This window comes from Miscanthus floridulus, chromosome 8 (genome assembly GCF_019320115.1).
Source record: "Miscanthus floridulus cultivar M001 chromosome 8, ASM1932011v1, whole genome shotgun sequence".
Taxonomy (NCBI): Eukaryota; Viridiplantae; Streptophyta; class Magnoliopsida; order Poales; family Poaceae; genus Miscanthus; species Miscanthus floridulus.
The window spans coordinates 176,653,167-176,725,012 of NC_089587.1; the positions used below are offsets into that span (position 1 = coordinate 176,653,167).

Genomic DNA, 71,846 nt, shown 5'->3' on the forward strand with positions numbered 1-71,846 from the left:
AGAAAAGACCCTCCAACTACTTGTTCCAAATAGCAAGAGGCTTGGGGGCTACACTGGAGATACCCAAGAATGCAAAGACCTACGTATAACGAGTTGTTTACATGGCACAAAAGAAGGACAGACAAGTACTCGACAAATCAAGAAAGTTTGTCAAAATAGCGCGGAGAGTTGTTTGCAAGGCTAAGACGAAAGCAAGACAAAGTACTCAGCAAGTCAAGTAACTCTAGCCAATTGAACAAATCATCCAAGGAATAAACAAGGCATCCGGGCAGAGAAGACCCTCAACAAAAATCTTCATTCAAAAGAAGCATAATGCCATATTACAAGGCACGGGCCTAAAGGTCAAATACATAAAGCTTCATCATCAGGAGAAGAGAGAACAATGTTGAGATTATCTACTATTCTGCTAGCTAAGTCTTCAACCTCAGGCTCCATCCTCTCAACGGCATCAATGTACTCTTGACTATCAGCTTCCTCTGCTATCTTGGACAAAGGAGCCACTGGAGAAAGAACCCGAACCCGGGCCAGAACATTCTTGGTACACAGTTGAGCGCACCTCTTCACAAACTCTTGGAAACGAGTCAGAATTCGAGGAATCAACTGAGCCCAAGATTGCCCGTCATCCGCTAGAGTTCGAAGAACATCGGCTACTAAACGAAAGGATTTCCACAAAGCCTTCTAGTTTTCAGTAGCCGTCGCCAACTTGCCAGACAAGTCTTCAATAGTTTTTTAGGCCTGCACAAGATCTCTATCAGCTCCACGCCTAATCAACTTAGCAAGCGCGAGTTCCTCTTCAGCATGAGTAATTACCTCCTCAGCCTTGTTATGACTTGTACCAACAAGAGTCTTCATTTCTTCAACGCCCTCCAAGAGCTTCTGCTTTTCAACCTGGAGAGCTGGACGAAACAGCAGACAATAAGTCAGCAGAAAGGAGAGTTTGAATACAGAAAGAAACAAAAAGAACCCTTAATACCGTTGCACTCCTTCATGGCCTCCAAGTTCTTCACGGCCTCCGAGTTCTTTCGAGCCTCCTGAAGAGTAGCATCCCTCTGCTTCTCGATCTCAACAGCCCAGGCACGAAGAGATTTTTCTTCATCCTGATGCGTTTGATGCTCAGCCTCCATCTTGGCCCAGAGGAGGTCAAGATCAGCTTTCAGGGCGCTCACTTCTAAAGACAACTTTTTCTCGTTTTCAGATGAGAAAAAGAAGCCGATATGATCATGAGAGAAGGACTGAGCAAAAAGATACAAAGAAAAACAAAGAATGAGGACCAAAGAAAAGCGAACATCCAAAGAAGGAACGGTGAAAAAACTTACCTGGAGCTTTTCTCCAAAAGAAGTCGCAAGGGACGACAAGCTTCCCTAGGCAGCAATTAACTCCGATAGCCGATGTGTAGCATCAAACTATGGCACCACATCATTGACAAAAGGCGGACCACCGGAGGTAAGAGAAGGAGAAGGAGAAGCCGGCCGAGGCAAAGAAGGAATGACCAGAGCAATCTCCCAAGAAGAAGAGGCCAATCCTTCAGAGGACCCACCGCAATGGCCACGGTCACCTCTAGGGCAACCAAGTCAGCACCAGCATCACCACCAGAAAGACTTGTCGCCCCCGTGACCACTTCACTAGCGGTGTACAACGAGTCCTGAGGTTTAGTACTCGATGGCACAACGGAGGGCTGAGAAGAAGCCAACGGAGGGACGGGAGATGATGAAGGCCTGAAAGTTAATAAAAGAACTCACCGATGAGAACAAGAGAAAAGGAGAACAGAAGCAAAAAGGTGAAGCCAAAACCCACTCACCCAGCCACCTTCTTCTTCGCAAAACAGAAAGAGGACCTCGCAGGAGGGACCACGGCGGCAAAGACGTCCCCACCACTTGGTGGTAGGGGCGGTGTAGCCGATACCAGAGCCCCTAAAGAAGCCGGGACTGGAGCCTCAGAAGAACTCAACACCGGAGCTTCAGAAGAAGCCGACGTAGGAGCCTTAGAAGAACCCATACCCGACGTCCAGTTACTACAAAAAGATCAAGACTAAAAGTTAAGACAAAGAGGAGAAATTCAATGGCAGGGGAATATGAAAACAACTCACCGCCGCATGATAAGGGGTACTTCATCATCCTCTTCCCCCTCGGTCTCAACCAAGGTCACTAGGGCACCCACTAAAAAAGAACAAAAGTACTCGGTTCAAGATAAAAACAAGAAAACAAAGGGACAGAGAGTATTAAATATGCTCACCTAAGAGCATGCTAGCTACAACTGGAGTACCTGGATGAGTACTTGGCTTGCGAGACTTCTTAGAAGCAGGCAGACCAGATGAAGACCCATCCGTTCGCCCCTTCTTCGAAACACTATGAGGACCTCGAGGGACTAGACGAGGAACATATTCTTCATATACATCAACAAATCTAGAAGAAACCCTAGGAAACACTGTGGAGATTAGGAACTTACTGGTTGCAGAAGCCCCAGCAAGTTTCTCCCCAGTGTTCGCCATGGCAGGAAGAACATCAAGAGGGATTGGGTCAACAAAGTTGCGCCCAAATTCCTATGAAAAAGAATGAAACAACAAAACAAGGAAAAGTTAAGCAAAAAATGGATACAGTAGAAATACAGGAAGTACCCGAATGAAGAGAAAACGACTTACAGCTGGAGGTGGGTTGTTGGCAGAGAACTCGGAGACGGTAAGCGAGACAACGCTTGCTCCTTTCAGCATCTTCTGGAGACGCTCGAGTACCTCTTCATCGGTCAACTCAAGGGCTGGGACCATGCATGAAGGATCCTCAGCCCTAGAGTACTCAAAGCCAAGGTGCTCTCGCTCCTTCAAAGGCTGAACTCGGCGACGAAGGAAGCTCGAGACTATGCCGAAACCGGTCAAGCCCTGCTATTTTAGCATACTAATCCTATCAAGGAATGGCTGGATTGCCTGAACCTCAGCAGACATCATAGGGTTCTTATTCCATCGGTCATTGACTAAGGGACCAGATCCAGAGTGGACAGCAAGAGAAGGGATCAGATTGGAGGCATAAAACCAGTCGGCACGCCAATCTCTTACAGAATCAACCAGGTCATAGTCAAAGAACTTGCTCTTAAGACCCTAGCGAAATTGGATCCCACAACCACCAAGAACACTGGTTTCTTCACGGTGGGGTTGGGGTTTCAGGCGAAAGAAGTAACGAAACAAAGAAAGAGAAGGGAGAATTCGAAGGAAAGCTTCACAAAGATGAACAAAGATAGAAAGGTGAAGAACTGCATTAGGAGCAAGATGATTCAGGCAAATCCCAAAATAGTTGAGAAATTGATGAAGAAAGGCAGAGGCAGGAAGACAAAGTCCAGCGCGAATGAAAGAGACGAAAAGAACGATCTCACTAGGACCTAGGGCAGGGACCCGATGCTCACCTAGAACTCTCCATTCAGCAAAGGCCTTGCTCTGAATCAAGCCGTCGCCGACAAGCTCACAAAGCTACTCTTCAGTTGTTGTCGGAGCTAGCCAAGACTTTTGAGCAACCCTCATGGCCACAAACTCCTGATTCTCAATCACGGAGAGTGAGGACTCCTCATCCATGAAGGTTGACTAGGACTTACTTGCGGCTTTCTTCTTACCCATGTACTAACGGAGGCAAAAAAGGAACTAGGGGAAGAGAAAGCTTGGACGGTGGTGCTAAGACGGCGGTGGCAATGGCGACAACGGATGTCTGAGAGCTAGGATTTCAAGGCAAAAGAAGGGCAGTAAAGAAAAAGAAGATGAAGGGTCTTTAAATAGATTTTTACAGCGATAAAAATGGCCCACCAGGCCCGTTAAAGCACCGTGTGAAAATGCAACGGTCCATTTACCGACACAGCTAAAATGACGGAGGGCACAAATCCACACAACGGTACAATTCAACGGGCAGATTTCAGACTTATCCATCTAGCACTACGGCAGAGTTATCAGATTACTACAAAAAATAACCCATCAACCACGAAGAAAAGAAGGGCTGCCTCACAAAGAACATAAGAAGTCGGTAATTACGGAAAGAACTCGGTAATCTCATGTACGATAGGGATTATAGCACAAAAGTAAAGGACAACTTAGAAGACAAGATTCGTTCCATTACAAGTGACTTCAAAAATAGAAGATTACAAATCTTACAAGACCCAATGAACTCAGTACCACGAAAAGCAAAGTAGCAAAGAGGAACACAGACATGGCTAGGCTCTAGAACAACTACGTGTCCCAAATTGCTACTCGGAAGGACAAACCACCATCGGCTACACTGTTTTCTTCAAAGGACGGACACAGTGCATCCAAGATGAAAATCAGCAGCATGACGGGACAACATGGAGCAGAGAAGGCCGGCAGGCATCTGTCTACCCAAGACCGATGTGATGCTGGATATGGTGTTGATCTGCACCAGACAGTCTTAGGACAGGCGACGAGGATCAACCTAGAACTGCCAGATGAAGGAACGAAGCCCACATCACAAGACTTCCCCCAACTACCGCCATGTACATCCTGGTACAATGTTGCTGTGGGATTAGCCTTCCTCTAATCTCTATCACAAGACTTCCTCCAGCTACGACAAGACACACATGAACTACAAAACACGCCTGGGGGCTGCTCTACTTCACAAACTACCATGTTCATGACCACGAAGGTTTCAACAGAATGTTCAATGGATGAAAATAAGCACTCCAGGAGGGTATTTATAGATCAAAGGAGCGGTGCACATGGACCAAGAGCACCAACAAAACAAACCTAACAAAGGACATAGTGAAAAGATAGAATTCAATGATAGAGGACTCAGGCATGAAGGAACAATATTCAACAACAAGCATATTCGGGAGAATATACCAACACAGTACAACCCATGAACAAAAGACATTTACACCCAACCACCAACATACAACTGCATCTGACAATAGCAGACTATCAAAGAATATGCCAAGACCTCGCATTCGAGTTCTTCCTAAACAAAACAACCCGGATATACGCTTGGGGGCTGCGAAAGGAAAGGTATACAATTCATTCGAACAACTCAGATTCAAGATCCTCCAACTTTTTGTTCCAAATAGCAAGAGGCTCGGGGGCTACACTCAGTGAGTGCCCTTTTTTTTAAAAAAAAGCGCATGTCACTCAGAAGACTTCTTCAAGACAGATGACTTCAAGGCCAAAAATTAAAAAGAACCTGGACATAGCTATATCCGAGCCCCTTTTTTCGACAAAAAGAACCCGGACATAGCTAAATCCGAGCTCTTTTCAACAAGGAAGTCGGGGAGCCTTTCAACGAAGAATCAGGAAGATTTCAAGAAAGGACCCTCAAGCTCCTTGTGCCAAACAGCAAGAGGCTTGGGGGCTACATCCAAATGGGAGTACTTTTTTCTTCAAAAAGGTACACACCATGAAAAGATCTCACGAAGCGCTACACGGTTTCGATCAAGAAAGCACTTGGACGACGCTTGTTTCTGCTCCACAAGACTTGAAGGAATAAGACAAGGCTTCCAGAACTCAACCATGAAGTGCTCGGGGGCTTGTTGGTGTGGGACCCACGGGATACCCCACAAGGAAGGGGGAAGACCTAGTCTAATTAGGATTCTTCCCCTGTAATCCTAGTAGTAGTGTTACTCTGTAATCCTACAAGGAATTCTCATTGTAAACTGACTAGGACTCTGACCTCCTGACTATATAAAGGAGGGCAGGGCTCCTTAGATCGGGGGTTCGACAGAACAATTGTACAACACGACACTTCATAATCAAGCCAACGTAAAGGCTAACGCTGACTGGACATAGGGCTATTACTCGATCATTGATCGAGGGTCCGAACCAGGATAAATCGACTGTCTCTTGCATTAATCGTCGAGTTCTACATACGCTGAAGCCCGAACATACTACCCCAGGTACCCCCGTGGCAGGCTATCGGTGGTCAAACATCGATAGCTTCCAATGCTTGTTCACTGAAAAGGAAGTTGTTGTATCTAAGAAGGATGATGATCAAGTGATATTCAAAGGATTTAGATACAACAACCTATATCTAGTAGATTTCACCTCTGAAGATGCAAATTTGAAGACTTGCCTATTCACCAAAACAACACTTGGGTGGCTATGTCATAGAAGACTTGCTCATGTTGAGATGAGCTCACTCAAGAAGCTAATGAAGAATGATTTGGTGAGAGGGTTGAAGGATGTGAAGTTTGAGAAGGACAAGCTTTGTAGTGCATGTCAAGCCGGCAAGCAAGTTGCAAATACTCATCCAACCACAGCTTTCATGTCAACCACAAGAATGCTAAAACTCCTTCACATGGACTTATTTGGGCCGACAACATATAAGAGTTTGGGAGGAAATCTTTATTGTCTTATGATTGTTGATGACTATTCAAGATATACATGGGTATTCTTCCTTCATGACAAATCCAAAGTTGCATCTTGTTTCAAGAAGTTTGCCAAGAGAGCACAAAATGAGTTTGAAGTGAAGCTCAAGAAGATAAGAAGAGACAATGGGAAGGAATTTGACAACACAAACATAGAAGCATATTGTGATGAAGTTGGGATCAAGCATGAGGTCTCTGCAACATATACTCCTCAACAAAATGGTGTAGTTGAGAGGAAGAACCGGATATTGATCACTCTTGCAAGAACAATGCTTGATAAGAACAACACCCCCAAAGCTCTATGGGTGAAAGCTATCAACACAGCATGCTATGCATCCAACCGCCTATTCCTTCAAAAGTTCCTTGGCAAGACACCTTATGAGTTGCTCAATGGGAAGAAGCCAGACGTCTCCTTCTTTAGGGTGTTTGGTTGCAAATGCTACATCTATAAGAAGCGGCAACACCTAGGGAAGTTTCAAAGATGTTGTGATATTGGTTTTCTTGTTGGTTACTCATCAAAGTCCAAAGCATATAGAGTATTTAATCATGCCACCGGCTTGGTTGAATAAACATATGATGTGGAATCTAATGCATCTAACGGCTTCTAAGGAGCACATGAGAATCTTGATGATGTAGGTGATGAACCATTGAGGGAAGCTATGAAGAACATTTTGGTTGGATACATCAAGCCTAAAGATGATGAAGATGATGTATAAGTGATTGATCCATCTTCTTTATCAAGTGTGCCACAAGATGATGATAAAGATGGGAGAGTAGAAAATGAAGACACCCATGTCTCCCATGATCAAATGGTGGTACAAGCACAAGATGTTGATGCTCCACAACTTCCTCCTCAAGTGGTCAATAGAAGAAATATACCTCTACTACAAGATCATCCATAAGATCTCATCATAGGGAGTCCATCAAAGGGTGTAATGACTCGCTCACAAAAACTTACTTCATTTATTGCTCATCACTCTTTTGTCTCTTGCTATGAGCCTACCAAGGTAGAAGAAGCTCTTCAAGATCCAGATTGGATAAATGCCATGCATGAAGAGTTGAACAATTTCACCCGCAATGAAGTTTGGACTCTTGAAGAGCGGCTAAAAGGAGCAAGAGTCATTGGAACAAAGTGGGTGTTCCACAACAAGCAAGATGATCATGGCGTAGTTGTGAGGAACAAGGCAAGACTAGTTGCAAAGGGGTTCTCTCAAGTTGAAGGATTGAATTTTGGAGAGACCTTTGCACCGGTTGCAAGACTATAAGCCATTTGTATCCTCCTTGCATATGATCACATCATAAAATGAAACTATATCAAATAGATGTGAAAAGTGCATTTTTAAATGGCTTTATTAATGAACTAGTCTATGTTGATAAACCTCTCGGGTTTGAAGACCCTAGATATCCTAATCATGTTTATAGGTTGTCCAAGGCATTATATGGGCTTAAGCAAGCCCCAAGAGCTTGGTATGAGCACCTTCAGGACTTCCTCATTGAGAAGGGCTTCACCATCGGGAAGGTCGACACCACACTATTCACTAAGAAGCTTGATGGGCACATCTTCATTTGTCAAGTGTATGTTGATGACATCATCTTTGGATCATCAAATGAAGATTCTTGCAAAGAGTTTGGTGAATTGATGTCAAAGGAGTTCGAGATGTCAATGATTGGAGAGCTTACATTCTTTCTTGGTTTGGGCCCCATTGAGATGTCTCCCATTGAGCTGTGGGGGTATTAACCCCTATACCCTTACGGCTAGGTTTGGGCCGGCCTAGACCAGGGGGTCCAGCCCACTAGAAGACGACACGCGGCCCAGCCGATCTGCTTGGAGTCCCGCGCAAGGAATCAAGGCAGACTTGGAGATCAAGCAAGATCCTAGTCGGTTAGAATAGAAATCCTTATCTAGCCACCTATGGCAATTGTAACTGGTTGGGATTAGTTTCTAGATCTATAACCCTGCCCCCAGACTATATAAGGCGAGCAGGGAACCCCTATCAAAAATCATCTCATTTACATACAGCAATACAATCAGACGTAGGACGTAGGTATTACGCCTTCACGGCGGCTGAACCTGGATAAAACCTCATGTCTGTCTTGCGTCACCATCTCGTTCGTAGCTTATGCACCTGTTTGCCGATAATCTACTACCTTGGGCATATGCCTAGGTAGACTGTCGACCATATTTCGTCGATAGTGGCGCGCCAGGTAGGGGGTGTGCGTACTGCTCCCCAGACAAACAAGATGGTCATCATCCCCGGTTCCATGGCTACGCCGAACGGCCTCACGTTCACCATCGGCTAGATCACCTAGACCACTGGCTCTGACAACCCATCGCCATGACCACGGAGGAGGCGTAGATCCAATCTACGTCGACCACTTCTTCACCAGCATTAGCTATGGCTCTGACAACATCGGATCTAGCTCTGGCCACACCAGCATCGTCTTCAGCCATGCTGACAACCCGTCATTCGCTTCCTCGCTACAAAGGAAGGCAGATCGACAACACCGACCTGCTCGACTCCATCGATCAGGTTGGCACCAAGCTTGCTGAAACCCTGGCTCTAGTAGATTCAATTCAAAATCAACCTACCGAGCAGGTAACCACTACCCACAATAGATCTACCCGACCAGCTCGTGCCAGTCGTCCTGCATGACTCGATACAGATCTTGTGGTCATGTCTACTCCTGAAGGGCACTCCGTTCGTCGCTGACCAGCCCCCGCAATGGGTCTCCAGCTCTCCGAGTGCGAAGCCTTGATGGAGAATTACCAGGCTCAGCCCTACGGCCTGTGAAACACTACTTCCAACTACGCGTATAATATACAACGCTGCTCGGATCTGTGTTTTATACATCGACCTCGGCCAAAGCCATGCAACTTTGTCAACATGGTTTGGATTGAGGAGTATCAAGAAGGATCGGTCCATAGTTCAAGAGGGCGGTTCAAGCTCCCCATCTAGCATCACATCTATTGGCTCCATCCACACTGAGCTTCAGCATTGTGATAATGAAGAAGTTGAATACGATCTGGATATCCCAGACCACTCCCCAGGGTTCCCACGATTCTCATCCTTCCCACCAAGGCGAGGAGACTTGATCAATGTCGTCAGTAATGACGAACCACCGGCAGTTGGTGAAATAGAACAAGAAAGGCTAGTGCGCAAAGCATGCAATATTGACCGGTTTAATCATAGACAAGCCGAGGCTAAGGCAGAAGAGGAGGCATGATGCATAAGGTTCCAGCCATGCGATCTCAACAACGCCTTTGATAGGGTAGGGGAAAAGCAAGTCTTCAGGACTCCAAGCGCCAATGTAGCTGTTGCTATGGTGATGATGCAACAACTACCCAATACCCCGGAAATCCAGGCAATTCACGATGATGTACAAGCCTACCAGACGGCTGCTATAGCCCAGACCACAAAAATTGCAAACCAAGCCCAGGCTCTGTCCATCTCAGTCAAATCAAGCCGTAGTCGCCAGTACTCAAGTCGCCCACAGTCACCCAACCAACGTGGCTCGCGCAACAACGGCCCACCAGACAACTGTCAAGGCAGAAACAGTGGTCATGATGGTGGTCGGGACGACAACCGCCGCAACAACCAGGATGATAATCGACGAGACAACCGCGACAATTGTCATGATAACCGCGGTCATGATGGCAATCGGGATCGCCGTGATGGCAATAACGATCTCCGCCATTCCCTCAGAGAACGCGATCTGCGCGATCGCATTAACCAAAGAGCCAACGATCGTGCATCCCACGAAAGCTATCGCCGTATGGAATATGATACTACCCACAGCCCTCTGGGTTTGAAGCAGCTTACTCCTCATCTTCGCCAAGTCATGTGGCCAAAAAACTTCAAGCTAAAAAAACTCCAGAAGTATGACGGCAAGGAAAACCCTAAGTTGTGGGTCATGCTCTATGAAACCGCGTGCAGATCAGCCATGGCTGACGAGCACGTCATGTCTAATTACTTCCCAGTCGCCGTCAGCCATGCAGGCTACCAATGGCTGGTCAGCTTGCTAGCAAACTACTTTGATTCTTGGCAAGAGCTCAAGCAAGCATTCATCGACAACTTCATTGCTACTTGCGAACAACTCGGCAACAAATATGATCTACAGCGGATTTGAGATCGCAAAGATGAGCCACTGCACGAGTACGTCCGACGCTTCTCGGAGATGCGCATCAAGGTCCCATCAATCTCCGACAACGAGGCAATCGAAGCTTTCATCACTGGTCTCCGCTTCCATGATGCCCTAAGGGACAAGCTCCTCCGCAAAAGACCTGAATCGGTCACAGCGCTCCTAGCTACTGCTAAAAAATATGCGGACGCCGATGATGCTAAAAAGATAATCATCGAAGAAGCAGCAAGGGTTCCACGCTCCGACCACCCCTCGCACTGCGACGACTACCGCGGCAACCATGGTCGGAACGATAATTCTGATCGCCGCAACCAGCACAACGATTCTAGCGACCACCACAAACAGCGTAATCAGCGGCGTAATCGCCATGACAATTACAGGGGCAAGCGTGCTTGGGAAGATGATGGTGAAGTCAACATCATTAAAAAAGGTGGCGGACGTTGCAACTATGAAGAAGACTATGCCAAAGCATTGAAAGGACCCTACCAGCTCCATCCCAAGTCAAACCATACCATGGAGAATTGCTGTGTTCTCAAATCCATCTACACGCGCCAATAGGCTCTGGATAAATCCGACAAGCCTAACGATGCAGGGGAGCAGCGTAACGAGGACAACGATGATGAAGACACAAATCCCCATCATAAGTACGTCAAGCCAACCGACCGTGTCCACACCATCATTGGGGGCAGAGTGTCCATCGAGACCAAATGAGAGCGCAAGCTACTTGCCCATGCTTGCTTGAACGTGGTCAATGCCGACAACCTCATCGTCGATCCGCGGCTCCCTCCTTGGTCTCACCGTGAGATCTCCTTTAGCAGAAAGGACCAATAGGCTGCAATACCTGAGCCAGGGCATTTTCCTCTGGTTCTTGATCCTTGTATCAACAAGGTTCAGTTCAATAGAGTGCTGATTGACGGCGGTAGTTCCATCAATATACTATTTAAGAACAGTTTGCCAGCCCTGAAGATAACCCAGGCTGATCTCAAGCCATACGAGGCATAGTTCTGGGGTGTTCTCCCCGGACAGAGCTCCACACCTCTCAGGCAGATCATGCTACCTATGCAATTTGGTACCCCAGACCACTTCTGCACCGACTATGTCAACTTTGTGGTTGCCGACTTCGAAGGCACCTACCATGCTATCCTTGGCCGACCAGTGCTCACCAAGTTCATGGCCATACCTCACTATAGGTATTTGGTGCTCAAGATGCCTACTGGGAAGGGGGTTCTAACTCTTAGGGGCAACATATACGCAGCTTACACCTACGAGGATGACAGCTTCAAAATAGCAGAGGCTCATGACCTCTCTATTTGCATGGCCGAGACCATGCTCGACGCCAAGCAGACCCCAGCCGACCACCTAGAGATCCTAGAGCTTGAGGCCCCATGCAAGAACATCAAGTCCAAAGAGCACAAAGAGATCTAGCTGATTGACGGTGATTCCAGCAAAACGACCCTTATCGGGGCCAACCTAGATCCTAAATAGGAAGACGCGTTCGTCAGGTTCTTGAGGAGCAACGTGAGTGTGTTCGCATGGAAACCCGCTGACATGCCTGGTGTACCTCAGAACTTGATCGAGCACTCCTTAAATATCGATGGCAAGGCCAAACCCATCAAGTAGAAGCTATGACGGTTCGCTCGCGACAAAAAGGAGGCTATTAGGGTAGAAGTTACATGGCTTTTAGCGGCTGGATTTATCAAAGAAGTGTATCATCTGGAGTGGTTAGCCAACCTAGTTCTTGTATGCAAAAAGAATAAGGAATGGAGAATGTGCGTTGATTACACTGATCTCAACAAACACTGCCCTAAAGACCCCTTCGGCTTACCTCGCATAGACGAGGTCATAGATTCAACTACCGGTTGCGAGCTGCTTTCCTTTCTCGATTGTTACTCTGGTTATCACCAGATTGCTCTAAAAAAGGATGACCAGATCAAGACATCCTTCATCACGCCCTTCAGCGCCTACTGCTACACAACCATGTCGTTTGGGCTCAAGAACGCTGGGGCTACCTACCAACGCGCCATACAGGCCTGCCTCAAAGATGAGATAAAAGACGACCTCATCGAGGCTTATGTTGATGATGTAGTTGTTAAAACCAAGGAAGCATATACCCTTGTCGACAACCTAGAACACACCTTTGTAGCCCTTAACACATTCCAATGGAAATTAAACCCAAAGAAGTGCATCTTTGGTGTTCCATCTGGTATACTGCTCGGCAACGTCGTCAGTCACGACGGCATACGCCCTAACCTAGAGAAAGTAAAAGCTGTCTTAGACATGAAGCTGCCCAAAAAGGTGAAGGATGTTCAGAAGCTTACCAGATGCATGGCTACCCTCAGTCGTTTCATATCTAGATTAGGCGAAAAAGGACTACTGTTTTTCTAGCTGCTCAAAGCATTCGAGAAGTTTGAGTGGTCGGAGGAAGCAGACGCTGCCTTTACATAGCTAAAACAATTCCTTACATCACCTTCGGTCCTCACTGCTCCCAGAGAAGACGAAACCCTCCTGCTTTACATTGCGGCAACTAATCGAGTGGTCTCCACTACCATGGTGGTTGAGCACGACGAGCCCGGCCATGTCTACAAGGTACAATGACTAATTTATTTCATCAGTGAGGTGCTTAGTGAATCCAAGACCAGGTACCCACAGATTTAGAAACTGATCTACGCCATACTAATTACATCCCGAAAGTTGAAACACTACTTCGATGGATATCGTGTGGTGGTCATGACTGAGTACCCTCTGGGAGACATCATTCGCAACAAGGATGCGAATGGGTGCATCGTCAAATGGGCAATGGAGCTATGCCCTTTCTCCTTGGAATTTGCAAGCCGTACTACAATCAAGTCTCAAGCACTTGTTGATTTCATCGTCGAGTGGATAGACTTAAGCACACCTGCCTCTTAGGGGCCTACCGAGTATTGGAAGATGTACTTCGACGGCTCTCTCAACATCGACGGTGTAGGAGCAGGAGTCCTTTTCATATCACCATCCAAGGAGCAGCTCTGATATGTCCTCGGGATTTATTTCCTGGCTTCTAATAACGCTGCCGAGTATGAAGCATGCCTACATGGTCTACGCATTGCGGTCGAGCTCGGTGTCAAGTGTCTCTATGTCTATGGAGACTCGGCTCTGGTCATCAACCAACTCAACAAGGACTGGGATACGACCAGTGAAAAGATGGACGCATACTGCAAAGCGATCAGAAAGCTAGAAGGCAAGTTCTATGGCATCGAGTACACACATGTGGTCTGGGACAAAAATCAAGCAGCAGATGCGCTGTCAAAGTTAGGATCATCCCGAGCCAAAGTCCCACATGGCATATTTATTCAAGACCTACTCACGCCCTCCATCAAAGAAGAAGATCCTGCGGTCGACAAGCCTCTAGACCAGCCATTGGTGGCTACGGTTCCGGCGTCAAACACCACCAAACCACTTCTGACAACTAAGGAGCCCGACTAGAGAGTACCTTTCATTAAGTACCTGACAGATGGTAGTGGTAACACTGATCGAACAGAAAACGAACGCCTGATGCGTCACAGTAAGCAGTATCTGCTCGTCGATGGCAAATTGTGGCGCAAGAACGCGAAGGAGGAAATCTTGATGAAGTGTATAACCCAGGAGGATGGTGAACATCTCCTAGACAAAATCCACTCTAGCTCCTGCGGCAACCATGTGGCCTCGAGAACGCTGGTCGGCAAGGCTTTCCGAGCAGGGTTCTATTGGCCGTCAGCCGTAGCCGATGCAGAGAAGTTAGTCCGTCATTGTGAAGGTTGTCAGTTTTTCACTAAGAGAATCCACGTACCAGCACACGAGATTCAGACTATACTAGCCTCTTGGCCCTTCGCATGCTGGGGACTGGATATGATCGGGCCTTTCAAACTGGCCCCTAGAAAATTTACGTGCGTCTTTGTGCTGATCGACAAATTCTCCAAGTGGATAGAGTACATGCCCCTGGTCACGGCATCTTCAGAAAAGGCTGTCACGTTCCTCGACTAGGTCATCCACCGCTTCGGCATACCCAACAGCATCATCACTGATCTAGGTACTCAGTTCACCGGGAACGCTTTTTGGGACTTATGTGATGAAAGGAGCATAGTAGTAAAATACGTCTCGGTGGCACACCCTAGAGCTAATGGACAGGTCGAGCGGGCAAATGGTATGATCCTGGACGCACTTAAGAAGAGGATGTACAGAGAGAATGACAAAGCTCCTGGAAGATGGCTCAAAGAGTTACCAGCCATGGTCTAGGGTCTCAGAACCCAGCCCAGTCACAATACTGGCGTATCACCATACTTTATGGTTTATGGCGCTGAGGCAGTGCTCCCAGCAAATATAGCCTTTAGATCAGCATGGGTAGAGAACTTTGATGAAGATAAGGCCAATGAAGTGTGGGAGCTAGAAGTGAATAGTGCAGAAGAGAAGCGGCTCGATTCTTGCGTACGTACAACCAAATAGCTTGCTGTTTTGCGTAGGTACTACAACAAGAACATCAAGGAGCGGTTCTTCGTGGTCGGGGACCTGGTCCTGAAGTGGAAGATGAATCAGGCTGGTGTCCACAAACTCGCAACCCCATGGGAAGGACCCTTCATGATCAAGGAGGTTACACGCCCTACATCTTACAGGTTAGCTCGCCTAGATGGCACAGACGTACCCAATTCCTGGCACATCGACAAGCTTAGGCGTTTCTATGCTTAGCTACTAAGATATGTACCCCTCTTGTACTATTGATTTATTTCAATAAAGCTATTATGATTTCTCCGACCACTCTAATGTGTCACTTCGAAGTCTATTGTTATTCTAACTCTACCAGTTAAAACCGACCACCATTCCTTCTCGGGTTCTCGGAGCAGGCCCTATCTCCGGTTCCTCCCAACGCGTGCATGGGATCTGCTCTCTACGCTATGGGTGATCGGCAGGTGCTCTCTAGTTTGACTTGTGTGTTTCTATGTGTGCACAAGCTACGCACCTCACACTCCGACTGCAAGACAAACTAGGGCCATACAAACCTTTTAGGATGACATGTCGACTAAATTAGTACAACTAAACAGAATGCCAACACGTTCTAACTTAGTTACATCAACACGATATCTGAGCTTAAACATGTTTTCTACAAAACAAACAAGCTCATGTTGATATACAATTACGTTATTACAAGCTTGCCTGAAAAGGTCTAAGTTTACAATAACCCAACTACATCTTCTTCTACAGCTATAGCCAACACTAATGGCTGGCTAGGGCACGCGGCGCCTGCTACTCACTGGGGCTGACATCATGCTCGGGTCTTGAGGACTCTAGCATTGATCGAGCAGAAGAAGATGGCCCTGTCGACGCCTGGCTGGTCAAGACCATAGGCTTCACCAGTTGGCTTGAAGATGACGGTGCTCCTAGCTGACTTGTTGACGGCGTTCCTTGTATGGGTGGTGTCGCACCTCCACACAAGTTAATATCGCCAATTATTTTCGCCGACAAGTCTAGCTGGGTCATCCGTAGCTCCTCGGCCTTGTCTGGATCTACCTCCTTCGAGTATCTAGCCTCCAGGCGCTTGAGATCGATCAGAGGGTAGTGAGCACGTACCATGCTTAGCACATGTGCGCCTACATACTCTCCCGCCTCCTTCACGAACCCCTGGAACCATCCCCATGCCCTTTGGCATCTCTCGATCAATCCTAGCTGCAGTGTCCTTGGCACATCTTCTGCTAGCGCTGGATCGATGAGGTTAAGGACCGGCAAAATGTCCTTTGCCACCTCCTAGCACCGGCTTTTCCAGGTGTCACAATCCTTGGTGATCTCTTGGCATTGCGCCTTCCAGCCATCACGGTCTTTCATCATGGCCTCCAAATGCTTCTTTGCATTGATTTTTATAACTGCAAACCGCACACGCTGTTAAGACAATAGACCACGCCAAACTATGGTAGGCAACAAAAATGAGCAAAGGCAGTTGGACAACTTACCTTTCAGCTCCTCTGTCATCTTGGTCGTGTGGTCCTGGAGCTGCGACTGGTCTTGCGCCAGTTTTCTGTTGTCCTCATTTAGGCGATCACACTCCTCGACCACACGACTGTTCTCCTCTTAGAGATGGATCACTTCAGCTTCTAAGCCTACACTACAGCTGTTACTACCAACATCGCAACAACACTTGTCAGTAGTCGGTATGATAAAAGGGCTACTTACTTATTCTTTCCCGCTCTTTCTTAGTGAGCTGGATGACTAAATTCTGGTTCTAGGAATCTTGCACCGTCTTTTCATGATCGGCGGCTTCAAGTCACTGGCGCAAGCGGTCCACCTCCGTCATCAGCTCCTTGTTGTTTCCAATGATCCCCTTGATCTGGTTGAAGCATTTCTTGCGGTACCTTGCGGCCTTCATTAAGTCCTATGTGCAGATAGCTAAGTAAGACAACTATGACTAGACTGCAAGACCAGGGGGTGAAGCGAAGCTTACCTGCACTTCCGTAACAAGCCGCTTCACCACCCGTTCAACTTTCTTGGTTTCTTTGACCTCCGGGACTTCCTCATGGATAACCCATTGGTCGTTCCACCAACACAACACATAAACATGTTGTCGCTTGTCTTGCGGATGGCCCAGGACCTCCTCCACCTCGTCCTCTTCGGGCTCTTCTTCAGGTCCTGGTGCTGGCCCAACGTCAGCAGCATCTGTGATCACCATAGCCTTCCCATGAGCTGCAGCGTCGGTAAATGTGGTCTGTGCTCTCACCTCCGGCCGCTGCTCCTCGGTCTGCTCTGTTACCCTCGACACTGAGGTGTTGCCCTCAGCAGGTTTAGCACTCGAAGCACTCATGCCCGGCTCGGCTGGTCCCTCGACCACCTGCTCGGGGACTGTTGTCTGACTACTCGCTTGCCGAGGCCCCGACGGATCTTCTACGATGGCTTCCTCGGTGGCCGGCTGCTGGGTAGTCTGCTCTATACTTATTGGCGGTGCCACGTCACTTTCGGCTAGCTGGTCTAGACTTTCTTTGGACACCGAGCTAGTACATCTGAGATAAGTTTAGAAAGCAATCATATTAAATGCAAATTGCTAACTTATATCAAGGTTACAAATACTTACATGTTGGAAGCATAGAATGATGTGGAGAAGGCGTGTCTCTTTGGCCATACTTGCTCCACATGCTGTGTGGATGACTCCTGGTCTCCCTCTACATCTAGCACTATCGCTGGGCCTTGGTGCTCGACCCCTCTGCCACTTGTCCTTCGCGTTGTAGTGGTCAGTGGCGTGCTCGGTTGAGTTGTCGCTCTTATAGCCGATCGCGTTCCTTGCCCAGGTACTCCCAAGGTCGACCCGGCTGCATCCTTCACCGCCATCGGCGATGTGGGTCCCACAGGCGCGGAGGACCCACCTTGCTCCATCGACTCCAGTTGCTTCCTCCTTTTTCAAGGGACAAGTTGAAAGGTGTCTGCATCTTCTCCCTCCTCTGTGTTATCGTCCGGCCAAGTAGAAATCGCCTACCGACGCTTGCTGGCCGGGTTCTCCTCTGGGTCCTCCTCGGGCTCATTGATATTTAGCGCTCCCCCGGTGAGCAGGGTGGTTACTGATCTCTTCTTCGACTGTTTGGGGGCAGCCAGCTGCTTACCAGCAGCTTTGGCCGCTACCTCCTCTCTAGCTCCGAGCACCGCCCAGTCGACGTCCTCGTTCTCGATCTCAACGCTGGTCTGGGTGGTGGGATCAGCTCCTTGTGGACACTCTACTCCAGGGGGTGGCGACATAAACACTATCGCTCTATCCCTACCATTAACCTGGGTAACAAAAGGGAGTGAACACAGTAAGTTTCCACTTACCCTACCACAATATAAGACTACGGGTACGCGGCAAGACGAGTTACATTTGGGGGAGGTCGGGCAAGCTTGAAAGCATGCTCGATGTCGCTCAATCTGGCATAATTTGGATCAGCTAAGTTAAATAGCTCGCCAATTCTAGCTTTGACTTCGATTTTGTCAAGCGCCCTCTGCCTCGTCCTCGTCGGGTCTATGCTTTCTTGATACTCATAGCCGGGATGTACCCTCCTCTGGTAGGGCTGGACTCGTCGGCTGATGAAACTCCTGACTACACTCGGACCATCTAGTTTTTTCCACGGGATCATTCCAAATATTTCTGGGATCTGTTCCAGATGCTCGGGCTTCTCCGACCAGCTCGTCTTCTTCTCCAGAATGTAGCCCGCGTCACACAGCGTAATCGTGTTCAGCTCTTCGTGGATGTAGAACCATTTTTTGTACCAGTCATCGAGCGACATGTTCCATGGGCAGTGCAGGTATTGGGCTTTCATGTCGTCATGGAGGTTGAGGTATCCACCCCCAGCTATCTTCGAACCACCGCTTCCTTTCTTCCGCAGACAGAAAAGATGGCGGAAAAAATCGAAATGGGGCTGGAAGCCGCCATACGCTTCGCATAGATGAATAAAAGTGGCAACAAGGAGGATCGAGTTGGGATGTAGATTGCAAATCCCAATCTCGTAGTAAAGATAGAGCCCCTGAAGAAACGGATGTATCGAAACTTCAAATCCCCGTTTAAAGAAATCCTCGAACACCACGATCTCACCTGGTTGTGGATCGGGGTACCCCTCACCCTCCGGTGCACGCCATCCTACGAGCTCCTTGTTATGGAGTACCCATGGCGATGAGGTCTTTAATGGTCTGCTCGTTGCTTTTCGACTTCCACCATTCCTTCGCCATGACCCCTGTTTTCTTCTATGCATCACTTTTCGCCATTTCCTTTCATTTTCCACCTCTCACTCTGGCCTTGCTAGTGAATGGGGAGTGTTCTAATCTTCAACAGCAGCGGGGGATTAGCAGAGGCGGCAGTCGAAGCGATGGTGGATTGATTGGTGGCGATTTCGGATGTGTTAGGGTTGGTTGGCGAGAGGAAGACGAAAGCTGCGGTTGTGAATGGCAATGGGGTTTAGTAAATAGTAACTGACCTATCATATACCATATTTAACCCAAGAGTTGTGCCATTTCGTCTGCCCAGGATTCTTGGGGGACGAGCGTACGCACCGTAGACGGTTGTTTACACATTTGTAGTATTACTCAGCCTTGAGATCTACGCCAATATATGCGCCTCTTCATTGCCAGTGTGGGAGGGCCCACGCTGACGCACCTACTGATAGGTGCCATGCAACTATTTGCTTGACAAGACAAAAAGGCAGTATGATGTGCTATACCCGTCTACTTTTTTTACCAGACGTGTCAGACCGGACTTGTCAGAACAAATAAATAAATAAATACATAAAATAATAGTAAAAGTGGCATATGGATTTTTGCCACACTTTTTGTGCTTGGGGACTGTCCTGACCGCCCTCGTGCTCGGGGACTGTCGTGACTATCCTTGTGCTCGGGGACTGTCCCAACCACCATCGTGCTCGGAGACTGTTCCGACCACTCTCGTGCTCAGGACTGTCTCGACTGTCCTCGTGCTCGAGGACTGTCCCGACTACCTTTGTGCTCGGAGACTGTCCCGGCTATGGTTATTCTCGAGGATTCAACGTTTTCCCTATGCTGCGCTCGAGGACTGCCCCGACCACTCTCCGACCATTGCTTAGGGACCGCTCTCCTCGGCTACATATGATTTGTACTCACATACAGTTGAGAGGTATTTATTTTTTCACTTAGACCTTGCTACAAGGCTGATACCTCATCTTCCAGCAAGCTCGGGGACTACATCGGTATGATGCACCTGCCGGTGCAGCTCGTATCGCTTGTATGATGATTGGATCCTCAACTTAACTGGGAATTCTTTTTAGACCCTGGCACCACATGCCTACGTCACCTACTACCAGGCTCGGGGACTAAGTGGGCACACTTCACCTTGCGGTGAATGTGCTTATTTTATCGACCCCTACACTCTGACTGTTGGCCATAACTACTACTGTACAAGGGTCACTTACATTTCTTTTAAGAAATACAAGTGGGCACACCTGATCAGGAAAGAAAATCTTTTTATTTTTTCTTTAGAGCACCAAGCATTCTTCGGACAACCGGAATCTTCGGCTATAATCATGGTCTACTGCTCTCTGTGCTGGCCAGAATACTGGCACATTTGCTTGGTTAATGTTTCAACCAGTTGGAGATGACATGAAGACAGACCGCATTAGCCGAAGAAGATCAAACGGCGTGTCGCAACATAATACATGGTGCTCGGGGACTAGCTGTGGGGGTATTAACCCCTATACCCTTATGGCTAGGTTTGGGCCGGCTCGGACCAGGGGGTCCGGCCCACTAGAAGACAACGCGCGGCCCAGCCGATCTGCTCGGAGTCCCGCGCAAGGAATCAAGGCAGACTTGGAGATCAAGCAAGATCCTGGTCGGTTAGAATAGGAATCCTTATCCGGCCACCTATAGCAATTGTAACTGGTTGGGATTAGTTTCCAGATATGTAACCCTGCCCCCAGACTATATAAGGTGGGTAGGGGACCCCTCTCAAAAATTATCTCATTTACATACAACAATACAATCAGACGCAGGACGTAGGTATTATGCGTTCACGGCGGCCGAACCTGGATAAAACCTCGTGTCTGTCTTGCGTCACCATCTCGTTCATAGCTTGCGCACCTATCTGCTGATAATCTACTACCTTGGGCATACCCCTAGGTAGACTGCCGACCATATTTCGTCGATAGTTTTCAAATCAAACAAATGAGAGAAGGGATTTTCATCTCTCAAGAGAAATATACAAATAATCTTCTCAAGAGATTCAAGATGGATGAATGTAAGCCAATCAAGACACCAATGCCAACTAATGGACATCTCGACCTAGATGAGGGAGGTAACACGGTTGATCAAACTATCTATCGCTCTATGATTGGTAGCTTGTTATATTTAACCGCATCTAGGCCTGATATCATGTTTAGTGTGTGTATGTGTGCAATATTTCAAGCTAATCCTAAGGAAACTCATTTAATTGCCATAAAAATAATCCTTAGGTATCTTAAGCACACACCAAGCATTGGCCTTTGGTATCCCAAAGGAGCTATATTTAAGTTAGTTGGCTATTCCGATTCAGATTATATCGGTTGCAAAGTTGATAGAAAAAGCACATCCGGAGGGTGCCATTTGCTTGATAGATCACTTGTGTCTTGGTCCTCCAAGAAGCAAAATAGTGTGGCTTTGTCCACCACCGAAGCGAAATACATTGCCGCGGGTGCTTGTTGTGCACAAATACTTTACATGAAACAAACTTTGTTAGACTATGGTGTAGTTCTAGATAAAGTACCTCTTTTGTGCGACAATGAAAGTGCGGTAAAACTTGCAAATAATCCGGTTCAACATTCTCGCACCAAGCACATAGATATCCGTCATCACTTTCTTAGAGATCATGTTGCTAAAAATGATATATCATTAGAAGGTGTAAGGATCGAGGATCAATTGGCAGATATCTTCACTAAACCGCTAAATGAGGCGACTTTTTGTCGATTGCGGAATGAGCTCAATGTTCTTGATTTTAGTAACTTCACAAAAAAATGAGCTTGTGTTGTCCCTTGCATTGCATTGTAATATACATCATGTTTAATTTTTGGTAATGCATATAGGGCTTGTCTAACATGGTTAAGATAACCGCCATAAAGCATGTGAAGAAGCATAACCTTGGATCAAACTTGACAAGCAACTAGATTTATCTTCAAGTATTGCATTGCATATGCATGAATGTTGTTTTATCGTTTATCTTCAATTGCCCTCTTATTGCCTATTTTCATAAAAAGAATAATAGCCTAAGGCAAAATATTTTTGAAAAACATGAGGGTTTGAGAGAGGTCACTCACATCAGTCCCAATTGGTGCTTATTTGGATCTTATTGGAGTTGGGACTTGATTGGGAATAGGCAGCACGAAGGACTTTGAAGATTCGCTGGAAAAGGAGTGATCGGATGCTGCACCAGACTCTGATGTCCAGCGTCCAGTCAGTTCACAGGTGGTGAACTACTGCTACGAAGGAGTGACCAGACGCTGAAACAGTGTTCTCCCAGCGTCCGGTCAGATGGTGGCTCTTCGTCCGGTCGATCATACACGAAGGAGACAGCTTGCACTGGACTCTAGATGTGTCCGGTCAGTAGGGATTAGACGCGTCCGGTCGTGATTCTAGGGGTTTTGGACCTTACTGGAATCGACCAGACGCTGGGTGGCAGCGTCCGGTCGCTGCCACCGGAGCGTCCGGTCAGTAGAAAACATGCGGGATTCGATCTCTTTTCTCTGTTTCCTTTCTCATCGTGTTGGGGGGCCACCATAAATTGTCGCACCGGTGTTTTTGACCTAGCCACATATGCTGACATCACCGCAGAGCCTCCATTGCGCCCTAGCCACCGAGCTCACCTCCACCGCCGTTGTCCCTCGCCATCATGCCCACACTCCAGCGCCAGTGCCCTACGCCTTTGCTTTGGGCCGCTGCTCCCACACTGCAGCTCTAGCGCCACCGCGCCCGCACTGTACCTCCCCGCGCCAGCGCCGCCGTCTCACCACCACGCCCTGCTCCTACGCCACTGCTGCCCGCGCGCCACTGTGCCATCCATGCCCATGCCTACAGCAATCTAGCGCCACTGCTACGCCTATCATCGAGTGCTCGTGTCCTAGCATCGCCCTAATCAGTGTCATTTTCAAGAGCTTTGCCAGTGCCCATACCAAGTTGCTCTCCTCGCTGATTCACTTCTTCACAGTCATTTTCTTGCCACATTGCAACCCTAACCCTAGCCAATACGGTGGTTCCCCACGTGTCGTTTCTCTTCTCATCGGATCGCCGGTTCATCAGGTAGCAAGCCCTCGATTCAATTTCACATCTAATTGCTTGCTTTCTTAGGGTTTCATATCTCTAGATGTATAATTAAGATTATCTATATATCCTCTATTCTATCGTGCAGCGAGTCAGTGCCGTTGAGGTGCTATTTACTATTGTCAGTCAACTCGGGGCCAAGCTCGCAAGTACGGATCGAGGCCAAGCCTCGGAAGTGACAGTTGATAGTTGTTTCTTGTCAGCGGCAGTTGTTCTTTTCAGATCCAACCGATGGTTCATGTCAAGAATGTTGGAGGTGGTCCCGGTGATGAGGATCCGAGACACCCGCCTCACTTGCCTACAGATCCAAAAGGCAAGGCGACAAAGAAACTTGCAACAAAGAAGCAGAAGTATCCAGATGCAGATACAGATACAGCTAGAGCAGCCACAGTTGTAGAGGCCACAGAGCATGCTGAGAGAGAGGAGGTTCTTGCAGTGGTGTAGTTATTGCAGATCAGCAGCTTCCACTAGCGATAATAGAAGCACTTGAGCAGGTTGAGCGCCGTCATGGTGGTCCAGCTGGGACTGTCATGGTTGCGGGACAACGAGTTATCTTGGATGAGAGTCAGCCTCAGGGGGAGTCACAACAGCAACCATAGGTAGCAGAGCATACTCAGGAGGGACAGCAGGCCAAGGAGACAGAGCAGGCACCTTAGCCATAGCTTCGCTGCTCTAGTCGTACCCGTGTTCTAGTCACACCAAGGGCAGATACACAGCGGAGGGGTTCTCGTCCACCGCCCAGACCATAGGGCCTGCCTCCAATGACTCATCTAGATCTGAGGGCCGCCACGGCCAAGCAGGTGTAGCAGCTCAGATTTGTGGAGTTTAAGCAGTGGTTTCCGCCGAGGCGAGATGAGCGTGCATCAGAGGGCTTCTACACACCACTGCAGGAGGACTTCTACAATGCATATCTTAATAGTGGAGCTATTTTTAGATCTCAGAGGGTGTGCAGCATAGAGTCTATTGTTGCAGCAGCTGGAGAGCACATTCGCCCCTACCTTTCTTACATGCTAGGGCTGACCGATTTACTTGGACGGACAAGCTTATATGTTCCATCTTGGGTCCATCAGTTCTATGCTTCTCTCTGGATTGACCCGTAGCATAGATTCATACACTTTGCATTCAGTGGCAGAGACTATAGGCTGATGAGTACTAGGGTCATAGAGATACTCAGGCTTTAGGAGCAGCCCGTCCGGCTACATGAGGTGTGCTATGGACAGACAGCGCCCCTAGACATCCTCATGGTGGGATGGTGCCCCCTACAGATCTAGTCTGCCACTGCTTCACAGAGCCATTCGGCTAGGGGTCTAGCAGGACACCTAGTGATCTTACTTCCACTGCTAGAGTGCTTGATGCCATTATGAGGAGGACACTGCTTCCGAGGATGGGGTATCATGAGGGCTTGACTCGCATATAGTTGTGGCTACTGAACTGTCTGATGCAGTAGATAGTGTTTGATATTTGGGATTTCCTTCTATCAGAGATGGATGATACTATTGCTGAGGGGTTCAGAGGTCACCGATAGTTGCCCTATGCCCACTAGATCACGTTTCTTATTCATAGGACAGTTATAGTGAGGCCGCTTGAGATGCTAGCTGAGTACAGTGGTGCTATGATAGAGTTCCCTGCATATAACCTGACTCAAATGATCTGCCATAGTACACCAACTACACCTAGCCAGCCGCACCATCGTCTAGAGGTGCCAGAGACTGCAACCTAGCAGGATGCTACTATCAGGGGCATAGTAGCTATAGAGGAGGAGCAGTTGGATGCTCAGCAGGAGGGGATGGTTGCGAGCGACCCCAGTGATAGCTCAGATGAGGACTACTGCGAGATACCTTAGATGCCTCCTTGACGACATGACCTTGAGGCTGGTAGCTCCTGTTTAGCTCCACCTACACTGCAGACAGACCCTGCTCTACTTGCCATACTTGAGCGGATGAGGCTGGATCAGGTTCGCCAGGCTCAGGAGACCGCTACCACGTTTGCACAGTTCCAGACTTGACATGATGAGTTTTAGCGGCAGTAGGCCATACAACAGTAGCAGCAAGCCATGCATCAGCAGCAGCTCCTCATGCAGCAACAGCTCCTTGGATTTATGCAGCATGTAGTGACAGCTATTAGGGTTCCACTGCCACAGTCTTCACCCTAGCTTGGTCAGCCTGCCACCACTTCTATGACTCCAGCGTTACAGCCTAGTGGGCTTCAGAGTCAGGGACATCCACCACCATAGTTTGCTTCTCCTATAGAGCAGGTGTCCTAGTGGTTCGCTTCGCCAGTGCTAGCCCCACAGCTCACACCTCTTTAGACGGGCTTCACACCGGCTTAGACTTCCTCGCTGCTAGTGCTAGAGACTATAGTGTCCAGGAGCCTTGGTGCCTCTTTCAGTGAGTTGATAGGGTAGCCTACTCTGCCATATTTGCATGTCCCAGGTCCTTCTATAGTTGCACCTATTACCGGGACTACAGAGACGCTCCCTTTGTCAGTGGCATCATCAGAGCCAGCTGCTCCAGTCATACCTGCACAGTCTACAGCAGCTCCAGTTGTTGATCCGACCCAGATCGCTTCAGCGTCGCTTCTAGCTACAGAGGGTCAGACAGCTCAAAGCTCTGGTTCAGATGATGATGGCACTCAGTTCTAGCTTGCTCCTCGTACCTCAGTGCCTGACTCATCCACTGTAGCCCCGCCGACCGACCCTTAGGTTTTGGTGTTTGACGCCAAAGGGGAGAGGGATCGAGTATGTTAGTCTTGGGGGGAGCGACTTAGGGGGAGTATCTATTATATTTGGTTTTTATGTGTGATACACTATTATGCATTCATCGTGTGTATACTTTTATGCATTAAACTATATTTATGTGATAGTGATATCTATGTGATAGTGATATATGACATGTGTGTTTTCTACTTTGAATTATTTAAATGTCATATCACTTGTACTATGCTCATTCGCTTTACTTCCGCGTTTTACTCCGATGCAAATGAGCTTTATTACTTGTACTCATGCTTATTTCATATCTTTTGAGTACATCATGTTGGCTTGGGTCATATAAGCTTGCCTAACACTTTTGTTCTTATTGCCAAAAGCTTATATGAACCAAGCATGTCAGAAACCTCAACTCTTTCACATACTCGAGGTAGTGTTGTCATCAATCACCAAAAAGGGGGAGATTGAAAGCATCTAGGCCCCTTGTTGGGTTTCAATGATTAATGACAATACATGATTACTATGACTAACGTGTGTTTTGCAGAGGCAATCAAGTTAGGTCATGGTAATGGAGATCGATTGGGCTATTATGGTGGTCATGCCCCTACGATGGAAATCATTTCGGTTTTCAAAGGATGAACGATAAGGTTAAGGATGGACTAGTTCTAAGTGTCGATTGGAGTTAAAGAGACACTTAGAGTAGTTTAGGACTTTGTTTTTCCTTTGGCCATACTATTAAGGGGGGTATGGACGGGTAGCTTGACCTAGGTGAGTCTAGTGAGTTAGGTGTGGTACACACTTGTTAAATCTAGCACTAGGTAGCTCCAAAATAGCCCTTAGATCCAATGGAGCAAACTCCATTCACGTATGATCAAGAGTTGGAAGTGAATGGAGGGTCAAATACTGACCGAACACTGGCTCTGGTGTGACCGGACGCTGGCTCAGGGTCTGGTCAGTTCATTTAACCAAGGTGTTTTCGTCTAGTACGACCGGACGCTGAGAGGTCTAGTGACCGGACACTGAGGGCCAGCGTCCGATCGACTCCAGTAAGGTTCCAGAGAGGGAAAATCACGACCAAATGTGTCTGGTCACACTATAATCACTGGAGTTCGGGGTGAACTAACCGAAGCGTCCGGTCACCCCACAGAGGCACATAATGGTTCATTTTTCAGCCCATGTTATAAATACTTCCTCCATTCATGTGTAGGGGGTACTTTTGCTCATTTCAATAGCTGAGAAACATTCTTGAGAGTGCCAAGAAGAGCAAGGTCCTAGTGAGGTGATTGAGATTTGAGAATCCTAAAGAGAACCCTCATTAGTGAGATCAAGAGTAGTAAATTATGCATCCACCCTTCTCATTAGGCTTGTCATGGTCAAGTGAGAGTTCATGCTTGTTACTCTTGGTGATCGCCATCACCTAGACGGCTTGGTGGTGATTGGGAGATTGGTGATCATCCGGCAGTGCTTGTGGATGACCCAGCTCAAGTTGTGAGCGGTTGTGGGTGATTCACCGCGACGGAGTGTCAAAGAATCAACTCGTAGAGAGCACTTGATCCTTGCGCGGATCAAGGGAGAGCTACACCCTTGCGCGGGTGCTCCAACGAGGACTAGTGGGGAGTGGCGACACTCCGATACCTCGGCAAAACATCGCCGCATTCCTCTTTCTCTTTTTACTTTGAGCATTTACTTTGAGCAATTCAATTCTTGTCATTTACATTCCTAGAATTGCCATGCTAGAGTAGGATTGGAACTTAGGGTGCTAAACTTTTGTGCGTTAGATCAATGGCAACACTTTCTAGGCACAAGGGGTTAATTGGGCTAACCGTAGAGTTTAATTATTGCAAAGAAATTTAGAATTAGCCCAATTCACTCCCCCTCTTGGGCATCTTGATCCTTTCACTCTCCTCCTTGTTGCACACCTAGCGACTCCTCTCGTTAATCGTGGCTCCCTTCCCAATACCATCCTAGCGCTCTCGACCTTTGGCAACGATGCTCACCAAGCCCTTGTCCATGTCACATCGACATACACCGTGGGTGAGGGCCCATGGATGTGGCTCTACCCTTCGTCCGCAAAGAAACCAATAGTTGTTGTTGTCGTCGGTCTCCAACAACCGATCATCACATTCAATTACTTAACAATGAGCATTTATATCATCACCTACATCTGCTGAGCTAGCCAACTCTTTCCTCTTATATATTCGGAGCTACCCTTAAGGTTTAGACACAACCACTATGTCTTTCTCGTACCAACAACACTGATGGAGAGAGGAACACCCTCTATGGGCTTCTCTGGTATGTAAATAGTTATGGAAGTATTTAGTGGGAAACCAAGCCAATGAAAAAAATGAAAGCTAGGATCCTTGACTAAGTCTATCCTACCAAATGTCTGGCATGAGACTAAACAATGGTCGGTCGGTCAAACTTATCTGCCTAAGGGTTGGATTTACCCTAATATGTGCTAATTGCGAGACTATGGCCATGAACTATCTTCAGCCTCCATGGTGCTAGGGGCCAACTCTTTCTGTTATTGTCCTAGTGGGAAACCAAGCCAATGAGAAAATGAAAGCTAGGATCCTTGACTAAGTCTATCCTACCAAATGTCTGGCATGAGACTAAACAATGGTCGGTCAGTCAAACTTATCTGCCTAACGGTTGGATTTACCCTAATACATGCTAATTGCGAGACTATGGCCATGAACTATCTTCAGCCTCCATGGTGCTAGGGGACAACTCTTTCTGTTATTGTCCTATTGCTTTGTGGACCTAATGAGTCATGAATATTGTACTCCCTCCATTCTAAGATACAAGTATTGAATGTTTAAAATCTATCCCAAATTATAAGATATAATCTGGATTACTTAACCCTATTCATTCATGCTTGCTTTTTAAACCGTATCCATGTGTGCCTTTCAAATACCATCTTGCCCATATGACTTGTATTTTGTACCTGAAATCAATAACATGCACAGTGCCTTTTTTAACCTATGTGTTGTTAGGAGATTAAGCAATTTGACAACCAAACTCACTAATTAGTGAGAGACAAGTTAACCTTTTGGCGTATCTTATTTATCTATATCTATATCTATATCTAATATTAAACAGTGAAAAGATTCTTCCACCCGTTTTCTTTATTTCCCACAATGCTTTTCACATTGCTTCCTGTCCTATATGACCTGGACTTATGACATGTACTTATATGAGTTAGAACAACGTGCGTCTAGTGATGATATGAAGTCCAATTTTAAATCGCGTCAAACGATAGTACGAAGTTTGAGCGTATTGGATGGAACATATGACGATTATTGAATAAAACTCTAAGCCGTAAATCGTTCCGGTGACTATGCAACAAAAAAAAAATTGATACAACACATGCACATATTTTATTAGTTTAGTTTAAAAAAGGACGATGAGAGTACAACTAATATTTAAGTATTTATATCTATGTTCAAAACAGTTCAGAAATCCTTTCCAAATTTTCTACGGATAACCCTTTGCGCACGTGCCAATTCCTTCCATTTGATCGAAAAAAAAAGAGAGAGAGAGAGAGAGAGCCAATTCCTTCGATGCAGCCGAGCCTTGCCCCCAGCCGCGCAAGCGCAAACGTGGGAGCGACTTAGGCCGGCGTGCTCGTCCAGTCTCTGTCCTGTTTCCCTGTGCCCCCTCCCTGTTTCAGCATAAAATCAAATCAAATCAAGACCAGAAACACGGGATTTTTTTTGGCGAGTAAAGCGGGCTCCCCTGCTCGGTCAAGGAAAGGAAAAGTTCCCGAAACAGGGACAGCGGGCGCCGGGCGCATTTTGGTTGCTTGGATCGGAATTCGGAACCGAGCGAGCGCGCCGGAGTCCGGATGGGCTCCTCGTCCACTCCGGCGGCCGCGGCAGCGGCAGCAGCGGCGCCGAGCCGGCGCAAGGTGGCGCTCTACCTGGCGCTCCTCACCCTGCAGTACGGCGTCCAGCCCCTCATCTCCAAGCGCTTTGTCCGGTAAACCCATCCCTCGCACGTGCCAGCCAGAGCGCCTTCCCTAGTTGATTTTGCAGCAGTAGACGGCTTTTCTACCCTAGAACGCTCGTGCTCGGATTCCTTTTTTTTTTCAGACCATTTGATTTCCTTTCAGTAAGGCATGTACAATTTGGGAGTCGCGGGACGAGCGAATTCTAGTTGCCTCCTTGTAGACATCCACATTGTGGAGGCGTGGGAGCCTATGCAGTAGCATTTCAGCTAACATTTATCTAAAAAACTTCACGGGAAATTGGGATCCATTTGATTTGACACGGAAGCTTTTGGCTGCCTCCATAATCTGAGACCTGGGAGCTTCAGGATAGTTAATACAGCACACATCGTTCTCCTTCCGAAAAAAATGACGCCCTACATGTGGGAGATTACCGCGCATTAGCCTTATGTACAGCATTGCAAAAATCTTCTCCAAACTTCTTGCAAACAGATTGGCACCACCACCACAACTCCGTGGCATTATATCAAACTACCAATGTGCCTTCATAAAAAACATTGCATCCAAGACAATTTTGTATTTGTCCAAAACACAATCCGTTGCCTATACACGGGTAAAACCCCTGCCCTCTTCCTAAAGCTTGACATCGCTAAGGCCTTTGACTCAGTTAACTGGGGTTATCTCCTTGAACTTCTCCAAAGGCTCGGGTTTGTCCTAAAATGGCGGCAATGGATCTCTCTCTTTTTCGGAGCAGCAACCTCAGGGGACCTCCTCAACGGCATCCCCAGCGAACGCTTTACACATGGCAAGGGAATTTGACAAGGTAGCCCCCTCTCACCGATGCTCTTTATCCTAGCAGTTGATCCACTTCACAGCATGATTGAGCTAGCTTCAGAACAAGTTATGCCCACTCCCATTGGCTCACAAGAGCTCAATCTTCGCATTTCTCTATATGCAGACGATGCAGTTATTTTCATCAACCCAGTCTTCCGGAATTGGACACCATTCGCCACATCCTCGACACTTTTTGACAGGCTTCTGGGCTGGCCACGCTCCTACAAAAAAAAGCTCCATCCTCTCAATTAGCTGCGAGGGAGTTGACATCGTCCAAATCATTTTACGCTCTGTAGGGCAGCTCTTGTCTTTCCCTTGCCGTTATCTCGTCCTAAAAAAGCTCACCAAAGCACATCTTCAGCCTATCATTGACAAAACCGGGGCAAGACTACCTAGCTGGAAAGGCCGGCTGACTTTGATCAACTCGGTTCTCTCATGAATTCCAAGATACACGCTCATGGTTTTTCTCTCCAAATGGGCCAAAAAGCAGCTTGGTAGGATCTGCGGTTCCTTCCTTTGGACGGTGTGTGACAATGCGAGTGGCGGCCAATGTCGTGTAGCTTGGAAACGTTGCATGCACCCCTCAATTTGGGCGGACTTAGCATCTTGGACCTTGAAAAATTCAGCCGCGCACTTCGCCTACAGTGGCTTTGGTTAGACTGGACTGAAGAGTCCAAACCATGGGCGGGCTCTGAACTTACTTGCGACGACACTGACCTTCAGCCTTTTGAAGCCTGCCATCATTTCAATTGGAGACGATAACAAAGCCCGTTTTGGCGAGACAAGTGGCTCAACCGAAGTGCACTCAAATACATAGCACCGTCCTTGTTCAAGCTGATTAGGCGCAAGAACAACTCTGTCGCCATTGGACTCTCAGGTGGGAGGTGGATTCGCATTCTCCGCCACAAAATTTCTATGGTGGTCCATGTCACCGAATTTGTTGATCTTTGGTCACAAGTCCAGCAGGTCGAGTCCTGCCAAACAACCTCGAGACCATTGGCTGGAGATGGACAAGAGATGGCTCCGACACCTCAAAATCAGCCTACCTTTCACAATTCAAGGGTTCCTTCTCGCCGTTTGACCCCAACCTTGTGTGGAAGGCCAAGACCAAAAACAATTACAAATTCTTTGCTTGGACGCTAGTCCAAAATAAAATTCTCACAGCAGACAACCTTGTAAATAGGGGCTGGCCACACCAACCTACATGTTCTGTATGCCACACCGATCCAGAAAAGGCATTGCACCTTTGCCTTAACTGCCCCTTCTCAAACTTCGTTGGGGTGTGAGTACTCTCCATTCTTACATGGACCTCCCACAGAACGTCGCGTCAGATGACTTCACAAACCGGCGTCAGACGGTTGGTGGCATGAAACCTCCAAAGCCACGCCAAAACCTTCACGTCATGAGCTCAATGGGGTCATAATCTACATCATGTGGAATATTTGGAAAGAGAGAAACAGACACATCTTTGAACATTCATCACTCGATGCGGATGAAGTGGCATTCCGCACCGTGGAGGACATTAACCAGTGTAGAAGCGCCCTTTTTGTAGCACCTTAAGAATCCCTATTGTGCGTTTCCGTTTTTCTTCCTTTTCTCAGCATCAGGTCCTGGATGTTTATCCACACCTCTCGCCTGAATGTTTATCAAGTTTGCAACAGTGGTGTATACCTTTTCTTTGCTCCCTTTTAATTGATTAGGCAGAGCTCCTGCATCGTTCCAAAAAAAAAGACAAAAATTTGATCGATGTTTATTCTAGTTAGGATATTATACTGTTCTAGTCAGTTGAGACTTGATATTTGCTTGATAAATTGGATAGGGTAATAAGTTTTCTTGTTTAAGATCAAGCAGATAGGTTCCTCTATGTGACAATGGTATAGCTGAACTGGATGGACCATGATATAGATGAATCAGATGGACATAGCTCCCTTTCTTTGGTAATACCTTAACCAACCCATGAAAAGTGCATGAGTTCATACCAAAATTTTCAGCAATGCACATTTATGGCTTTGAGATGCAAGGTTTTCTGTTTTTTGTGAAATTGCATTCTTTGCACAGCTATTTATTATGAAAGGGAACCAAGTACCATTTTGAATGTACTGAACCCTTTGTTGTTTCTACAACTACAGCCAAGATACTATAGTGACCTCACTAGTTCTTGCAACGGAAGCAGCAAAGGTCTGGTACTAGTTTTTATTATGATCAATATGACATGTTTTTCACCTGGGTGCTTCTGATTTCCTTTTCATCTGTATAGGTTATTTGTGCAATCATTTTATTGATTGCAGAGGGTAGTCTGAAAAAACAGTTCAGTAACTGGACTTTCACTGGATCACTGACTGCGTCTGGACTGCCTGCTGCCATCTATGCCCTCCAGAATAGTCTGCTGCAAGTATCATACAAGAATCTGGATTCCTTGACTTTTTCAATCCTTAACCAGACTAAGCTTTTGTGGACAGCATTTTTCACATTTCTTATTTTGGGGTATGTCCTATTTGCATCTCAATTTCTTAAAAATACTCAGGTTGAAGATCATCTGAAGAAATAACTACCAGAATATGTATGCAAGTATTACAGTTGGAACTTCCTTAGTATTGAATACTTATGGAGCCATTTCATCCTTTCCATATCATGCCTGAGACCAGAAGATAATCACCTAATGGAAAAGCAGCACTTCTTAAAACTTGTCTGGTGCTTTAAAGTTTACCTGCAACATTTGTTCAGTATGTGGAAGCCCACATGAAAACTCTACATATTTAAAATCAGCCACAAAGCTAATAATTCAATGAGCCTACTCGTCCATGCCTTTTTTAGCTCAAGAGCGATAAGCATAGTTTCCATAAAAAATGTATGTGTCTTTGGGGGGTTGGGGGGGGGGGGGGGGGGGGGGGGGGGGGACCTCAAGGATTTTGCAGAACTAGTAGTGGTTGATGTGTTATGAAAAACGAAATCCCAGCATGGAGTTTCATCATCAAGCCTGGATGATATAGAATTAGCCTACTAGGGAAGTAGTCAATTTTGTGTCTATTTAGTCTGTTTTCTAATGATTGGGTTTGGAGCTAATTCTTGGGTAGATCGTGTTAATAATCAGAGCTAGGCTTATAGTCTACTACAGATCACTTACCACATGAAAGTTGGGATTCTTCTATTTTCATTTAAAACTTCTCCGTACACCATATCACGTCATTAACTCTCTGATTAAACAACTACCAGCTCTCAGTAGTTTGATTTCCTTTTGCAACATCGCAGACAAAGGTCTGGTAATAGTAAGTCAAGCACTCATTAGTTTGATTGCAACATTGTGCAGGCAAAAGCAATCTTCCAGGCAAATTTTAGCATTGGCCCTCTTAATTGGTGCTGCCATTCTTTTAAGTGTAGGGGAGAGTAGTAGCAAAGGTTCCAAGGGTGTTGGCTCTGACTATATCTTGCTATACGGGATCATTCCAGTTACAGTCGCTTCTATGCTGTCTGGGTTGGCTTCTTCATTGTGTCAGTGGGCATCTCAGGTTGGACTTTCGTACCTTGTTACTTTCCAGGATGCAGTTTATGGTCAATGCTAACATATTCACTAATACTTCAGGTTAAAAAACATACCTCTTACATGATGACCATAGAGATGTCATTTATTGGAAGTATGTGCTTGTTAGCAAGTACCTATCAGTCACCAGATGGAGAGGCCATCAGGAAATATGGATTTTTCCATGAATGGACTTTCTGGACTGTGGTGAGTACTCTTTGTTATTCCATTATGTTTTTTACCCCTCTCACTGTTGGGTAAACTCTGGACATGACCCCAAGTTGTCTGTTATGTGCATTAAAAAACCATAAAGATTTGGTGCTTAACTGTAGTTGTATAAGTTTAGTTTCAGAAAATAAACAAATTGGGATAGCTAAAATGTACACATTGGATGCCGTTATGTGATTTAGCAGTTAAATCATTTGGATTCTGCACAGCCTTAGCATGCATGCTGTATATACCTGGTCCAATGGGCAGGTTTAGGTGGTTCCTCTCATTAGGAGAAGATAATACCTGGTCCAACGAGCGTGCATCCCCGACATTGGTTCACCTTTACAGAGCATTTTTTCATGGAAGATTGGGAGGTGATCTTCCCCAACTGTCTCTTACAAAGTGCGGCAACAATGCCGTCAGATCACTGCCTACTACTCCTTGGCTTGCACGACAACCCATCTATGAAATGCTGGTTCCACTTGGAGAGTTTGGACTGACCTTGATGGGTTCATCAACACTGTCAAGACTTCTTGGGAACAGCCAGCATATAGTTTGTGCCCGGTTGAGCGTCCACAAATTCAAGCGCCTGAGTGAGCGCTGCAGGGCTGGAGTCAATGCCGAGTGGGCAATATCAAGGGCATGCTTGGTTTCTTGGCTCAGTACTGTGCCGCCTTGCCTAGCTAGGATACCGACCGAGCTATGCGTTTGGATGTCGAGCTAACTTTTCTCAGAGCTTGTGTGGAACGAGGTTTGGAAGCTGTAACCCTTGCTAGCTGAAGCGAGCCAAATTGCCTTGCCTGGCCCGGTAAGCTCCTCGTGGCTAACGCTGATGAGGCGAGTTCGCTCGCCTGGGAACCAAGCACGCCCCAAGTTGCAGCTGTCATGGTGAGAGCAATCCTGCACCGCCTAGCGATTGCCTAGGACACAAGGGCTTTATCCCTGGATGAGCAGTGGCTGAGGCGAAAACTCAAGCAGCACTCGCTGGGGGATGTGCCATAACATGCTACAGTCACACATCTCGAAACTGTGGGAAGGGGATGCGGACATGGCCTTCTTCCATTGCATTCTCGGTATCACAAGAGGAAGAACTTTATTGCCAAACTGATCACCGACGGGCGAATGGTGACCAACCAGGAGGAAAACACCAGGTGTTTTATGTCGACTAGGGGACCATGGGCACTGATCAGCGGTGGGATCACTCCATCAACCTAGAAGCACTAGGATTACCGGAGCATGACCTACTTGCTCTCGATGTGCCTTTCACGGAGGTGTGGCAAACAGTCAAGGAGTTCCCTTCCGATAAGTTGCCAGGCCCAAAAACGGGCAGGTTCTACCAGTGTTGCTGGGGAGTAATCAAGTCTTTGGGGAGTAATCAAGTCTGGCCTCTTAGGAGGCGCTTGGTCAGTCCCAAAGAAGGTGGATGCCATTGCCGTCAAAGGCTACCGCCCAATAAGCCTTATACATGGCTTCTCCAAGCTCGTAGCTAAGCTGATGGAGAATCACCTGGCACTGAGACTGCAAGAAGTGGTGTCGCCCAATCCAACTTTATGCTGCTTCAACAGAGAGCCAAGCACTTAACTAGCGGAAGGAGCCCAGAATCATGATGAAGCTAGGCATCTCCAAGGCTTCTGACAGTGTCATGGCCATTCCTTTTGGATGTACTGCAGTGACAGTTTTGGCCACGGATGGTGCGACCTGCTTTGTACGCTTCCCTTCTCTGTAATAACCCGGGTTATGCAAATGGGGAGCCGGGCGAGGAGATCATGCACAGACGAGGCCTATGGCAGGGGGAGAGTGGATGATAAGGTAGAGGACATCCCATCATCAACAAGGCCAGCAGCAATGACTGTTACAGCCCTTCATGCCACGACAGATACCTCGTGTGTCTCTACATGGATGATGTCGTGCCATTCCTGTGATCAGTTGTGTGGTGATGATCAAGGGCATCCTAGACCTCTCCCGGAATGCCTTGGGTGTGCGTGCCAACTTACAGAAAAGCTTGGTCTCTCCTATCTACCGTGTTCTTCATTGCGAGGTCAAGGAATTCCAATGCGCCTACCTTGGCTTGCCATTTTTGTCCATTCACAAGATGAACAAAGCAGATCTTCAACCTCTCATCGACAAGATAGCAGACCAGCTGCCAGGATGGAAGGGCTCCCTGATGACAAGAGCTGCCAGGTGGTTCTGGTCAAGGTCATGCTAACATCGATCCCCATCTACCAGCTAATAGCGATGGACCCCCCAACCATGGGCTCTCAAGGCAATCGACAAAATCTGCCAGAATTCCCTTTGGTAGGGGAGGAAGGATGCGAAGGGAGGGCCCTCCTTGGTTGCTTGGGTTCGGGTTTGCTGACCACCAGAACTTGGAGGGCTCGGTATCCACAACCTTGCTATGCTAGGATGGGCCTTATGGATGAGGTGGCTGTGGTTGAAAAGAAAAACAGAGCCGGACTAGCCATGGTGGCTTTCTCTGCATCAGTACATAGCATGCCCTGGCGCTGTTCGATATCTCAGTCATCGCAACCATCAGGAAGGGCTTAAGCGCACTGTTTCGGAGAGACAGATGGTTGCATGACCACCGCTTAACTGATTTGGCGCTGAACCTGTTCACTGTGGTTTCTGAACATATCTCAGCTTGCCACACGGTGCATAAGGCCCTCCCTGACCGCAGATGGGTGAGGGACATAAGAGGGGCACTTAGCCTCTGTCCTGGCAGAGTACCTACATGTCTGGGACCTGGTGGAGGTGGTCCTCCAGCCAGACCTCTCGTTGTTCACTATTGGTGCCACAGCCTCTCTGGTGAGTATTCTGCGAGCTCTACATATTTGGCATTCTTCCATGGCTCATCATTCTTTGAACCTGCCAAAAGGCTGTGGAAATCTTGGGCACCTGCGCGCTGCAAGCTCTTCCTCTTGCTAGCCATCTTAGACCGGTGCTTGACTGCAGACAGGCAGACCAGAAGAGGAATGCCACACCCATCGAGCTGCACAATGTGTGATCAGTTTGATGAGGACGTCTAGCACTTATGACCTGTGTGTTCGCCCTTGAGGCCTGGCATTGCATCTTTAGCTGCTGCAGCCTCTCAGACCAGCCAGCTGCGCCGATGGACAATTTTGTAGAGTTGTGGCGTTGATCAGAGCTCCTTGTATGCAAGGAGAAACACATGAGCTTCAACTCGCTGAGTCGCTGGTCATACTGGGTGCATGGACGATTTGTAACCACAGGAATGACTGTCTTCAGCACCGATCACCTTCCATGGAGTGTTTGCTGCAATCGGTAGGGACTGAGGTCCATCAATGGATCCTCGCGGGGGCAAAGGGTCTTATTACCTTTCTGTTATTGTAGGGTACTTCCTTTGGCCGGTCGTGTTTTCATATATGTATGTATATAACAGGCGGGAATGTAACCTAAAAGACGAGTGTACTTTGTCACAAACTACTTCTATTTGCAATGACATGCTGTTACTGAAACGGAGAAAAACACCGTACACCTTGGTTACCAATATTTCCAGTACGCAATTCCAATCTTCTGCTTTATGTAATTAACTCTATAAGATAAATTTTCAATTTTTTTGTTAATGTAGAACCTAGAACATTAGTGAGTTGTTAAGTTAGCACATCAGTCTAGCAGGCTAGCAGTTAATCTAGGCATTCCAATTTTTTTATGGATGGTTCATGGTTAAGACAGGATAATATCCTGGCATTGCACCCTTGCCATTTGCCTTGATAATTAGGCTTTTCCATATTGATGTTTGCATCTGTTGCTTGACTGGTCCAAAATAGCCAAGTAGGTAAATATTGATCTTCGAGGATCTAACTAGGATATTGCTTCACTGTCTTTAGTGCAAGTGAACTTTTTCTCACCAAATTATTGAAATAGGTATTGCCTCCCTTTATGCTTCAATTTTTAATGCCAATCTTTTGAAGGCACTGATATGTCCTGCATTGACTGAAAAGTACATCTGTAACATCCGACACAGATGGAAGCAAAAGCTGTAATAGATCTTCATTGATGTGTGGGTCTCTAATCACCATTCTTTACCTCAGGTACCGGTATTAATGAATGCCGTGGGTGGAATTCTTGTTGGTCTTGTCACAACTTATGCAGGTGGCGTTAGAAAGGCAAGTGCCTAAACTGACATTAAATGAAAAGCAGCCATGCCTTTCATTGACATCTGGGAACTGGACTTTTTTTTCAGGGTTTTGTTATAGTGTCAGCTCTCCTTGTAACTGCACTGCTACAATTTGTGTTTGATGGGAAGCCACCATCGCTCTATTGCCTGATGGCATTACCACTTGTCGCAACAAGCATATTCATCTACCAGAAGTATCCATATGTTGATAGGAAGAAGAAAGACTGATGTGCATAATTGTCAGAGATGGGAAATATCATCAGCCGGATGTAATGCTAACCTCATCTTGTCCATAAGGCTGGAATTTGCACTGTCAAGTGGGCCAGATGCGACTCTTGAAGAGTTGCCTGTTCGTGAAGCTATGTTTCAATTATCTACTGATCTATATATAGAATTAAATTAGTAGGACACTAACCTGGAATCAGTTTCAGCAGGCAGTTGACATGCTTGCATGTAACTTCTTGAAGGAGGTTTCATATTAACGAAGTATTTACATGTGCAGCTGTCTATATTTGCACAGCATGAACCTATTGTATCTTTCATGGATTGTTATTTAGACTATGTGACTTAATATATATTTTTATGATGACAGAAACTAAAAACCAATTATCGTGTGCTCAATCCTTCTCATTGAGAATCTGCACTATGTTAGTTGTTAGTTTTATCCTGCAATGACTTGTCTAATTCAGATGGTTTTGCTTGTCAATTGTGATTGCTACGGTTCCCACTCGGCCAGGGCAAAGCATCATGTGCATGATGTGCTCGTTGTCCCAGCATATGGTAGAGTGGAGGGTGTTAGACTGCTAGCTTGGGCCACTAGCATTGCTATATGGGCTGTTACGCCTTGGGCTTAGGCTGAGTGCGCCTGTAGGCGCCCCTTAGGGTTTTATGGTAGATGATCTTGGTCTAGACAAGGATCACTGTTGATTGGGTGTTTCTATAAACCCTTGACAATCCTTGCCTATATATATTGTACTCCTTTGGTACCTCCATAATCAATCTACTGAGTTTTCCCGAGTCATCTCTTCTTTCATGGTATCACGAGTCTGGGTATTCCCCTTGATTCTACCTCCGTTGCCCTAGCGCGCCTCTTCCCCTCGGCTACGCTCCTCTCTAGCGCGCCCTCCCCTCGGCTGCGCTCCTCCCACCGATGCCTGGGACTCCTCCCCCTCTCCCAAATCGGCAGCCGTCGTCGCCACCTCCAAGGCTGCCGTCCCCACAGTATCCAGCCTGGACTCCGATGCCCAGGCCAAGGCTGCTGCCGATGCGGATGCCGCTGCGCGCCTGCGCGCAGCCAATCGGAAGGCTGAGCACGATGCCGCCCTCGCACGCGCCGCCGCAGCTGAGCAGGAAGCCCAGGCCGCCGCTTTGGAGCACGACGCCGCCGCCGCCTACGCTCGCGACGCCCTAGCACGCGCTGAGCAGGAACGCGCCGCCGCTGGCGCTCCCACGGACGGGGACGATGAGGACGACCTCTCCGATCACGCCTCCGACCACAACGACAACACCGATCTGCATCAAGCCCTCCTGCAAGAGGCTGCTGCAATCGCCAACCTCCACTCCCAGGCTGTTGCGGTCCAGAACATCCGCAATCTTGTCACGGTTGTTCTTGACCTCAACGTCGGCAATTTCAATCGGTGGCGCGACCAGTTCCTCCTCATCGTTGGGAAGTATTCCCTTCAACACCATGTCCTGCAGGACTTACCGGCGCCTGGTTTCCCTGACTGGCAGCGCATGGATTGTGTTGTCAAGTCATGGATCCTTTGCACCATCTCCGACGACCTCGCCGCGACGATCTCAGCGCGCAACTCCACTGCCCGCGACACTTGGCGCGCCGTGGAGTCCCAGTTCTTCAATAACCGCGAGACACGTGCCCTCCTCCTCGACGCCAAGCTCTGCAACTTCGTTCAAGGTGATCTGTCCATCACCGATTACTGCAAGGAGCTCAAGCGCATGGCGGACACGCTTGGTGACCTAGGTGAAATCGTCACCGACCGCACCCTCATCCTCAACCTCATTCGCGGTCTAAATGAGCGCTTCAAGACCGTCGGCATGCATCTCCGGTGAGGGCGCCCCTTCCCCACGTTCCTGGACGCGATGGTTGACCTCTTCCTGGAGGAGCTGACGATGGAGAACACGTCGTCGTCTCAATCGACAGAGCTCGCTGCTTCCACCACTACGTCAGCCCCGTCGCGTCCTCCTGTTGTTAAGCAGCCTGCAGCCTCCAGTTCAGGCTCCAGGGTGGCTCTGCTCCCTCAAAGAATCGCCGCGGAAAACGCGGCGGCCGGCGCGACGGCGCTGGTGGCAACCCGGCGCCCACTGGTACGCAGCAAGGTGCCCAGTCCAGCGCGCCCTTTGGTGGACAGTTTAAACCTGGCAGCTCTGGCTCCGGGGGCGCACCATGGCCCTCCTACCTCCCGTGGGCCGGGGCCATCCAAATGTGGCCTAGACCACAGCCTGGGCAGTGGCCTCCACTTGCGCCACTGCCTGGCACCCCTCAGCACGCTCTGCTGGCCCAGCAGACTCTTCAACAGCATGTTGTGCCTGCCCCGGTCATGGAGAACGCCGGGTCTTGGACTGCACCACCTCCCGGCTTCTGCCAACCGCACGCCGGACTTCCTACATGGGATTAGCCATCTCTGGCCTCGACATTCAGCACCATGACGCTGCAGCAGCCACAAAACAACAATGACTAGTACTTCGATTTAGGTGCAACCTCTCACGTGTCCTCACATTCCGATTCGCTTTCACATACTACTTCGCGGTATCCTACTCCATCGTCCATTGTTGTCGGTAACGGATCCTTACTCCCAGTTACATCCACTGGCTCTACAGTTATTTCACCGTCTTTACGTCTTAATAATGTGCTGGTTTCCCCACAACTTATTAAGAACCTAATTTATGTTCGCCAGTTCACTATCGATAACAATTGTTCTGTTGAGTTTGACCCGACTGGGTGTTCTGTGAAGGATCTTCTGTCTCGGAACGTGATCGTCAGGTGCAATAGCTCCGGACCGTTGTACCCTATCTGGCTGCCAGCTGCTCAATCCTTGGTCGTCGCCACCGAGTCTTCACTTTGGCATCGCCGCCTCGGTCATCCTAGACACGAGGCCCTCTCCAAGCTTGCGTCGAGTCTTCCTACTTGTCGTCATGATACTACTACCGTTTGTCATGCATGTCAATTAGGTCATCATGTGCGTCTTCCATTTCATTTGTCAACTTCTCGAGCGTCCAATAAATTTGATCTGATACATTGTGATATGTGGACATCACCTGTTCTTAGTGTCTCGGGCTATAAATATTACTTGGCTATTCTTGATGATTGTTCACATTATTTATGGGCGTTTCCTTTGAAGTTGAAATCTGACACTTTTCCGACAATCGCTCACTTTTTTGCCCTTGTGTCCACTCAGTTCGGCACCACCATCAAGGCAATTCAGTGCGACAACGGTCGTGAGTTTGACAACTCCAGCTCCCGCACGTTCTTCCTTACCCATGGTGTTCGCCTCCGCATGTCGTGCCCATACACTTCCGCCCAGAACGGTAAGGCCGAGCGTATCATTCGTTCTATTAACAATGTGATTCGCTCCCTACTGTTCCAGGCTTCCCTACTACCCTCATTCTGGGTCGAAGCTATGCAGACAGCCACATATCTCATTAACATCTTGCCCACCAAAACGCTGAGCTCATCCACCCCGCACTTCGCCCTCTTCGGCACAGCGCCCTCCTATGATCACCTACACGTTTTTGGCTGCACTTGTTATCCCAACTTGTTCACCATAGCTCCCCACAAACTTTCCCCTCGATCCACCTTGTGTGTCTTCCTGAGATATTCAGCTCATCATAAAGGATACCGCTGCCTTGATCTCTCTTCCAATAGAGTTATCATCTCTCGTCACGTCGTCTTTGACGAGTCAGCATTCCCCTATGCTGAGCGTGCCTCCACTCCATCCCCGGCAGACTTTGATTTTTTGGACATTACTGACTATGTGTCGGCTCCCATCGGACCAGCACATAAGTTTCTATCTACAGGCATTGGTCCTTCGACACTCGCATAGCCACGTGCGGCTACGGTTGACGCCGATGATGACCTGGCTGGTTCAGTAGCGCTTGATGCGCTCCTAGCTAGTCCACCAGTTGCGCCTGCCCCCTCGCCCACACAGCCACGTGCGGCCCCTGTGAAAGGATGAAGATGTCCAAGAGGGGGGGTGAATTGGGCTAATTCTAAATTTCTTCGCAATAAACAAGTCCTATGGTTAGCCCAATTAACCCCTTGTGCCTAGAGAAGTGTTTCTATTGATCTAACGCACAAAAGTTTAGCAACCTAGTTCCAATCCTACTCTAGCATGGCAATTCTAGGAATGTAAATGACAAGAATTGAAATGCTTAAAGTAAATGCTCAAAGTAAAGAGAGGAGAGGAAACGCGGCGATGTTTTGCCAAGGTATCGGAGAGTCGCCACTCCCCACTAGTCCTCGTTGGAGCACCCGTGCAAGGGTGTAGCTCCCCCTTGATCCGCGCAAGGATCAAGTGCTCTCTACGGGTTGATTCTTCGACACTCCATCGTGGTGAATCACCCACAACCGCTCACAACTTGAGTTGGGTCATCCACAAGCTCTCCGGATGATCACCAAGCTCTCCGATCACCACCAAGCCATCTAGGTGATGGCGATCACCAAGAGTAACAAGCACGAACTCTCACTTGACCACGACAAGCCTAGGGAGAAGGGTGGATGCACACTTTGCTACTCTTGATCTCACTAATGACGGCTCTCTTTGGGATTCTCAAATCTCAATCACCTCACTAGGACCTTGCTCTTTTTGGTACTCTCTAAAGTGTGTTTCAGTTGTTGAAATGAGCAAAAGTCCCTCCACACATGAGTGGAGCTTCTATTTATAAGACAACCTAAAAAACGAACCATTATGTGCCTCTGCGGGGTGATCGGACGCTCCGGTCATGTTGACCGAACGCTCTGGTCAGTTCAACCCGCACACCAGTGTTTAAGTGTTGACCGGACGCTGACAGGGTCCGATCACCACTGACCGGACGCGTCCGGTCCCATTTTTCCCTCACTGGATGCTTACTGTACTCGACCGGACGCTGGATCCTTAGGGTCCGGTCAGAATTGACTGGACGCATTCGGTCGCAGATTCACTCTTCTGGAACCTTACTGGAGTCGACCGGACGCTGGATCCTAGCATCCGGTCACTCGACCACTTAGCGTCCGGTCACACCAGATGCAATCACTTTGGTCAAATGAACTGACCAGACCCTGCGGCCAGCGTCCAGTCAGTATTTGGCCCTCCATTCACTTCCAACCTTCGATCATACGTGAATGAAGTTTGCTCCAAAGGATCTAAGGGCTTTGTTGGAGCTACCTAGTGCTAGACTTAGCAAGTGTGCACCACACCTAACTCACTAGACTCACCTAGGTTAAGCTACCCGTCCATACCCCCCTTAATAGTACGGCCAAAGGAAAAAACAAAGTCCTAAACTACTCTAAGTGTCTCTCCAACTCTAATCGACACTTAGAACTAGTCATCCTTAACCTTGTCGTCCATCCTTTGAAAAACGAAACGATTTCCATCGTAGGGGCATGACATCCATGATTGCTCAATCGATCTCCATTACCATGACCTAACTTAATTGCCTCTGCAAAACACACGTAGTCATAGTAATCTTGTATTGTCATTAATCACCGAAACCCAACAAGGGGCCTAGATGCTTTCAATCTCCCCCTTTTTGGTGATTGATGACAATACCACCTCGAGTATGTGAAAGAGTTGAGGTTTTTATCATGCTTGGATCATATAAGCTTTTGTCAATAAGAACAAAAGAGTTAGGCAAGCTTGTATGACCCAAGCCAACATAATATACTCAAAAGATATTAAATAAGCATGAGTACAAGTAATAAAGCTTATTTGCATCGGAGTATACACGTGGAAGCAAGGCAAATGAGCATAACACAAGTGATATGACATATAAATATTTATGAAGTAGAGAGCACACATGTCATATATCACAATCACGTAGATATCACTATCACATAGATATAGTTTAATGCATGAAGGTAAACACACGAATGCATGATAGTAATAGTGTATCACACAAATAGAAACTCCAAATGTAATAGATAATAAGCTAATAGATAACTAAGCTCCCCCTAAATAAGTCGCTCCCCTGAGTCTACATACTCGAACCCTCTCCCCCTTTGGCATCAAACACCAAAACCTAAGGGCTAGTCGGCGGGGCTGCAGCGGACGAGTCAGGCGCTGAAGTACGAGGAGCAAGCTAGAACTGGGTGGCATCATCATCTGACCCTAAGTTCTGTGCTGACTGACCCTCTGTGGCTGGGAGCGTCGCTGAAGCGGTTTGGGTCTGAGCTGGGGTAGGTGCTGCTTGTGATGCTGCTGGTATGTCTATTGTAGGATCTGAGGATGCGATAGAAGAAGGAAGCCTCTGAGTAGTCACAGCGATAGGAGCTGCTGTAGAAGGACCTGGGGCATGCATATGTGGTGGTGTAGGCATCCCTGTCAACTCGCTAAAAGATGCTCCAAGACTCCTGGAGAATGACGTGTCAGGCACAAATAGCGAGGATGACTGATCCGGTGTGAAGCCCGTCTGAAATGATGTGAACTGTGGGGCTACCACTGGCGATGATAACCACTAGGACACCTATACTAGGGGAGAAGCAAACTGAGCTGGAGGCTGTCCCTGACTCTGAAGCCCACTGGGCTGTACTGCTGGAGTCGTCGTAGTGGAGGCAGGCTAAGCAAGCTGGGGTGAAGGCTATGACTGTGGAGCCCCAAGTGCTGTTACTACATGCTGCATAAATCCCATAAGCTGCTGCTGCATGAGTAGCTGCTGCTGATGCATCTGCTGCTGCTGCTGGAGGACCTGCTACTGTCGCTGGAACTCGTCCTGACGAGCCTGAAACTGTGCAAAGTTGGCAGCAGTCTCCTGAGCCTGTCTAGCCTGATTCTGCTGCATCCGCTCAAGGATAGCAATCAAAGCGGGGTCCGTCTACGGTGCAGGTGGAGCGGAGCTGGAACTGCCGGCCTCTGCATCATGTCTGCGTGGAGGCATATGAGGAATAGGCTGGTAGTCATCGTCTGAGCTGTCACTAGGCTCGCTCACCTCCTGCTGTGCCTCAAGCTGCTCCTGCTTAGTAGCGGCTATGCCTATGATAATCTTGTCCTGCTGAGCTACGGACTCTGGTACATCTGGACAATGGCGAGGCTGAGTGGGTGCCTGTGGTGTGCTATGCCTGATCCTCTGTGCCATGTTATAAGCTGGAAACTCTGTGGTGGCACCTCTATACTCTGCAACCATCTCTAGTGTCCTAACTTGCACAACCTTGAGAATAAGGAATGTGATCCAATGTGCATATGGAAGCTGCCTGCGACCCTTGAAGCCCTCAGCTATAGTATCCTCCATCTCTGATAGCAGGAGGTCCCAAATATCAAACACTGTCTGCTGCATCAGGGCGTTAAGAAGCCAAATCTGTAGGCGAGTCAAGCCCTCTCTGTATCCCAGCCTAGGAAGTAGTGTCCTCCTTATGATAGCCTCTAGCACTCTAGCTGTAGGAGTAAGATCACTGGGGTTCCTCCTCGACCCCTCACCAAAGGGCTCCTTGAAGCAATGACGCACAAGATCTGTAGGGGGCACCAAACCACCATGAGGACGCCTGGGAGGCTCTTGCTGTCCATAACATACCTCATGTAACTTGACAGGCTGCTCCTATAGCCTCAGTATCTCCCTGGCCCTCTGACTCATCATCCTGTAGTCTCTGCCTCTGAATGCAAAGTATATAAAGTTATGATGCGGGTCAATGTGGAGCGAAGCATAGAACTGACGGACCCAAGATGGAACATATAATCCTATCCATCCAATCAAATCTATCAGCCCCAGCAGATATGATAAGTATGGGCGGATATGCTCTCCGACTACTGCCACAATAGACTCTATACTGCATACCCGCTGAGATCTGAACACTGCCCCACTGTTGAGATAAGAATTGTAGAAATCCTCTTGCAGTGCCATGTAGAAACCCTCTACTGCTCTCTCATCCCTCCTAGATGGAAACCACACATCAAACACCATGAAGTGAAGCTGCTGAACCTATTTGGCCGTGGCAGCCCTCAAGTCAAGATGTACCACTGGAGGCGGACCCTATGGTCTAGGCGATAGACGTGATTCCCTCCGCTGTGTTTGTGGCCTCGGTGAGACTGGGACTCGGGTATGACCAGAGCGGCGAAGCTAGGGCTGTGGTGCCTGCTTTGTCTCCTCGGCCTGCTCGGCCTGCTCACCCTCCTGAGTCTGCTCTACTGGCTGAGGCTGCTACTGTGACGCCCCCTAAGGCTGACCCTCATCAATAGTATAATGCCCTCCTTCAATAGTGACAGTTCCAGGTGGACTACCAAGAAGGCGCTCAACTCGCTCGATCCCAGCCCTCGATGAAGGCGGTGGATCTGCAATCACAACCCCACTGCGAGCACCTCCTCTCTCGGCACGCTCTACGGCCTCTGCAACTGCTGCTGCTGCTCGAGCTATCTCTGCATCTAGGTACTTCCTCTTCTTGGATGCAATCTTCTTTGTCACCTTACCTTTTGGATCTGCAGGCAGGCGAGGCGGGGGCCTCCGATCATCATCTCCAGGACTACCACCAGCATTCTTGGTGTGAGCCATCTGATCTGACAAGAGAAACTGCCGCTGACAAGATCAACTATCCACTGACACTTTTGAGGCTTGGCCTTGATCCGTACTCGCGAGCTTGTCCCCGAGTTAACTGACAACAGCACCTGACACCTCAACGGCACCGACTCGCTGCACGATGGAATAGATAGATATACAAATAAATACAATATATCTAATAGATGCAAAACCCTATGAGAGCAAGCAATGTAGGTATGAAATTGATTCGACTGGCTTGCTACCTGACGAACTGGCGATCTGATGAAAAGATAAGCGACATACAGGGAACCACCGAATCTAGGGTTAGAGTTGGCGATAAGCAGTGAATTAACGGCCCTGAATGTAATTGAAATCAATGAATAGCTAGGTCATGGACAAATTGCACTGAGGCTGCTCGGGCATAGGCAGGGCCTTACCAGCGCTGGATCGTCAATGCTGGCGTAGAGATGAGCATGATGGCGTGGAAACACAGTGGCGCTGGGCTGGACCACGGCAAGCTCGGGCGCGGCTCTGCGGTGGGCGTAGGCGAGGATGCTGCAGTGGCACACGGGCTCAGGACTGCACGGCGCATGGGCACTGGAGGCAGCTGTGCGCGGGAGAGCTTGGCTCGCGGGAACAGCGACGCTAGGGCAAGCGCGGCGGGGCTGGGCAGCACGGCGGTGCTTGCGGTGGCTAGGGCACGGATGGCGTGACGGCTCTAGAAGATGAGGGCACGTCGGCGATGTCGGCGGTTAGGGTTAGGCGAAAACGCTAGCGCTTGATTAAATAAGGTGCCCCCCAAGTCAAAGACGGAAACGGGAAAAGATATTTGATGCCGCACGAGATCTACTGACCGGACGCTCCGGTGGTAGCAACCGGACGCTACCACCCAGTGTCCGGTCGATTCCAGAGAGGACCAAAACCTCTGGAATCACGACTGGACACGTCTGGTGGACACCGACCGGATGCAGCCAGAGTCCGGTCACCTAGCCTTGAAGTCTTCATGATCGACCGGACGCTGAGACGTCTTCTGACCGGACACAAAAAGGCAGAGTCCGGTCACTCCTTCGCAGTAAGTTCACCTTCTGTGAACTGACCGAACGCTGGACATCAGAGTTCAGTGCAGCGTCCGGTCACTCTTTTCCAGCAAATCTTCAATGATCCTCCATGCTACCTGTTCCCAATCAAGTCCCAACTTGAATAAGATCCAAATAACCATCAATTGGGACTGATGTGAGTGACCTCTCTCAAACCCTCAAGTTTTTCAAAATATTTTGCCTTAGGCTATAATTCTTTTTATGAAAATAGGCAATGAAAAGGGCAAATGGAACAAAACGACAAAACAACATTCATGCATATGCACTACTTGTAAGTAAATCTAGTTGCTTGTCAAGTTTGATCCAAGGTTAAGCTTCTTCACACGCTTTTTGGCGGTTATCTTAACCATGTTAGACAAGCCCTATATGCATTACAAAAATTAAACATGTTGTATATTACAATGAATGCAAGGAACAACACAAGCTCATCTTTTAGTGAAGTTACTAAAATCAAGTACATTGAGCTCATTCCGTAATCTACAAAATGTAGCCTCATCTAGCGGTTTAGTGAAGATATCCGCTAATTGATCTTCGGTCCTTACACCTTCTAGTGATATATCATTTTTAGCAACATGATCTCTTAGAAAGTGATGGCGGATATCTATGTGCTTGGTGCGAGAGTGTTGAACCAGATTATTTGCAAGTTTTACCGCACTTTCGTTGTCGCACAATAGAGGTACTTTTTCTAGAACTACACCATAGTCTAGCAAAGTTGGTTTCATATAAAGTATTTGTGCACAACAAGCACCCACGGCAATGTATTCCGCTTCGGCGGTGGACAAAGCCACACTATTTTGTTTCTTGGAGGACCAAGACATAAGTGATCTACCAAGCAAATGGCACCCTCCGAATGTGCTTTTTCTATCAACTTTGCATCCGGCGTAATCCGAATCAGAATAGCCAATTAATTCAAATATAGCTCCTTTGGGATACCAAAGGCCAATGCTTGGTGTGTGCTTAAGATACCTAAGAATTCTTTTTACGGCAATTAAATGTGTTTCCTTAGGATTAGCTTGAAATCTAGCACACATACACACACTAAACATGATGTCGGGCCTAGATGCGGTCAAATATAACAAGCTACCAATCATAGAACGGTAGAGAGTTTGATCAACCGTGTTACCTCCCTCATCTAGGTCGAGATGTCCATTGGTTGGCATTGGTGTCTTGATTGGCTTACATTCATCCATCTTGAATCTCTTAAGAAGATCTTTTGTATATTTTTCTTGAGAGATGAAGATCCCTTCTTTCATTTGCTTGATTTGAAAACCAAGAAAGAATGTAAGCTCATCAATCATGGACATCTCGAACTCCTTCGACATCAATTCACCAAATTCTTTGCAAGAGTCTTCATTTGATGATCCAAAGATAATATCATCAACATATACTTGACAAATAAAGATATGCCCATCAAGCTTCTTAGTGAATAGTGTGGTGTCGACCTTCCCAATGATGAAATCCTTCTCAATGAGGAAGTCCCGAAGGCGCTCATACCAAGCTCTTGGGGCTTGCTTAAGCCCATATAATGCCTTGGACAACCTATAAACATGATTAGGATATCTAGGGTCTTCAAACCCGGGAGGTTGATCAACATAGACTAGTTCATTAATAAAGCCATTTAAAAATGCACTTTTCACATCTATTTGATATAATTTCATTTCATGATGCGATGCATATGCAAGGAGGATACGAATGGCTTCTAGCCTTGCAACCGGTGCAAAGGTCTCTCCAAAATCAAAACCTTCAACTTGAGAGAACCCCTTTGCAACTAGTCTTGCCTTGTTCCTCACAACAACACCTTGATCATCTTGCTTGTTTCGGAACATCCACTTTGTTCCAATGACTCTTGCACCTTTTGGTCGCTCTTCAAGAGTCCAAACTTCATTGCGGGTAAAGTTGTTCAACTCTTCATGCATGGCATTGATCCAATCCGGATCTTGAAGAGCTTCTTCTACCTTGGTGGGCTCAAAGCAAGAGACAAAAGAGTGATGAGCAATAAATGAAGCAAGTTTTTGTGAGCGTGTCATCACTCCCTTTGATGGACTCCCTATGATGAGATCTTATGGATGATCTTGTAGTAGAGGTGTGTTTCTTCTATTGAGCACCTGAGGAGGAGGTTGTGGAGCATCAACATCTTGTGCTTGTACCACTATTTGCTCATGGGATACATGAGTATCTTCATTTTCTACTCTCCCATCTTTTTTACCATCTTGTGGCACTATTGATGAAGAGGGTGGATCAATCACTTGTACATCATCTTCATCATCTTTAGGCTTGATGTCTCTAACCGGAATGTTCTTCATAGCCTCCCTCAATGGTTCATCACCTACATCATCAAGATTCTCATGTGCTCCTTGGGAGCCATTAGATTTATCAAATTCCACATCATATGTTTCTTCAACTAAGCCAGTGGCATGATTAAATACTCTATATGCTTTGGACTTTGATGAGTAACCAACAAGAAAACCAATATCACAATGTCTTTGGAACTTCCCTAGGTGTTGCCGCTTCTTGTAGATGTAGCATTTGCAACCAAACACCCTAAAGGAGACGTCCGACTTCTTTCCATTGAGCAACTCATAGGGTGTTTTGCCAAGAAACTTTTGAAGAAATAGACGGTTGGATGCATAGCATGCAGTGTTGATTGCTTCCGTCCATAGAGCTTCGGGGGTGTTATACTCATCAAGCATGGCTCTTGCTAGAGTGATCAATGTCCGGTTCTTCCTCTCAACTACACCATTTTGTTGAGGAGTATAGGTTGCAGAGACCTCATGTTTGATTCCAACTTTATCACAATATGCCTCTATGTTTGTGTTGTCAAACTCTTTCTCATTGTCACTTCTTATCTTCTTGAGCTTCACTTTAAATTCATTTTGTGCTCTGTTGGCAAACTTTTTGAAGCAAGATGCAACTTTGGATTTGTCATGAAGGAAGAACACCCATGTATACCTTGAATAATCATCAACTATCATAAGACAATAAAGATTTCCTCCCAAACTCTTGTATATTGTTGGTCCAAATAAATCCATGTGTAGGAGTTCTAGCACTCTTGTGGTTGACATGAAAGCTTTTGTTGGATGAGTATTTGCAACTTGCTTGCCGGCTTGACATGCACTACAAAGCTTGTCCTTCTCAAACTTCACATCCTTCAACCCTCTCACCAAATCATTCTTCATTAGCTTCTTGAGTGAACTCATACCAACATGAGCAAGTCTTCTATGCCATAGCCACCGAAGTGTTGTTTTGGTGAATAGGCATGTCTTCAAGTTGGCATCTTCAGAGGTGAAGTCCACTAGATATAAGTTGTTGTATCTAAATCCTTTGAATATCACTTGATCATCATCCTTCTTGGATACAACAACTTCCTTCTCGATAAACAAGCATTGGAAGCCAAGATCACACAATTGCCCAACGGATAGCAAGTTGAAACTCAAAGAAGCAACATATAGCACATTGGAGATTGAATGATCATTTGATATAGCCACTTTGCCCAATCCTTTAACTTTGCCCTTTGAGTTATCTCCAAATGTGATTCTTTCTTGTTCATCTACTTCTTCATCTAGTGAGGTGAACATACGAGGGTCACCGGTCATATGTTGTGTGCAACCACTATTGATCACCCAATGACTTCCATCGGTCTTGTAGTTCACCTACACATAAGAGATCAAGCTTTAGGAACCCAAACTTGTTGAGGGCCCTTCACCTTCTCAATAAGTGACTTTGCAACCCAAATTTTCTTAGACCTATTCTTGTTTGGAGGTCCTAAGAACATCACTTTTATCTTTCCACTAGTATCCTTTCTAAGCATGTAGTGAGCATTGAAGGCAAAGGGTCTAGCATTCTTGGGCAAGGGTTGTGGTGGTGGAGTTTGGCACTCATGAGCAAAGTGGTCTTCTTGTCCACACTCAAAACATCTCTTTGGCTTTGGCTTTGATTGTTGTTGTTGAACTTGAGCCTTCTTCTTCTCTACATGTGCCATATATTCAATGCCACTTCTATCCATCTTCATGACGGTGTTCATAAGTAGCTCACTTTGAAGATATTTGCCTCTTGTGAACTTGCTCAATCCAACCTTGAGATGCTCTTTCTCCAACTTAAGCTTCTTGTTCTCTTCCTTAAGAGCATCATTGTTCTTCTCTTCCTTGAGCTTCTTGTTTTTCTCTTTGAGCTTCTCATTCTCAAGGATCAAGTCACCATCATGATCAAGGGTTTCTAGCACAATGGTGTTGTGACTTTTGATTTCGTCAAGATCTTTCTTGAGCTTTGCATTGTTATTCTTTAGCTTGACAAACTCATCATAATCATTGGCCTCAACCACTTGCTTGCCCTTGCTACTAGAACCTTGCTCAATGCTCTCAATGATCAAGTCATCACATGATGTAGCTATATCAATCTTAACAACATGGTTTGTAGCATCATGTGGCTCATTGGATAGAAATTCTTGAGCAATAACAAGATTATCATGATTAATCTTAAGAGTGGTATATTCTTCTTTTAGCTTGTTGTGGCTAGTGATGAGCTCTTTGTGCACCCACTCAAGTTTATCATGTTTATCTTTAAGCTCTTTCTTAGAAGATTTGAGCTCCTTGAGTTTAGATGACATAGCTTCATTTGCTTCTCTAAGCTCAACACTAGATTTTTCGGCTATGTCACATTTAGCTAAGAGAGAATCATTCTTAATCTCAAGCTTTTCATTTTTAGCTCTAGTCTTTATAATGATCTTAGTGTATTTAGAAACTTAGCAAGATCATCATAAGTAGGTGATTCATATTCATCATCATCGCTATCACTATCACTATCATCCTTATGAGCATGATCATCACTACTACTATCATCATCATGAGATACCTTTCGTTCACCTTTGGCCATAAGGCATAGGTGTGTAGAGGATGACGACGGTGGTGGCGGTGAAGATGATGAGGAATCAATAACAATGGCGGCCACCTTCTCATCATCACTATCATCATCGGATGATCCACTAGATGAATCAATGTTCGTGAGCCAATCACCGACGATGTAAACCTTTCCACTCTTCTTCTTCTTGTGGAAGTTCCTCTTCTTGCCATCTCTCTTCTTGTATGGCTTGTTCTTTTTCTTCTCATCTTCATCTTCATTGCTTAAGTCATCTTTCTTACCCTTGTTCTTGTTTTTGAACTTGTCTTTCTTGGGCTTTGTGCATTGGTGAGCTAGATGACTAAGTTCGCCACAATTATAGCAATCCATCTCGGAGATTGGCTTTCTTCTTGAGCTTGTGAAGAACTTCTTCTTCTTGCCATCAAACTTGATGCTACTCTTGTTTAGCTTCTTTAGCATCTTGGTGGTTTTCTTCACCATGAGAGCAAGGCTTTCATCATCACTTGAGCTCTCATACTCAAGCCTTGCTTTGCCCTTCTCTTGGCTAGCTTTGAATGCTAAGTCTTTTTCTTTCTTCTTTGTAGAGGATGAGCCATCTTGAGGTGTGATGTGCATGTACATCTCATAAGCATTGATCTTCCCTAAGATTTGTGTTGGTGTAGCGATGGAAAGATCACCTTGATGTAGCATGGTCATAATATGCCCATATTTGTCAATGGGAAGGACACTCAAGATCTTTCTCACAACGTCGGATGGTGACATTTGAGTAAGTCCAAGCCCATTGACTTCCTCTACAAGAACATTCAAACGTGAATACATTTCATTAGTACATTCTTTAGGAAGCATTTCAAAAGAGTTGAGCTTTTTCATGACAAGATGATAGCGTTCCTCACGCTCACTCTTTGTTCCCTCATGGAGCGCACAAACGTCCGACCATAGTGCATGGGCGTCTTTGTGGTTCCTTACACTGTTGAACACATCTTTGCAAAGGCCTCTAAAGATGGTGTTGCGAGCCTTTGCATTCCATTTTTCATAGTTCACTTCATCGCCTTGAAGTTGTGCGGGATTCCTAGGTCTTGGGAACCCATGTGAGGCGGCTCTAAGTATTCCAACGTCTAGAGCTTCTAGGTACGCCTCCATGCGAATTTTCCAATATAGAAAATCATCCCCCTCGAAGATAGGAGGAGGTCCATCCCCGTAAGACATCTTGCTCTAAGCGGTTAAGCCTAAAAACATGAGCGCGAGGCTCTGATACCAATTGAAAGGATCAAGATGCCCAAGAGGGGGGGTGAGTTGGGCTAATTCTAAATTTCTTCGCAATAAACAAGTCCTATGGTTAGCCTAATTAACCCCTTGTGCCTAGAGAAGTGTTTCTATTGATCTAACGCATAAAAGTTTAGCAACCTAGTTCTAATCCTACTCTAGCATGGCAATTCTAGGAATGTAAATGACAAGAATTGAAATGCTTAAAGTAAATGCTCAAAGTAAAGAGAGGAGGAAACGCGGCGATGTTTTGCCGAGGTATCGGAGAGTTGCCACTCCCCACTGGTCCTCGTTGGAGCACCCGCGCAAGGGTGTAGCTCCCCCTTGATCCATGCAAGGATCAAGTGCTCTCTACGGGTTGATTCTTTGACACTCCGTCGCGGTGAATCACCCACAACCGCTCACAACTTGAGTTGGATCATCCACAAGCTCTCCGGATGATCACCAAGCTCTTCGATCACCACCAAGCCGTCTAGGTGATAGCGATCACCAAGAGTAACAAGCACGAACTCTCACTTGACCATGACAAGCCTAGGGAGAAGGGTGGATGCACACTTTGCTACTCTTGATCTCACTAATGAGGGCTCTGTTTGGGATTCTCAAATCTCAATCACCTCACTAGGACCTTGCTCTTCTTGGCACTCTCTAAAGTGTGTTTCAGCTATTGAAATGAGCAAAAGTCCCTCCACACACGAGTGGAGCTTCTATTTATAAGACAGCCTAAAAAACGAACCGTTATGTGCCTCTACGGGGTGACCGGACACTCCAGTCATGTTGACCGGACGCCCCGGTCAGTTCAACCCGCACACCAGTGTTTAAGTGTTGACCAGACGCTGGCAGGGTCCGGTCACCACTGACCGGACACGTCCGGTCCCATTTTTCCCTCACTGGATGCTTACTGTACTCGACCGGACGCTGGATCCTTAGGGTCCGGTCAGAATTGACCGAACGCGTTCGGTCACAGATTCACTCTTCTGGAACCTTACTGGAGTCGACCGGACGCTGGATCCTAGAATCCGGTCACTCGACCACTCAGCGTTCGGTCGCACCAGATGCAATCACTTTGGTCAAATGAACTGACCGAACCCTACGGCCAGCATCCGGTCGCACCGGAGCCAGCGTCCGGTCAGTATTTGACCCTCCATTCACTTCCAACCTTCGATCATACGTGAATGAAGTTTGCTCCAAAGGATCTAAGGGCTTTGTTGGAGCTACCTAGTGCTAGACTTAGCAAGTGTGCACCACACCTAACTCACTAGACTCGCCTAGGTCAAGCTACCCGTCCATACCCCCCTTAATAGTACAGCCAAAGGAAAAAAAACAAAGTCCTAAACTACTCTAAGTGTCTCTCCAACTCCAATCGACACTTAGAACTAGTAATCCTTAACCTTGTCGTCCATCCTTTGAAAACCGAAACAATTTCCATCGTAGGGGCATGACATCCATGATTGCCCAATTGATCTCCATTACCATGACCTAACTTAATTGCCTCTGCAAAACACACGTTAGTCATAGTAATCTTGTATTGTCATTAATCACCGAAACCCAACAAGGGGCCTAGATGCTTTCACCCTGCCTCGCCTTCGCCCGCACAGCCACATGCGGCTACGATGTCACCATCGCCTGCACGACCACGTGCGGCACCGACTTCTTTGACTTCGCCGTCACCTGCAGCTCTGGCCGAGCCACGTGGACCTTCGCCCGATTTCTCGCCGCTGCCCATCTTCCCGATGCCCGTAGTCCGTCACGTCTACACGCGCCGGGAGCGCCCAGCTGTTGTTCGACTAGCTACTGCCCCTACGCCGCGCCAGGAGAGCCTAGCTGCTGTTCGGCCAGCTACTGAGCGCCCAGCTGCTGTTCAGCCAGCTGCTGCACCTGCACCACTGCCTAAGGGTGCTGTTGCTGTCCCCCTAGTGATCAACCAGCACCCCATGGCCACGCGCGCGAAGATCGGCTTCCTGATTCCTGCTCTCTATCATGCTACGTCACTGTCTCCAGTGCCCAAGACCTTCCGCAGCGCACTCACCGATCCGAATTGGCGTGTTGCTATGGAGGAAGAACATGCTGCTCTTCTCCAAAACCACACATGGGATCTTGTTCCCCGCCCCCCTCGGGCTAATGTGGTCACCGGGAAGTGGATTTTCAAGCACAAGTTCAACGCCGACGAGTCACTTGAGCTGTACAAGGCACGCTGGGTCCTTCGCAGCTTCACTCAGCGGCCTGGCGTGGATTTTTCAGAGACTTTCAGTCCAGTTGTGAAGCCTGCCATAGTTCGCACCGTGCTTTCTCTGGCCCTGTCTCACTAGTGGCCCGTGCACCAGCTCGATGTGAAGAATGCCTTCCTACATGGCATCTTGTCAGAGACAGTGTATTGGGTACATCCGTCTGGTTTTGAGGATCCCACCCACCCGAACTTCGTGTGTCAGCTCAACAAGTCCTTGTATGGGTTGAAGCAGGCTCCTCGTGCTTGGTACAGTCGGTTCGCCACTTTTCTGTTCTCTCTCGGGTTTGTCGAAGCCAAGTTAGACACCTCGCTCTTCATCTACAGGCGTGGCTCAGATATTGCCTATCTTCTCCTATATGTGGATGACATCGTCCTCACTGCCTCCTCCCCGGGTCTCCTTCGGTGGATCATTTCGGCCCTCCAACAGGAGTTCTCAATGAAGGATCTTGGAAAACTACATCACTTTCTCGGTATGCATGTTTAGCAGTGTGGTGACGGTCTCTTCCTTTCGCAGCGGCAGTACATGCTGGATATCTTGGACTGTGCTGGGATGGCTGAGTGTAAGCCCTGTTCTACTCCAATCAGCACAAACCCCAAGGTTGCATCTGCTGATGGTCCTCCTGTGGCTGATGCAACAGATTATCGAAGTCTTGCTGGCGCATTACAGTATCTGACCTTCACACGGCCTGACATCGCCTATGCTGTACAGCAAGTCTGCCTTCACATGCATGACCCACGGGAACCACACTTGGCAGCACTCAAGCGCATCCTTCGCTATGTTCGGGGCACTCTCCACTTGGGTCTACTGTTGCGACCATCTCCTGCCACTGATCTTGTGGTCTACACTGACACTGATTGGGCTGGTTGCCCTGACACGCGCAAGTCCACCTCGGGCTACGTTGTGTTCCTCGGTGATAATCTCGTCTCCTGTTCCTCCAAACGTCAGAATACAGTCTCCAGATCCAGTGCTGAAGCTGAGTACCGCGCGGTGGCCAACGATGTTGCTGAAGCCTCTTGGCTGCGTCAGCTCTTGCTCGAGCTCCATGCCCCCCTTCAGAGTGCTACTTTGGTCTATTGTGACAACATTAGCGCCGTCTATATGTCTTCCAACCCGGTTCAGCATCAGCGCACCAAGCACATCGAGATTGACCTCCATTTCGTTCGGGAGAAGGTTGCTGCTGGTAATGTTCATGTCCTACATGTGCCAACCTCATCCCAATATGCGGACATCTTCACCAAAGGTCTTCCATCTTCGGTCTTCACAGAGTTCAGGAACAGCCTGAACATGCGCGGTGGCGACGATCAGACTGCGGGGGCGTGTTAGACTGCTATATTATGGGCTGTAGCTTGGGCCACTAGCATTGCTGTATGAGCTGTTACGCTCTGGGCTTGGGCTGAGTGTGCCTGTAGGCACCCCTTGGGGTTTTATGGTAGATGATCTTGGTTTAAGCAAGGATCACCGTTGATTGGGTGTTTCTATAAACCCTTGACAATTCTTGCCTATATATATTATACTCCTTTGGTACCTCCATAATCAATCTATTGAGTTTTCCCAAGCCATCTCTTCTTTCAGAGGGGTTGCAATGCGATGGCTTAATTATCTATGTTGTCTCCGGTAGTATATCTGGTAGTTTTTCTACTTATCATAAGATGTTCAATCCTTGTAAATCATTTGTGTTACCTCTAGTAAATCTCATTGCTTGTCATCCTAAACTTCCATTGTCTTTCATATCATCTGATCAATTCACCACGGTGCATTGTGAAAAAGTTTCAGGTAACTTCTTTATTGAGGCAAGTAGCAGCAGGCAAGCGTGGCACACAATCTCACTGCCAAGATGTTCCCTTCGAGTCCTCACGGATAGCAGGTAAGTTCTATGTCTACCAAACTGAGAACACACCTCTATGTTGACTATCCCATCACCAAAAACTGCAATAAGACAACCAGATACAAAATGAACCTGATGCTAGAAAACTCTTACCTGACGAATAATACATATCTCGCGGACACCTAGCAACCTATACCACAAGGTTCTATACAACTAGCAACATAACCATTATTGCATCCAGGAAGCTACATGATTGATGACTTGCATGCACACCAAGGCTATAGACGAACAAAATGTGATAATTTACATATTTATATAAATAATTCTCTCCGCTGAACTCCTAACCAATTAAATCCGGACACACAGCACTAATTATCCACTTCCCACCCTGTTGTCCTGCATTAAGATATTCATAAAAAAGGGATCATTAGTAGGCATTTGGAATGTTCTACTCAGCTACTACACATATTCAAGTTGTCAGTTAATTTTAACTGCCACATTAACAATGACTTTAGACAACTACTGTCTACTTTTTGCTATAAGCTGCAAATTTTCAATCTATGACAATGCATTTTTCTGCAAAAATAGGTTACCGTGCAACTGAACTCACAATGACTGAGAGAGTTGACTCCAGTTCATCATCGTATGTGATTCTGGATGCCTGTCCAAATAACTCCTACTGGAAATGTCAGCCTCATCGGCAGCATAAGGATCAGAATGTGCCGAAGCTGCCGGAGGTGACCAGACCGGTACCACTCCACCTTCCCTGCCCGTCCAGCTGCTCGATGCCTCTGAAACTGATGGAGCAATACCTAGCACACGGTGCATGTTGTTCTGAAGATTCTGCTGCTGATGGTTGCCATTCATCCTGACAGTATTGCCAGTGCCACCGTCAACTGTTTCTTCTCTCTCTGCCCGAGCCTGCAAATGAATGTTTGATGGCACTTCTGGCCTACTGTCCTCACTGGTGTTGCCAAAATCTGCAGTGAGTTCGGTTTCGGCTCTAATGAATGAGGAGGTCATGCTAGGCACCATCTGATCTTCTCGTCTCCAACCAGCCACTGCCGGTGTGTGGATAGCAGGTTGAACCGGTTGTCTGTCCACTTCCATCCGTAATTCTTGAGGGAAGTCGATCGGTGGCTCATCTGTGGAATCACCGAGGCCTTCTTCCATTCCATTCTCCATCGCAGCACGAGAGGCTGCCTCAAGCTCCCACATCTCTGACAGGGCATCCTGCAACCTGGAATTGGCAGCATCTAACTCAACAATGGGGCGTGGGTAGTTGGAGCCTAGCTCAACTCCTGCAGCCTGAAGCACAGACTCTGGTGCATCCCAGGGGTGGTGTATCCATTCTGTTGGCAGCCTCGCCAACTCCGGTAGCCATCGCCGTACGTACTCCCCATGCGGATCAAACTTGTACCCTTCAAACTGAACACATTGCAAAATTCAGTTGATATAATTCGTCAAGGTGCTGCTTTATTACCCATGAAAAGATTGAATAGAGGATAGGCCTAAAGTACCTGAGGGTTGTCAATGCGGTCAAGCTCACGGCCATCAGGGAGAGACCCAGAAATATACTGCCAGCCTAGTGCGTCACTCTCAAGGTCAGCATCCAGCAAGGTGTCCCAGAAGTACTTCATCCCCCAGCGCCATGGCAGCTGGAGTACCTTGACAAAGAAGCTAGAGACAACGACACGTATCCGGTCATGGACCCACCCGGTGGCCCAGAGCTCCCTCATGCCAGCGTCGACAAGAGGGTAGCCAGTCCTCCCTTGCCTCCAAACCTTGAAGTACACCTCATTGACGACCCAGGGGAAGAACCTGAGGTGCGACAGAAGGGGCTTCTCGTGGCTGCAGGGGTGGTTGAAGGTGAGGTACCTCGAGTACTCCCGCAGGCCGATGGAGCGGAGGAATAGGGTGCAGCTCTCCTCGCCAGCATGGTTGCCGTCGTTGCTCCACATCAGCTGCTTCATCCGGACCTGGTGGAAGACCTTGCGGACGCTGAGCTCGCCGAAGTGCAGGTACGGAGACAGCAGGGACGTGCTGGCACTGTCGGCCTTCTTGCGGTTCACGGAGTAGTCCATCAGCGGACCGTTGAGGAAGGCCGTCAGTGCCTTGTCAGCATTCTGCCACCCTGGTGACCACGCCCGCGCAAGCAGCGCGTTGCTGCCCCTCTCGGACTCGTCTTCAAAGATCAGCTCGTCCCACGAACACCTCGATAAGTCACCTGTGGAGCTCAACAAACGAAGCATTTTTCACGTCAGTGATTGATCTTCAAGGACTGGGTCCCCTACAGTATGAGCATCAGAACTCTGTAGGTTATGCGTTTGGATACCTGAATTGATCCTCTTGGGTGGCAGCAGTGGTGCGGCGGGGTCCGGCATGCACAGGCACCTGTTCCAGAATGGAGCGAACATGGTGAAGGGGCAGCCGTCGTCGTCGAGGACCTCCCACGGCTCGTACAGCAGATCAGCGTTGAAGGACTGCACAGTGATGCCCTCGGCCGTCAGCTGCTCCTTCACGCGGTGGTCCCGGACCAGCGACAGCGGGTCTGCATGGCGGGCACGAGACAGCTATCGGTGAGCAACGGAAGACCGTTCGTGTCAGCCGGCCCAGTTGATAAGGTGCTAAAAGTTTTTTTTTTTTATGATGGTTCTTGGGAGAAAACTCAACCGAAGAAGAAAGATGCAGGTTGTTTGGTGAGTACCACTGGCTGGCCGCAAGGACTTTTTGGAATTAAAGAGGGCGACGGCGACCAAAGTCAGTAACGCAGGATGCTAATTGCTAAACTTGGAGTTGGTTTACGTGTGGAGTAAGGGTATTAAGGTATGAAACATCCATTAATGGCAGATATATACAAGCAAAACTGTTCATGAAAAGATCCTCTTTCTCTCTAAAAAGAAAAAAAAACATATCCTCTGCTTTACTATTTGGATCGTGAAGGACTGGATCCCCTTCAACCAGACAGAGCAAGGCTAGAAAACCAGGGTAAAAATCGATTTTTGACACGAAGTCAAGCTGAAGATTTGCATAGACTCTGTGGCAAGAAGCCAAGAACAGCTGCAACATGTAGCAAGGCGTAACAACATCCAGAGTGAGAGGGATCGAACCGTAGAGGTGGTTGAAAAAGAGGTGGGTGGCGCCGGTGCTGCGGACGAGGTCGAGCAGCGCGACGACAGCGTCGTTGGAGCGGCGGGTGATGAGGCGGCCGGCGCCGAGCCGGCGGAGCGAGGCGTCCAGGTGCTTGAGGCTTTGGCTGAGCCACCACCGGGACACCCTGCCGGGGTAGTAGGGCCCGTCCTCCTCGGGCGCCCACACGTACGCCGGCACGACCTCCCCGGCCGTCCGAGCGGCTGCCGCCAGCGCCGGGTTGTCCTCCACACGCAGGTCTCGCCTGAACCAGACCACCGTCCGCATCCCCGGCTCCCCGGCGCCGCTCATCGAGGACTGCGATGCTGACATGGCACCCTCACCCTTATCCGGCACGGCTGACCAAGAATTCCCCGACACAAGAACAAGCTCTTGGCCCGCTGGCGAGATCCGCAGCAACTCAAGAATCGGTCAAGCAGGCAAGAACAAGCTCCTGGCTCTCTTCTATGAGTTGCGCAGGCGAATCAAAGCTGCTTCACGCACTGAGTGATGATTTCTCCAGGAACTGTGGAAAGGCTGGGCTGGATTGGCCTCTTCTCTTCAGAGAGACTGCAGTGGAGATTCAATAATCTGACCAATCCAATCTACCCTACTCCTCTGATCTGATTGAAAAAAGAGAGTCCAGAGTAGTTTTTTCGCCTGGGGAATCGATGATGTTGCAGAGATTGGCAGAGGGGCTTTGCGATTCTGGGTTGTGGGAGAGGCGAGGGTGTGGTCCAGTGGAGAGGGAGGCCTGCGGATATTGGGATTGGTTGGTTTGGATTTGCGCTCGCCTTTTCCTCTGGGCCATTTATCTCCTCGTGCTCGCCTGCGCTTGGCCTCTATAATATTCCCTCTCCATTTTTGTTTTCCTTTTGGTCCGTTGTCTTAAAAATAGTTTGTTGGTCTTTTTTAGTTGGAATAATATTTTTTTCTCACAACAATTCAGCCAGAACAGTATTTTTTAACCAGTTTCAGCCAAATTTTAGATCAGTGAACGGAGCCTTTGTCTTCCCCATTTTGCGTGGGAAAAGAACTTTGGTTATTAGATTCCCGTGGAACTCATACTCAGCCACTGGCAGGTGGGTCCTGCATTAGCGCCGGCAACTTTTCTTTTGCTGCGTCCGTGAGGTTATAACATTAACTTTTTATTACGAAAATAAATAACTTCCTGGGGTTTAAAATTTTCTAGAAATAATATTCTAGAAAAACACGGGACATCGTCTTCTAATACTGAAGCTAATCACGGGTGCATGCAAATGATAATGGCTAAATCCTTAATCTATCTTTTTACCGGCATCCTTAATCCATCCGAAAATTTTCATAAAGTTATTTATTTTGTGACGGGGAAGTATAATTAATGGGGAAAATATGATTTTTGTTTATTCATGGCCATTGAGTGCTGTACGGCGCTTCTCTATTTTGTTTATCTTTATTTTTCATTCTATTACCAATAGTCATGTATATGTATTTAATATAATCCTCTACCTATAAAAACCACATCTCACAATACGGAATTTTTTTATGGGGCCCTTCCTTACTCTCAGTCTCATCCAATCCACTCTCCCCATTCAACTACAGGAAGAAACAAGCAGCCAGTCCCAATACGTACAGCCTCTGTGGTTTCTTCTACCATCGACAAAGTTTCTCGAATAGAAATTGTTTCTTCAACTTTTACTCTCTCTCTTCTCAATAAATTACTTGTCACATCACCAAAATGCCTACTTAGCAAGATAACTAATAGAGAAAGAAAACGTGCTAGTCTGCGCATCGTCACACTACTATGGATGAAAACGGGTTGGATACGGACGAATATCACCGATATTATATTTGTTTTCATATTTTTATCCGGATTCGGATTCGAATACGGATAGTGTCATCTATGTGGGATATGATACGATTGGATATCGACATCATAAATATGCGATTTGAGTATTCGGATACGGATACGGTATCGGATATTAGATATCCGGACTCGGATACAGACAGATCTCACCCCCTCTAAACGAATTCGGTTTCAAATGCGGTCGAAAAATATCCGTACCGTTTTGATCTCTACACACTAGGCCTCCAAAATCAAACGCATGGAAGAGCACGACCATCTAGGCAACTTTGTCTACAGTTGAACCAAACAGACCTACAAGATCGATGGTGTATTATCGTGGTGTAACAACTAAGCACTCATTCTGGTTTGAAATTTTGAAGGTAGTGAGGTTTATTAGCGCAAAGTGAGGCATGAGCTCTATCCTAAGTTAAGTTTTTTGAGTTCAATCAAGCTTTTAGAAAAAATATATATTAATACTCAAACAGACCTCTATAGTTTAAGAAGCTGTTCCGCTGGCATTAAGTTCGGACTGTAGCAGCTGGAAAACACTGTAGCAGCTGTTTTCTATGAGAGAAAAACACGGCTTTGGCTGAAAAAAAACTGGCTGACTAGCCGAACGTGGGCAGCCGAACAAGCCCTAAATAAATGCACGGGTAAGAAATATTTTGTGGAGAATCTAATAAAGCTAATTTGATCTAAACATTTGATCAAAATTAGATAAGTTTAATTTATGACAACTAAAGTGCCCTATGAGGCCTTGTAAGTGGGCTTCAAACAGCTTCAGCTCCTTAGTACACTGTCACGAGGAGTTCTAGTTGGTGAAACAAAAAAAACAATTGGTTCCATTTTTTCCTAGTTCGCTCTGGCACTTAGTTTGTAATAGGAGAAGCTAGCAAACAATTTCTTCGTCTTAAGTGACTCCTCTTTTGTCCAGTACTCATGTTCCATGTACCAATTTGTAAGCAGTTATCTAGCCTATTGTGTGTCTCCTCGAGGCTCAGTAGAATAGCCGTTTCAGATTAGCCGATTTCGACTTATGATTCGATCTGACCCGATTAAATCTGAAACGGCTCTCATGGTAAAACTTTTTAAATTCCTCCCCGGTCATGAATCGTCGCATTTTCCCTCGGTACTGGCAGAACTACGCTCCTTCTTCCATTAATTGGGCTTGCCTTTGCATATTCCGAGATATCGACCATCCCGTCTCCTTGCCTATAAACACCGGCTAAGGGCTCTGGCTTCAAGCACATCTACACCTGCAATCACCTCTGTTCTCTGTACTTCTCCGCCTTCACAAACCCCGTAGCAGTTTCCCTTCTTCTTCCATGATCTGGCCCAGCATCCATGGCAGGAGAAGATCACCGCGGCAAGCGCGCAACGGAAGATCTCCCAGAGGAAGAGGTCCTAATCAGCCAGCGGCTCCACCGCATGAGGTAAGACTGAACGCTCCCGTCCATAGCAAGAATCATCTGCTAATGCATATGTAGGCTCATCCTCAATGACAGCCTTCGGCCGCTTCCTCTCAGGAACGGCGGGCCTTCTACCACCGCATCTGCTGCTGCCGTGCCAGACTCGTTGTCGGACTCCTCCGACTCCTACAACGGCGATGACGCCCGGCGTTTCCTCCAGGAGTGGAGGGCGGCCAAAGACCGCTACTCCGAGGCAACTCGAGAGAACGGGCAGCTTGAGAGCCGCCTCGAGGCTTCTCAAGCCACCCTCCTCGCCGCCAAGGAAGAAGCCAACGCTGCTCGAGCGCGGTTGGCTGAGTCTGACGCCATGGTGGCAGGTAAGAGGAACTCCCAGAAAACCTTCATTTCAATTTCCATTGTCTTTGTCTTGATAGCTCCTTTATTTCCATGATTTCCAGCCTTGATGGTGCAGTTAGAGAACCTCCAACTGGCGGCGAACGCTGCTACGGTGGTCGTCAACACCCGAGGCCCTCTCCTCAACAACCGCCTGTAGGACGTCTCAACGCGTGTTCAGGAGATCACCCTCCATGGCATTCACCGTGGCGCGGTGATGGCTCTAGCAACGGTGTAGGTCCAGATCGGGCATGATCTCCGCACCATGGAGCTGGGCTTTCCAATGGCCAACGACCCCAGCACGCATGAGGACCTGATCGAGGACTTTGAAGATGCAGCAACGGCCATTGTGGACATCGCTTTAGCTTAGGACGTTGTAAACAGGATGTTCGATTAGCTTGTAACTAGTACAAACTGATCAATGAATGAACATTGTTCCCTGATCAGTAGTGATAGTTTGAGGAATCCCAAAACGATACACAATATGCTCCTTGACAAAATCAACCATGTTCTTTGAGGTTACCATCTTCAAAGGAATTGCCTTAACCCACTTAGTGAAGTAATCTATTGCTACCAATATAAACTTATATCCTTTACTTAAAGGCGAAAAAATCTGACCAATCAAATCAATTCCCCAACCTCAAAATGGCCATGGTTTGATTATCGAATTCATAGCCGATGCGGGCGATTTCTGAATATTACCAAAATGTTGACAATCCTGACACCCCTTATAATATTCAAAATAATCTTCTAGTATTATTGGTAAAAAATATCCGGTCCTACGAATAATCTATTTCATCTTATAAGCCTATTGATGAGCTCCACATATCCCTTCATGTACCTCACCCATCAACACTTTAGCTTCTTCTTGATTTAAGCATTTAAGCAACACCCCATCAACTATCTTGTAATATAGCTGATCATCTTGCAAGACATACTTGGTTGATTTATACCTTAGTTTTCTGGTAACCTTCTGTGATGGATTCTTAAGGTAATTGGTTATTTCAACTCTCCAATCATTAGTCAGGGTTTCACTACTTAGGATCTCTTGAAACACTTGATAACCTGACGCACTTGGAGCTAACCGATTAGCCTCTTGATTCTGTTCTCTTGGAATATGCTGAAGAAAAATATGAGGAAACTCCTTAGGTAACCTCTGGCATTCATCATAGTATCCCCTTATAATATAATCTTTACGTTCATATAGGTCGATCAACTAATTAATAATTAACTGTGAATCTCTAAATACTTCAATTGCCTTGGCCTTTACTTCATGAAGAAGTTAAAGCCCCTTAAGAATAGCTTCATATTCTGCTTGATTGTTGATAGTCATTGGTTTAGTTGGAAAAGTAAACTCAAAACCTATCCCCGAGGTGAAATAATAACAATACCAATGCCACCACCTTGCTTGCATGATGATCCATCAAAGAATAACGTCCAAGGTATCGGCTCTACATAGCCAATACTCAGCTTATGATGCTGGGTGACAAAATCGGCTATTACTTACCCCTTGACTGCTTTAGCCGATTCGTACTTCAAGTCAAATTCCGACAATGCAAGAATCCACTTCCCTATTCTCCCATTTAATATCAGCATTGATAGCATGTGTTTGATCACATCAGCCTTAGAGACAACTATACACTCAGCCGATAACAAGTAATGTCGCAACTTGGTGCAAGAGAAATATAAGCACAAGCATAACTTTTTAATAGGAGAATATCTTGTTTCTAGATCCAAAAGCCTTCTACTTAGATAGAAAACAACTCATTCTTTTTCTTCAAACTCTTGCATGAAGGCTGATCCAATTGTCTGGTTATCGACCGACACGTATAACTTAAAAGGCTTACCTTGCTGAGGAGGGATCAGCATGGGTGGACATTTCATATATTCCTTTATCTCCTCAAACGCCTTTTGTTGTACATCACCCCATTTAAATTCTCGATCATTTTTCAACTTCAACAAAGGAGAAAACGATAGAACCTTTTCTGACAAATTTGAAACAAACCTCCTGATAAATTAATCTTACCAAGCAAAGATTGTAACTCTATTTTAGTAGTCGAGGGGTTGTGGGGGATATGACCCTCGGTACCCATAAGACAAAACATGGGCCACACCATCAGAGGTGGCCCAGCCCACAAGATCAAGGCGTGCACGGCATTGGTCGACATGCACCGCAAGATATTGTATACTACCAAATAGGATAGTTTTCTTGTAACCCTGCCCCTCCAGAGTATATAAGGAGAGGCAGGGGTCTCCTAGTCGACATCTACATACATCCCATATTCAATACAATACACCAAAGACACAGGACGTAGGGTATAACGTCGATCAGACGGTCCAAACCTGTCTAAATCGCTATCTCTATGCCTTGTGTCACCATTTGGTTCCTGATCACGCGCACCTCCACCGATCAATCTACCTTCATGGGATACCCCTCAGAGGACTGCCGAGCATCTTTTATCGACAGGGGCACTGCCTCATCAATTGCTTTCATACTTTTCTAACCAATTTCGATTCCTCTCTCGTGGACCATAAAACCCAAAAATTGTCCAGCCGATACTCCAAAGGCACACTTGTTGGGATTCATCTTTAAACCATGTTTCCTTGTGCACTCCAAAGTCTTCCACAAATCAGTTAGATGTTCCTTGTACCCTTTAGATTTTACCATTACATCATCAATGTAAATTTCAATAATCCTACCGATCAACTTGTGAAAAATATAATTCATCGCTCTCTGATAAGTTGCACCGGCATTCTTCAAACCGAAGGTCATCACAACCCATTCAAATAAACCGATTGCGCCAGGACCCCTAAAAGTTGTTTTTTTCTATGTCTTCCTCAGCCATAAAAATTTGATTATATCCTGCATTGTCGTCCATGAAACTAATAACTTTGTGCCCGACTGCTGCATCTACCAATATATCGGCTATCGGCATCGGATAACCATCCATGGGTGTAGCCCTGCTCAGATCTCTGAAATCGATGCAAACTCTTAACTTCCTATTTTTCTTATACATAGGAACAACACTCGATATCCACTCTGCATATCGGCACGATCAGATAAATTTTGCTTCTAGTAATCTCTCAGTCTCCTTTTTGATATCATCAAGAACATTTGGGTTAAATCTCCTTGGAGCTTATTTAAACGGCCGATATATAGGTTTGATTTGCAATCGATGTTTAACAATTGATCGATCTAGACCAGGCATCTTATAATATTCCAAAGCAAAATAATCTTTAAATTCCTTTAATAAATCTATCAACTCTTGCTTATACTTAGGATTCAACTTAGCACTTACATACATCGGCCTAGGCCTATCTCTAGGACCAATATCTATCTCCTCTAATTCATCGGTCAACGTAAAGCCATGTCCTAATTTATCATCTATACCATATATTGGATTATCCATTAAAATAAACTCTCAAAGCCGACTGCTTGGATCAGCTATTGGCCTTCATCATTGATTTTAATGAAGTCTCCTTCCCATAGCTTGCCAGAAAAGCATTCAAAGTCTTCCAGTTCCCAATACATTGGATCAGTTGTTGCTATACTCACAGAATTATCAGCATGAACCAGCTCAACATCATCTCCATGCCACTAAATCAGGCATTAATGCATAGTCGATTGTACATAATAATTTGCATGAATCCAATCACAACCAAGGAGTAAACTGTATGAACCTTTTCCATCAATGACAAAGAATATGTTGAACAAAGTCTTACTTTCGGTTGTTAATTCGACGTTTATTGCCCCCTGGTCTTGGATGCATTACCCCTAAAATCCTTAAGCATCATGTCAGTCTCAATCAAATCTCCTGGTCCCTTGCCAAGCTTGCAAAAAGTAGTATAAGACATAAGATTAATAGAAGCACCTCCATCCACCAACATTTTGCTCATCGGCTTCCCATCAACAAAACCTTTTTACATATAAAGCTTTTTAAGTGTCGATGCTTGACTGGTTTATCGAATATAGCTTGATGTACAACAGTCAACTTGGCAACTATCTCCTCATATTCTGATTCATCAAAATCTAAATAGACTTCGTGGTCTGTTGGAGCTCTAAATTCTGACGGCAACAGAAAAGCAATTTGAATATTAGCCGATGGTTGACCCCTATCGGCTATTTGTTTAGCATGCCATACTTGAGGTCTATCAGATGCCTAAGCCTGTTCTACCTCTCTGTTCCTTAGGCGTTGTACCCTTCTTTTCTGGCTTCTTGTCAAACCTCCTAGACACCATTGCCCTTCCTACCAAACATACTCTTCCTCATTACCTTCTTCTTCATAATCAGCCCAATTTTGATCAACAACTCGCTTCCCAAGCTAATCATGAACACTTTTATTTTTTAAGCACTGATCCATACTATTATGATGATACTCATCTCAAGCATGGATAGACCGAAGGTTGGCTTGAGATTGCCTAAACTCCCAATATTGCTCACTGCACTCTAGGCAAATATTTCTAGTAGGCAATTTCAAACCTTTATTCCAACAATGTCTAAAGAAAGAACAATTCTAATGTGATTTAGCTTGCTTTCTTTCATACCTCTTTGTTTCTTATTGACGCTGGTATTCTTTCTCTTCTAACCAATGCTAATAATCCTTTCCCTTCTGCCACTGTCATTTATTCAACAAAATTTAAGATGTGACATGCAGCCTTATCACCCTGTTCCTTGACGTCTCTCCCTGCTCATATCGGCTCTTCTATCGGTCACGACGCCTCTTAATTTCTCTATATTCATCAGCCGATATTTGCATCTCTGGATCGACTGTTCCAGTTTCTTTGGGCCTAGTTAATGTTAGGACTTTAGTCTTCCCTTTGAGCAACTTAGCATCAACCATGTTCTGATCTCTTAGGAAAGGATTATCATCAACTTTCATCTTCTGAGGTGTATCAAATTTAAGCCTTCCTTGCTGAATAGTCCTCTGTATATGTTGTCAAAAAATTCTGCACTCATTACTAGAATGAGAAGTAGCGTTATGAAATTTATAGAACTTCTTATTCTTCAACTGATCAGGAGGTAACATAACATGATTGGCGGGCAACTTGGTCTGTCATCTTTCAAGCAAGAAATCGAAGAGCTTGTCTGATTTTGTGACGTCAAAATCATAACTCTCTTCAACCCCTTTTCCCCAAGGATTTGGCACCATCACTATCTTCTTACCCCAATTCTATTAGACCACAACAACCTCTTGTTCTTCATCGTCCTCATAACCATCATTAACTGAATATGGATTATAAGCTTCAGCAATTACGACATTCTTCTAGAATTGGGTATCTCTACGCATATTCTAGAATTGGCTATTGAGTGCTACCACCCATTGAGCCAACTAACCTAAATTGTCAAACTCTTGTCCAAGCAGCTTCTCCCTCCATGTTGGCCACATTCCTTGAATAGCAAAAGCAGCTAGTTGATCATCAGTTAGATTCAAAGAGAAACACAAATTTCTGGTCTCTTAGAACCTCTGAAGAAAACTCGACATCTGATTTGTTAGTTCTCAGCCTTATGGTCGTCAAATCTATGATTTTCTTTTCTCCTATCCTAGTGTAGAAATATGTATGAAACTTCTTCTCTAGGTCAGTCCAATTGGCAATGAAATTAACTGGTAACAATGAAAATCAGGTGAAAGCTAGTCCTAATAGGGACAGTGAGAAGAAATGAACTCAATGTGCTTCTTCAATGGATGCTTCGCCCAACTGTGTAAGATACCGACTGACATGTTCTATTGTGCTTGTGCTATCTTAACCAGTGAACTTAGCAAATTCCTAGAGCCTATACTTTGTAGGAAGAGGGACCAAATCATACCACTCTGGATATGAACATTTGTACGAAAAGGTCTACCCTTTTGGTTTCAAACCAAACTGATTCTTCATCATTTTGGTTACTCTGAGCAATAACTCATCATCATTTGAATCTAGATTTCTCTGTAACTGCTAACCCATCTATGGATTAAAATTTCAGGTACCTTGATAACCCAGATTTGGAATCATATGAAGGGTATTGTAATATGTTCCATAATGATATCCTTGTGGAATCTCTATCTGTTGGGTCCTTTGCTGATTTGTTGCTTGAAGTCTCTAGTTGTAAACGTTAGGATCTGTATCTCTATGAATCCTTTAAACTGATGGCACTATTTTTTGAGCCGACGGCGGTATTTGCCCTGACGTGCCAAAATTAACCATTTGATTCTGAACTTGCCTCGTCAGCTGTTGCACATACTACACTGATGATCCAGAATTATTTTGTATTTGATTAGTAGTGGTACCTTAAACTTGCTCAGATGAGCTCTGAACTGCCTGGACATCATCATTACCAGTTAGTGCTGCTTCTTGATAGCTAGTACTGGCTTGATTAGTCCCCTGAGTCGATGAATGTGGAATGTTGTAATAAGCCGATCCAACCTAATCAATTGGACATCCATGAAATACCTCTTTCATGATATTGTGGAATGTGTTCAAGAAAGCTGTATTATGGTTCAACATGGCATCATGAACAGATTTGTTTACAACATCTACGAAGAAACGCCTATCATCAGTTTTGTCTGTATCTAACTGCT

The 71,846-nt window shown here is 46.8% G+C and overlaps 3 protein-coding genes across 6 annotated transcripts; 2 read left to right on the forward strand and 1 right to left on the reverse strand.

The window, feature by feature from the left end:
- The first annotated feature begins 29,551 nt into the window (after positions 1–29,551).
- LOC136477589 (UDP-N-acetylglucosamine transporter ROCK1-like) lies at positions 29,552–39,124 on the forward strand. 3 transcript variants are annotated; one of them, XM_066475797.1, is made up of 8 exons: positions 29,794–29,932; positions 32,586–32,671; positions 32,864–32,912; positions 32,992–33,218; positions 34,042–34,240; positions 34,315–34,458; positions 38,511–38,585; positions 38,663–39,124. In XM_066475797.1, the coding sequence occupies exons 2-8, from the start codon at positions 32,640–32,642 to the stop codon at positions 38,822–38,824; spliced, it is 888 nt and encodes a 295-aa protein (XP_066331894.1). In that variant the 5' UTR covers positions 29,794–29,932; positions 32,586–32,639; the 3' UTR covers positions 38,825–39,124. The 3 variants fall into 3 exon arrangements, with proteins under 3 accessions (XP_066331893.1, XP_066331892.1, XP_066331894.1); XM_066475796.1 differs by lacking the exon at positions 32,586–32,671 and having other exon boundaries at positions 29,552–29,893; XM_066475795.1 differs by lacking the exon at positions 32,586–32,671 and having other exon boundaries at positions 29,553–29,932.
- A 143-nt stretch (positions 39,125–39,267) lies between these two features.
- Positions 39,268–40,663, forward strand: LOC136470218 (uncharacterized). The gene is made up of 2 exons (XM_066468135.1): positions 39,268–39,304; positions 39,783–40,663. The coding sequence occupies exons 1-2, from the start codon at positions 39,268–39,270 to the stop codon at positions 40,661–40,663; spliced, it is 918 nt and encodes a 305-aa protein (XP_066324232.1).
- Positions 40,664–58,608: 17,945 nt separating this feature from the next.
- LOC136477590 (cryptochrome-1-like) lies at positions 58,609–62,477 on the reverse strand. Of its 2 annotated transcripts, none has more exons than XM_066475799.1 (5): positions 61,644–62,477; positions 60,869–61,084; positions 60,054–60,760; positions 59,127–59,961; positions 58,609–58,929 (listed from the first exon to the last, which is right to left on the reverse strand). In XM_066475799.1, exons 1-4 carry the CDS (start codon positions 61,993–61,995, stop codon positions 59,140–59,142), a joined length of 2,097 nt encoding a protein of 698 aa, XP_066331896.1. In that variant the 5' UTR covers positions 61,996–62,477; the 3' UTR covers positions 58,609–58,929; positions 59,127–59,139. The 2 variants fall into 2 exon arrangements, with proteins under 2 accessions (XP_066331896.1, XP_066331895.1); XM_066475798.1 differs by having other exon boundaries at positions 59,144–59,961; positions 61,644–62,476.
- Positions 62,478–71,846: the final 9,369 nt, after the last annotated feature.

Coding starts and splice junctions, on each gene's coding strand:
- LOC136470218 (XM_066468135.1), top strand. CDS start 39,268: ATGACTTGTCTAATTCAGATGGTTTTGCTTGTCAATT. Junction 39,305..39,782: donor GATGGTTTTGCTTGTCAATT/GTGATTGCTACG, acceptor CCAAATCGGCAG/CCGTCGTCGCCACCTCCAAG.
- LOC136477589 (XM_066475795.1), top strand. CDS start 29,799: ATGGGCTCCTCGTCCACTCCGGCGGCCGCGGCAGCGGCAGCAGCGGCG. Junction 32,913..32,991: donor TTGCAACGGAAGCAGCAAAG/GTCTGGTACTAG, acceptor TCATCTGTATAG/GTTATTTGTGCAATCATTTT. Junction 33,219..34,041: donor TTCACATTTCTTATTTTGGG/GTATGTCCTATT, acceptor AACATTGTGCAG/GCAAAAGCAATCTTCCAGGC.
- LOC136477590 (XM_066475798.1), bottom strand. CDS start 61,995: ATGTCAGCATCGCAGTCCTCGATGAGCGGCGCCGGGGAGCCGGGGATG. Junction 60,761..60,868: donor ACCCAAGAGGATCAATTCAG/GTATCCAAACGC, acceptor TGAGCTCCACAG/GTGACTTATCGAGGTGTTCG. Junction 59,962..60,053: donor ACCGCATTGACAACCCTCAG/GTACTTTAGGCC, acceptor CAATGTGTTCAG/TTTGAAGGGTACAAGTTTGA.